The sequence below is a fragment of the Pogoniulus pusillus genome, unplaced genomic scaffold (genome assembly GCF_015220805.1).
Source record: "Pogoniulus pusillus isolate bPogPus1 unplaced genomic scaffold, bPogPus1.pri scaffold_58_arrow_ctg1, whole genome shotgun sequence".
Lineage (NCBI taxonomy): Eukaryota > Metazoa > Chordata > Aves > Piciformes > Lybiidae > Pogoniulus > Pogoniulus pusillus.
The window spans coordinates 145693-209179 of NW_026974711.1; the positions used below are offsets into that span (position 1 = coordinate 145693).

At 66.7% G+C, this 63487-nt stretch overlaps 7 protein-coding genes and 1 non-coding gene across 15 annotated transcripts in view; 4 read left to right on the forward strand and 4 right to left on the reverse strand.

Annotated features, from left to right (window-relative positions):
- Positions 1-488: 488 nt before the first annotated feature.
- KANSL2 (KAT8 regulatory NSL complex subunit 2) lies at positions 489-13860 on the forward strand. Its single transcript, XM_064141619.1, has 10 exons — positions 489-564; positions 2009-2306; positions 3809-3987; positions 4543-4657; positions 5690-5857; positions 7295-7457; positions 8967-9063; positions 11356-11609; positions 12244-12477; positions 13401-13860. The coding sequence occupies exons 2-10, from the start codon at positions 2056-2058 to the stop codon at positions 13488-13490; spliced, it is 1551 nt and encodes a 516-aa protein (XP_063997689.1). The 5' UTR covers positions 489-564; positions 2009-2055; the 3' UTR covers positions 13491-13860.
- LOC135174357 (small nucleolar RNA SNORA2/SNORA34 family) lies at positions 9132-9268 on the forward strand. The gene has a single exon (XR_010301855.1). It is a non-coding gene; the product is annotated as a small nucleolar RNA SNORA2/SNORA34 family (small nucleolar RNA).
- Positions 13861-14298: 438 nt separating the features above from the next.
- On the forward strand, positions 14299-23217 carry NCKAP5L (NCK associated protein 5 like). 3 transcript variants are annotated; one of them, XM_064141602.1, is made up of 13 exons: positions 14299-14401; positions 17624-17664; positions 17798-17905; positions 18627-18695; positions 18808-18846; positions 18941-19060; positions 19152-19265; positions 19710-21460; positions 21570-21723; positions 21809-21887; positions 21976-22269; positions 22423-22562; positions 22707-23217. In XM_064141602.1, exons 3-13 carry the CDS (start codon positions 17804-17806, stop codon positions 22941-22943), a joined length of 3099 nt encoding a protein of 1032 aa, XP_063997672.1. In that variant the 5' UTR covers positions 14299-14401; positions 17624-17664; positions 17798-17803; the 3' UTR covers positions 22944-23217. The 3 variants fall into 3 exon arrangements, with proteins under 3 accessions (XP_063997672.1, XP_063997673.1, XP_063997674.1); XM_064141603.1 differs by lacking the exon at positions 14299-14401 and adding an exon at positions 17088-17205; XM_064141604.1 differs by lacking the exon at positions 14299-14401 and adding an exon at positions 17088-17201.
- A 934-nt stretch (positions 23218-24151) lies between these two features.
- Positions 24152-27606, reverse strand: TMBIM6 (transmembrane BAX inhibitor motif containing 6). Its single transcript, XM_064141617.1, has 10 exons — positions 27497-27606; positions 25803-25906; positions 25593-25701; positions 25352-25472; positions 25172-25220; positions 24996-25093; positions 24774-24853; positions 24583-24683; positions 24415-24487; positions 24152-24321 (listed from the first exon to the last, which is right to left on the reverse strand). The coding sequence occupies exons 2-10, from the start codon at positions 25856-25858 to the stop codon at positions 24298-24300; spliced, it is 711 nt and encodes a 236-aa protein (XP_063997687.1). The 5' UTR covers positions 25859-25906; positions 27497-27606; the 3' UTR covers positions 24152-24297.
- Positions 27607-27915: 309 nt separating this feature from the next.
- On the forward strand, positions 27916-43886 carry FMNL3 (formin like 3). 4 transcript variants are annotated; one of them, XM_064141605.1, is made up of 27 exons: positions 27917-28117; positions 30448-30531; positions 30616-30696; positions 30809-30885; positions 32271-32354; positions 32628-32780; positions 33731-33839; positions 33926-34002; positions 34094-34187; positions 34686-34760; positions 34867-34977; positions 35087-35236; positions 35363-35464; positions 35584-35824; positions 35976-36044; positions 36655-36779; positions 36900-37102; positions 37999-38233; positions 39995-40063; positions 40362-40442; positions 40559-40688; positions 40780-40940; positions 41260-41361; positions 41478-41567; positions 41669-41780; positions 41909-42007; positions 43487-43886. In XM_064141605.1, exons 1-26 carry the CDS (start codon positions 27971-27973, stop codon positions 41998-42000), a joined length of 3054 nt encoding a protein of 1017 aa, XP_063997675.1. In that variant the 5' UTR covers positions 27917-27970; the 3' UTR covers positions 42001-42007; positions 43487-43886. The 4 variants fall into 4 exon arrangements, with proteins under 4 accessions (XP_063997677.1, XP_063997675.1, XP_063997676.1 ...); XM_064141606.1 differs by having other exon boundaries at positions 35090-35236; XM_064141607.1 differs by lacking the exon at positions 41909-42007 and having other exon boundaries at positions 27916-28117.
- A 1897-nt stretch (positions 43887-45783) lies between these two features.
- Positions 45784-47893, reverse strand: ATG101 (autophagy related 101). The gene is made up of 3 exons (XM_064141618.1): positions 47552-47893; positions 46696-46993; positions 45784-46571 (listed from the first exon to the last, which is right to left on the reverse strand). Exons 2-3 carry the CDS (start codon positions 46945-46947, stop codon positions 46167-46169), a joined length of 657 nt encoding a protein of 218 aa, XP_063997688.1. The 5' UTR covers positions 46948-46993; positions 47552-47893; the 3' UTR covers positions 45784-46166.
- Positions 47894-49874: 1981 nt separating this feature from the next.
- Positions 49875-55400, reverse strand: NR4A1 (nuclear receptor subfamily 4 group A member 1). 3 transcript variants are annotated; one of them, XM_064141612.1, is made up of 7 exons: positions 55284-55397; positions 52135-52934; positions 51753-51882; positions 51504-51655; positions 51227-51429; positions 50961-51139; positions 49875-50867 (listed from the first exon to the last, which is right to left on the reverse strand). In XM_064141612.1, exons 2-7 carry the CDS (start codon positions 52930-52932, stop codon positions 50611-50613), a joined length of 1719 nt encoding a protein of 572 aa, XP_063997682.1. In that variant the 5' UTR covers positions 52933-52934; positions 55284-55397; the 3' UTR covers positions 49875-50610. The 3 variants fall into 3 exon arrangements, with proteins under 3 accessions (XP_063997682.1, XP_063997681.1, XP_063997680.1); XM_064141611.1 differs by having other exon boundaries at positions 49875-51139; positions 55304-55400; XM_064141610.1 differs by having other exon boundaries at positions 49875-51139; positions 55284-55400.
- Positions 55401-60550: 5150 nt separating this feature from the next.
- Positions 60551-63487, reverse strand: part of TAMALIN (trafficking regulator and scaffold protein tamalin) — a 4144-nt gene continuing 1207 nt past the window's right edge. The window contains 8 exon segments of the mRNA XM_064141616.1: positions 60551-60971; positions 60973-61043; positions 61133-61199; positions 61302-61368; positions 61471-61564; positions 61670-61772; positions 62174-62228; positions 62662-62711. Coding sequence (XP_063997686.1) covers positions 60630-60971; positions 60973-61043; positions 61133-61199; positions 61302-61368; positions 61471-61564; positions 61670-61772; positions 62174-62228; positions 62662-62711 — 849 coding nt within the window. The 3' untranslated portion in view covers positions 60551-60629.

Genomic DNA, 63487 nt, shown 5'->3' on the forward strand with positions numbered 1-63487 from the left:
CACCGTCGCCCCCACGCAGCTGCTTCCCGCGGCCGAGGCCCCCCCGAAGCTCCCGCGGCGCCCACGTGGCAGCTTCCCGCCGCGCCGCCCTCACGTGACTCCAGAAGGCGGGTCCCTATGAGGGCCCTGATGAGTGACAGCGCAATCAGCCAATCGCGTACCGCCCTCCCCGCCCCTCCCCCCGCCCCTGGGCGCCGCGGGGCGGGGCCGCGGCCGGGCGGGCGGCAGGGAGGCGGTAAGATGGCGGCGCCGCCGCCTGCCCTCCGCGGGCTCCGCTCGGTGCTTCGCCGCGCAGCCTCCGCGCTCCCGCCGGGGTCCCTTCGCTCTGGCGCCCGCTTCGCGCCGCTCCTCCGCCGCGGGCGGCGCTGCCTGAGTTCGCTCTCCCCGCCCCCGGCAGCGTCTCTGACGCTCTCCGCCCGGGGACGAAATGGCGGCGCCGGAGCGGCTGCGCGTGCGCGGGGCGGGCGGCGGAGCACGTGCGGGGGGGGGAGGGGCTGGGGCGGGGGAGGGCTCGGGCCGGGATCGGCACCGGCAGCGGCGGGCACCGGCGGCGGCACCGGGGAGGTACGTGGGGAGCTGGCGCTGGACACCGGAGACCTGTACCGGAGCTGGCACCGGCAGTGGGCACCGAGGGGGCACACAGGGAGTACGAGCAGGGCACCGGAGATCTGTACCGGGAGCTGGGCACCGCAGCGGGCACCGGGGAGGTACATGGGGAGTAGGAGTAGGGCACCGGAGACCTGTACCGGGAGCTGGGCACCGGCAGTGGGCACCGAGGAGGCACACAGGGAGTACGAGCAGGGCACCGGAGATCTGTACCGGGAGCTGGGCACCGCAGCGGGCACCGGGAAGGCACACGGGGAGCAGGGGTTGGGCACCGGAGACTTGTACCGGGATCTTGGCATCGAGGAGGCGCATGGGGAGCAGGAGTAGGGCACCGGAGACCTGTACCGGGAGTTGGGCACCGAGGAGGCGCATGGGGAGCAGGAGCGGGCACCGGAGATCTGTGCCAGAGCTGGCACTGGCTGCGGGCACCGGGGAGGTACATAGGGAGCAGAGCAGGGCACCGGAGACCTGTACCGGGAGCTGGGCACCGGGAGCAAGTGGCAGGCACCGGGGAGGGCTGCAGTGGGGATCGGTGAGCTCCGCACCGGGTCGAGGGGGGCACCTCCGGGGCAGCGGCGGCAGCGCTTGCGGTGCCCAGCCCCGGGCACGGCTGCCGGTGGCAGGGAGCTGAGGTGAGCAGGACGTGCCCGGTGCGGGCGGGGGGAGGGCCGCGGCGAGGCCAAAAGGCTGCTCCGGGCTTAAACCGGAGTGACCTCGAATCGTGCTGCGGGAGCGGGGGGAGGGGGAGCCGGCTGGGAGGGACGAAGCTGCTCCCGGAGGGGCCTCAGCAGCTCCTCCTTCTCCTCCCTCCCTCCCTTCTCCCTCCCTTCTCCCTCCCTTCTCCCTCCCTTCTCCCTCCCTTCTCCCTCCCTTCTCCCTCCCTTCTCCCTCCCTTCTCCCTCCCTTCTCCCTCCCTTCTCCCTCCCTCCCCTCTCTCCTTCCTTCCCCTCTCTCCCTCCTTCCCCTCTCTCCCTCCTTCCCCTCTCTCCCTCCTTCCCCTCTCTCCCTCCTTCCCCTCTCTCCCTTCCTTCATTCCCTCTCTCTCTTCCCCTGTCCCTTTCCTCCCTTCCTCCCTTCCTCCCTTCCTCCCTTCCTCCCTTCCTCCCTTCCTCCCTTCCTCCCTTCCTCCCTTCCTCCCTTCCTCCCTTCCTCCCTTCCTCCCTTCCTCCCTTCCTCCCTTCCTCCCTTCCTCCCTTCCTCCCTTCCTCCCTTCCTCCCTTCCTCCCTTCCTCCCTCCCTCCCTTCCTCCCTTCCTCCCTCCCTCCCTTCCTCCCTCCCTTCCTCCCTCCCTTCCTTCCTTCCTCCTCCACATTCTTCTCCCTCTCTCCCTTCCCCTTCCCCCTCCCTCCCCTCTTTCGCTTCCATCTCACCTCCCTCTCCCTCTCTCTCTCCCCCACCCCAGCTGCGGTTCTCTCCTCCTCGCTCCCCTCCGCAGCTCCTCCCGCGGCCATGAACCGGATCCGCATCCACGTTCTGCCGTCGCAGCGGAGCCGCCTGGCGCCGGGGCCGCGCCCGCCGGAGCCTCTGTGGTGCTCGTTCAGCGGGCGGCAGTGCTCGCAGCCGCGCCTGGAGGGGCAGGACTTCTGCCTCAGGCACATCCTGGAGGACAGGACTGCCCCCTACAAGCAGTGCAGCTACGTCTCCACCAAGAACGGCAGGAGGTGCCCAAACGCTGCCCCCAAGCCCGAGAAGAAGGATGGGTGAGTGCCCACCGGGAGCCTGGGCACAGCCTCCAGGCAGGGGCATTGTGGCCCCCCCCCTTGACCTGCTCCACCCCAGCTCTGCTGGGCTGCTGGCATCGAGCTGGTAGGGAAGGTCCAGAGGAGGCCACCAGGAGGATGCCAAACCTCACCTAGGAACAGGCTGAAAGGGTTGAGGCAGCCTGGCAGTGCCTAGCATAGAAGTGGTAGGGAGGGTCCAGAGGAGGCTTGGAGCAGCCTGGCATGGGACTGGTAGGGAAGGTCCAGAGGAGGCTTGGAGCAGCCTGGCATGGGACTGGTAGGGAGGGTCCAGAGGAGGTTTGGAGCAGCCTGGCATGGGACTGGTAGGGAAGGTCCAGAGGAGGTCTGGAGCAGCCTGGCATGGGACTGGTAGGGAAGGTCCAGAGGAGGCCACCAGGAGGCTGCAGAACCTCCCCTGGGAATGGTTTGGGATGTCCAGGTGGAGGGCAGTGCCAAGCAGAGTCCCTCAGGGGTCAGTCCTGGCACCAGTCTTGTTCAACTTCTCTGTGGGTGCCATGGGCAGAGGCACTGAGTGCAGCCTCAGCAGGTTTGCTGCCCACACCAAGCTGTGTGGTGCTCAGCCAGGCTGGAGGGCAGGGATGGCATCCAGAGGGCCCTGGGCAGGCTGCAGAGGTGGGCACAGGCCAAGCTCAGGAGGTTCAACAAGACCAAGTGCAAGGTTCCTGCAGCTGGGTCGGGGCAATGCCAAGCACCAATCCAGGCTGGGCAGTGCCAGGCTGGAGAGCAGCCCTGAGGAGAGGCACTTGGGGGTGCTGCTGGAGGAGAAGCTCAGCAGGAGCCAGCAGTGTGCACTGCAGCCCAGAGAGCCAAGCAGAGCCTGGGCTGCAGCAGCAGCAGTGTGGCCAGCAGGGCCAGGGAGGGGATTCTGCCCCTCTGCTCTGCTCTGCTGAGACCCCACCTGGAGTCCTGCATCCAGCTCTGGAGCCCCTGGGCCAAGAGGGCTGTGGAGATGCTGGAGAGTGTCCAGAGCAGGGCCAGGAGGATGCTGAGAGGCTGCAGCAGCTCTGCTGTGAGCACAGCCTGAAAGAGTTGGGGCTGTGCAGGCTGGAGCAGAGTTGGCTCCCAGGTGACCTTCTTGTGGCCTGCCAGGAGCTGAAGGGGGCTCCAAAAAAGCTGGGGAGGGACTTTTGAGGCTGTGAGGGAGTGGCAGGAGTGGGGGGGATGGAGCAGAGCTGGAGGTGAGGAGAGTGAGGCTGGAGGTGAGGAGGAAGTTGTTGAGCAGGAGAGTGGTGAGAGCCTGGCAGGGGTTGCCCAGGGAGGGGGTTGAGGCCCCATGGCTGGAGGTGTTTCAGGCCAGGCTGGGTGAGGCTGTGCCCATCCTGAGTTAGAGTAGGGTGTCCCTGCCCATGCCAGGGGGTGGCACTGGATGGTCCTTGGGGTCCCTTCCAACCCTGACTGCTTTGCTGCCCAGGGAGGGGGCTTGGGGTTGTGACCAGCTCCTGTTTTGCCCCCCCCTGCAGCACCTCCTTCTGTGCAGAGCATGCCTGGAGGCACAGCCTGGCACTGCAAGCCCAGATGAAGAAGTCCCACCCCGGGCCAGTGAGTGAGGCTCTGCTGTGCCAGCTCAGCTCCTATGCCAGAGGCGAGCTGGGGGCACAGGGCACCGAGAGCAGCCGCAGCGAAGCCAGCAGGATCCTGGGTGAGGGCTGGGGGGTGGCAGTGCCCAGAATGTGCCCTCTAGAAAGCCACTGCAGAGAGATCCTGGGGTGGGGGAGGGCAAAAGATGCTCTGCAAGCCTCAGGATGGCTCAGACCTGGGTGAGCTGTGCCAGCAGCCCCAGGCCCTGCAGGCTTTGTGCCACCAGCCCATGCCCTGGTGGCACAAAGGTGCCCAGGGGAGGCTGTGGAGGTGCCCAGGGGAGGCTGTGGAGGTGCCCAGGGAGAGGCTGTGGAGGTGCCCAAGGAGAGGCTGTGGAGGTGCCCAAGGGGAAGCTGTGGAGGTGCCCAGGGGGAGGCTGTGGAGGTGCCTGAGGGGAGGCTGTGGAGGTGCCCAAGGGGAGGCTATGGAGATGCCCAAGGGGAGGCTGTGGAGGTGCCCAGGGGGAGTCTCTGGAGATGCCCAGGGCCAAGCCGGATGAGGCCTTAAGCACCTCAGGCTGGCAGAAGGTGCCCACAGCCGTGTCAGGGTGGGTTGGCACTGGCTGATCTTTGAGCTGCCTCCCGTGCCAACCCCTGGCATGGTCGTGTGGTGGCAGATGAGGACAGTTGGAGCGATGGGGAGCAGGATCCTGTCACCGTGGAGCAGACCTGGCGAGGGGACCCAGACAGTGAGGCTGACAGCATCGACAGCGACCAGGAGGACCCCTTGAAGTGAGTCAGCTGCTGGTGGGCAGCTCTTGGCACAGCTGGAGGTGGGCACAGGGCAGTTTGACCCGCACCCAACCTCCTTAAGGCCAACCTGAGTGGGCACAACCTCACCCTTAGACCTTTCTTGCCATCCATGCCCACCTTGATCCTCCCACCCAGCCTCCCGACCACCATCTGAGTGGGCACAACCTCACCCTTAGACCCTCCTTGACCACCCCTAAGCCACCCATGCCCACCTGAGCCCACTTTGACCCCCACCCAACCTCCGTAGTGCCAACCTGAGTGGGCACAACCTCACCCTTAGACCTTTCTGGCCACCCCAAGCCACCCATGCCCACCTGGAGCCCACTTTGACCCCCACTCAACCTCCATAGTGCCAAGATGAATGGCACAACCTCACCCTTAGACCCTCCTTGACCACCCCTAAGCCACCCATGCCCACTTGGAGCCCACTTTGACCCCCACCCAACCTCCGTAGTGCCAACCTGAGTGGGCACAACCTCACCCTTAGACCTTTCTGGCCACCCCAAGCCACCCATGCCCACCTGGAGCCCACTTTGACCCCCACTCAACCTCCATAGTGCCAAGATGAATGGGCACAACCTCACCCTTAGACCCTCCTTGACCACCCCTAAGCCACCCATGCCCACCTGGAGCCCACTTTGACCCCCACCCAACCTCCATAGTGCCAAGATGAATGGGCACAACCTCACCCTTAGACCCTCCTTGACCACCCCTAAGCCACCTATGCCCACCTGAAGCCCACTTTGACCCCCACCCAACCTCCATAGTGCCAAGATGAATGAGCCCAGCCTCATCCTTAGACCCTCCTTGACCACCCCTAAGCCACCCATGCCCACCTGGAGCCCACTTTGACCCCCACTCAACCTCCATAGTGCCAAGATGAATGGGCACAACCTCACCCTTAGACCCTCCTTGACCACCCATGCCCACCCTAAACCCTCCTCGCCCTCCCCCGCCCGGCCCTTCCCTGCCCTGTCTGCACTGTGCCAACCTCCCTGTGCCCCCTGCCAGGCACGCAGGGGTGTACACGGCCGAGGAGGTGGCCCTGATCATGCGGGAGAAGCTCATCCGCCTGCAGTCGCTCTACATCGACCAGTTCAAGAGGCTGCAGCACCTCCTGCAGGAGCGCAAGAGACGCTTCCTGCACAGCCGCCGCGCCGAGCACCAGGCCATGGGCGAGTCCCGCGGCTGCGGCGCCCCCGCAGCGCCCCCCTGTGGCCTCCCTGCTGCTGTGACCTCCCTGCAGCGCCCCCCTGTGGCCTCCCTGCGGCTGTGACCTCCCCGCAGCGCCCCCCTGTGGCCTCCCTGCAGCTGCAACCTCCCCGCAGCGCCCCCCTGTGGCCTCCCTGCGGCTGTGACCTCCCCGCAGCGCCCTCCTGTGGCCTCCCTGCTGCTATAACCTCCCTGCAGCGCCCCCCTGTGGCCTCCCTGCGGCTGCGGCGCCCCCGCAGCGCCCCCCTGTGGCCTGCCTGCTGCTGTGACCTCCCTGCAGCGCCCCTGCAACCTCCCCGCAGCGCCCCCCTGTGGCCTGCCTGCTGCTGTGACCTCCCTGCAGCGCCCCCCTGTGGTCTGCCTGCTGCTATGACCTCCCCGCAGCGCCCCCCTGTGGCCTGCCTGCTGCTGTGACCTCCCCGCAGCGCCCCCCTGTGGCCTCCCTGCAGCGCCCCCCTGTGGCCTCCCTGCTGCTATAACCTCCCTGCAGCGCCCCCCTGTGGCCTCCCTGCGGCTGCAACCTCCCCGCAGCGCCCCCCTGTGGCCTCCCTGCTGCTGTGACCTCCCTGCAGCACCCCTGTGGTCTGCCTGCTGCTATGACCTCCCCGCAGCGCCCCCCTGTGGCCTCCCTGCTGCTGTGACCTCCCCGCAGCGCCCCCCTGTGGTCTGCCTGCTGCTATGACCTCCCCGCAGCGCCCCCCTGTGGCCTCCCTGCTGCTGTGACCTCCCTGCAGCACCCCTGCTGCCTCCCCGCAGCGCCCCCCTGTGGCCTGCCTGCAGCTGCAACCTCCCCGCAGCGCCCCCCTGTGGCCTCCCTGCGGCTGCAACCTCCCTGCAGCACCCCTGCTGCCTCCCCGCAGCGCCCCCCTGTGGCCTCCCTGCGGCTGCAACCTCCCCGCAGCGCCCCCCCTGCTGCTATGACCTCCCCGCAGCGCCCCCCTGTGGCCTCCCTGCTGCTGTGACCTCCCCGCAGCGCCCCCCTGTGGTCTGCCTGCTGCTATGACCTCCCCGCAGCGCCCCCCTGTGACCTCCCTGCAGCTGCAGCCTCCCTGCAGCGCCCCCCTGTGGCCTGCCTGCTGCTATGACCTCCATGCAGCTGCAACCTCCCTGCAGCGCCTCCTGCTGCCTCCCTGCTCCCCCCTGAGGGAATGGTTTGGGAAGGATCCCAGAGGCTGGGAAGGGTTTGGGGAAGGCCCCAGGGGCTGGGAAGGGTTTGGGAAGGGTCCCAGAGGCTGGGAAGGGTTTGGGAAGGATCCCAGAGGCTGGGAAAGATTCGGGAAGGGTCCCAGATGCTGCCTCACCCCCAACCCTTCCCCTCTCTCTGCATGAAACCCCCCCCGGGAGGAGGTGAAGGCTTTTCTGACCTTGCTCTCCTTTCCCTGTGCCCTCCCTCCCCGCAGGCAGCAGCCTCCTGACCGGCCCCGAGGGGCTGCTGGCCAAGGAACGAGAGAGCCTGAAGCGGCTCAAGTGCCTGCGGCGCTACCGGCAGCGCTACGGGGCCGAGGCTCTGCTGCACCGACAGCTGCGGGAGCGCAGGCTGCTGGCCAGCGAGGGCACCGCCCAGCAGGTGCGGCCCTGCCCCTCCCCCTCTCCTCCTCCTCCTCCTCCCCCTCCCCCTCCTCCCCCTCCTCCCTCTTCTCTACTCTCTCCTTCCCCTACTCCTCCTTCTTCCTTCTCTCCTCCCCTTTCTCTCCTCTTCCTCCTCCCCCTCCCCTTTCTCCCCTCCTCCTCCTCCTCCTCCTCCTCCTCCTCCTCCTCCCCCTCCTCCTTCTCTACTCTCTCCTTCCCCTACTCCTCCTTCTTCCTTCTCTCCTCCCCCTTCTCTCCTCTTCCTCCTCCCCCTCCCCTTTCTCCCCTCCTCCTCCTCCTCCTCCTCCTCCTCCCCCTCCTCCCCCTCCTCCCTCTTCTCTACTCTCTCCTTCCCCTACTCCTCCTTCTTCCTTCTCTCCTCCCCTTTCTCTCCTCTTCCTCCTCCCCCTCCCCTTTCTCCCCTCCTCCTCCTCCTCCTCTCCTCCCCCTCCCCTTCCTCCTCCTCTTTTCCCTCCTCCTCTTTCCCCTCCTCCTCCTCCTCCTCCTCCTCCTCCTCCTCCTCCTCCCCCTCCCCCCCTTTCTCCCCTCCTCCTCCTCCTCCTCCCCCCCTTTCTCCCCTCCTCCTCCCCCCCTTTCTCCCCTCCTCCTCCCCCCCTTTCTCCCCTCCTCCTCCTCCCCTTTCTCCCCTCCTCCTCCTCCTCCTCCCCCCCTTTCTCCCCTCCTCCTCCTCCTCCCCCCCTTTCTCCCCTCCTCTTCCTCCTCCCCTTTCTCCCCTCCTCTTCCTTCTCCCCTTTCTCCCCTCCTCCTCCCCCTCTTTCCCCTTCTCCTCCTCCTCCTCCTCCTCCTCCCACCCACACTTTGGCCTCTTTAGTCTTCATCCTGCCATAGCAAGCTCCTGGCACAGCTGGCACAGCTCTGATACGGGTCAAGAACTGGCTGGAGGGCAGGGTCCAGAGAGTGGTGGTGCCACGTGCAGTTGGCAGCTGGGTGTGCCCCAGGGATCAGTGCTGGGCACAGAGAGTGGTGCTGAATGGTGCCACATCCCTCTGGCAGCTGGCACCAGTGACAGAAGCAGACCCTGGGCGTGGAGTTGGGGGATGTGTGGGTGAGGAGGGGGCTCCTGTGTGACCCCAGCACGACCCTCAGCTCATCCTGTGTGCTACCAGGCACTGGGCACAGCTCAAAGTGTGCCCTGAGCAGTGCCAGCACAGGGGCAGAGTAACCTCCCTGCTCCTTCAGACCACACTGCTCCTGCCCCAGGCCAGCTGAGGGCTTGGGCTGCTTCCAAAGCAGGACCTGGGGGGGGTTGTATGGGTGGGGAGGGGGCTCCTAGGTGTGCCCTGAGCAGTGCCAGCACAGGGGCAGAGTAAACCTCCCTTACCCTGCTGGCCACAGTGCTGCTGCCCCAACCCAGCTGAGGGCTTGGACCTTGAAAGCAGGACCTAGGGCTGTGGGTGGGGGTTGTGTGGGTGGGGGTTGTGTGGGTGGGGAGGGGGCTGCCCTGTGACCCCCAGCATGACCCTGAGCTCCTCCTGTGTGCTGCCAGGCTCACACCACCCGTTCCAGCCAGAGGTGTTTGGCCTTTGTGGACGATGTGAGGTGCTCCAGGCAGCCGCTGCCGCTGAGCAGGCACTGCCTGCTGCGTATCCTTTCACCTCCCCCTGCCCCCTGGCACCTCCCCAGCTCTGCCTTCGCCTTCCTCTTCCTCCCCTCGGCCCTCAATCAAGGCCAGCAGCTTGCTGTAGCTGCTGGTTTCAAACAGGAGCCCAGAGGAAGCAGCTCCCTGGTGGTCTGTTGGTCCTCCTGGCTTCCTAATGGGGGGAACCAATTCGTGGGGGAGAGACACAAAGTTTGGGCTCCCTCTGACTCCTGATGCCTCTTTTCTTCTGCTTCCTTCATTCCTGACCTGGCCTGGGGGTGGACAGGGCTAAGGGACCTGAGGAAGGGCTCAAGGAAGGCACAAATGAGTCCCTGCAGCAATCCAGAGCTCCCCATGGGGGTCTTCAGTAGAGGTAATGAGGTCCATGTGGCCCAAACTGGTCCCTCCCTGTGATTCCTTCACCATTCCAGAGCATCCCATGAGGTTTTCCAGGCTCTCAGCAGGGATAAAAGACCTCAGGAAGGCCAAGGAGGGCACAAATGGGACCATGAAGCCCAAACTGGTCCCTCCCTGTACTTCCTTCACCATTCCTGATCATCCCATGGGACTTTCCAGGCTCCCAGCAGGGATAAAGGACCAAGGAGGACACAAATAGGTCCAGGGAGCCCAAACTGCTCCCTCCCTGTGCTTCCTTCACCATTCCAGAGCATCCCATGGGACTTTCCAGGCTCCCAGCAGGGATAAAGGACCTTAGGAAGCCCAAGGAAGGCACAAATGGGACTATGAAGCCCAAACTGGTCCCTTCCTATGCTTCCTTCACTAATCCAAAGCATCCCACAGGGGTCACCAGTGGGGACAAAGTGACCTCATGGAGGCCAAGGGAAGTAGGAGCTGTGTTGAGAGCAGGAAGGATCCAGCCCTGGCTGCCCTGAGCAGGGGCTGAGAGCTCTTGGTGTGAGCCCTGCTGTGTGTGGGAGCTGTTTGGTGGCTGCTGGAGCCTGCTCAGCAATGCCTGGAGGAGGATCTGCACCAGGAGGGAGCAATCCCAGGCCTGTTTGGAGGTTGCCATGGACCAACTCAAGTCTCCTTTTGCCTCCCCTGAGAGGTTCAGAGCTGTGTGAGCAGCCTTAAGCTGATCTCAGCTCTTTAAGAGTAACCATTTGGATCCTCCTCCTCAGCTCAGGGATCCTCCAGGATAGGATCCAACAGCAGAGCACTGCCCTGGGTGGCATCAGGACTGGGTGGAGGTGTCCAGGAGGAGGTTTTGGATGCTTTGGGAGCTGCTGCTGGGAGGAGCTGCACTGCTGGAGCCCAGAGCAGTGCTGGCAGCCTGAGGAGGGAGGGGGAGGGCAGGATGAGCTCTGTTGTTTGTTTTGAGCTCTTGGGTTTGTGGCTGAAGTTGGCAACCTCTGTGCAGGGAGCAGGAAGTTGCTTTTTGTTTGTCTTTAGTGACCTTAATTCCTCCCAAGGAAAAAAGAAAAGAGAGGATGAGACCTTCCAGAGGGGAGCTGGGATCCTGCAGAGGGGAGCTGGGATCCTGCAGAGGGGAGCTGGGATCCTACAGAGGGGAGCTTGGATCCTGCAGAGGGAGCTGGGATCCTGCAGAGGGGAGCTGGGATCCTCCAGAGGGGAGCTGGGATCCTGCAGAGGGGAGCTGGGATCCTGCAGAGGGGAGCTGGGATCCTGCAGAGGGGAGCTGGGATCCTGCAGAGGGGAGCTGGGATCCTGCAGAGGGAGCTGGGATCCTGCAGAGGGAGCTGGGATCCTGCAGAGGGGGCTGGGATCCTGCAGAGGGGAGCTGGGATCCTGCAGAGGGAGCTGGGATCCTGCAGAGGGGAGCTGGGATCCTGCAGAGGGAGCTGGGATCCTGCAGAGGGGAGCTGGGATCCTGCAGAGGGGAGCTGGGATCCTGCAGAGGGGAGCTGGGATCCTGCAGAGGGGAGCTGGGATCCTGCAGAGGGGGGCTGAGCACCTCCAGAGGGGGCTGAGGAAGGCTTTTGGCCCCTCTGGAGCAGGGTCAGGGTGAGGAGGAGCCAGGTCTGACTTTCACTGCCACAATCAAGCTCTGCCTCGGGGTCAGCCCCAATCTGAGCTGGTGCCAACAATCACCTCAACTGGTGCCAGTCTTAGCTGGTGCCACAATCATCTCAACTGGTGCCATGATCTGGGCTTGTGCCAGTCTGAGCTCATGCCACAATCATCTCAGTTGGTGCCACAGTCTGGGATGGTGCCAGTCTGAGCTGATACCACAATCATCTCAGCTGCTGCCTCCACCTGAGCTGGTGCCAGTCTGAGCTGATCTTCAGGACCCCTTCCTTAACCACATCACCCTCAGACATCTGCCAGGACACCAACCAGACCCTCTTCAAACCATGCCAAGGCTCTGAGGAGGTGCCCTGCAACAAACCAGTCGCTGCCAGCCTGTCAGAGGAGCCCTGCTGCCCTCTCCACCTCCGTCTGCCAGCTCAGATGTACATCCCTGAGCAGGGCCTGGCAGTGCCAGAGGAGCTGGAGGCTGCCCCCAGCGACCTCTACTTAAGCGCCGCTGAGCTGCAGCCCACTGAGAGTTTGCCCCTGGAGTTCAGTGATGTAAGTTGGGTGGTGCCAAGGAAAATGCCATGCTCAGGGCTTGCTCTTGCCATCCTGGGCCCAGCCAAGCTGACATTTGGCACCAGGGGTCCCATGGGAGGTGCTGGAGGGCAGCAGTTGCCAAGTGCTGGGTGTGGGCATCAAGAGCAGTGGAAGGGGTTGGGGTGGGGAAGGACTTTTCAAGCCCATCCAGTTCCAACCTCTCTGCCCACTCAGAGGGCACTGCCCCTGGCAAGGGGCTTGGCACTAGATGGTTTTCAAGCTCCTACCAGCACAGCTTGCTCAAGGCCTCCAGGGATTGGGCATCCACGACCAACCCTGGGCAGCCTTGTGCCAGTGTGTGCCCACCCTGGCTCCCAACCTCATCTCCACTTCCACTGGCAGCTTGGCACTGCCCACTTGGCTCTGGAAGCTTCCAGAGCTGCACTCCCTAAGGCTGAATGGGCATGGATCTGGGTGGGCACGGATCTGGGTGGCACCAGAGGGGTTGCTGCTCTGCTTTCTCCTTGCTCAGAAAGCTGCTGCCCACTCCTGCCCCTCTGCTCGGGGCTGGGTGGGGGTGGAGAAGAGCTGCCAGGAGCCTTCTCGCTCCCACAGGGCATCTCCTGGCATCTCCTGGCATCTTCTCTCCTAGGACCTGGATGTGGTGGGCGATGGCATGCAGTGCCCCCCATCCCCTCTGCTCTTTGACCCCTCTGTGGCCCTGGATCAGTCCCTCCGGGAGGTTGCTGAAGCTCCCATTGATATTTTGGCCCTGGAGGACCCTCCCCAGCCTGGCATCCCTCAGCTGGCACCGCTGGACAGAGGAACCTCCTCTGCCCACCTCTTCTCCCCACCCACCGAGCCTGCAGCTGAGCTGCCAGCACAGGTACAGCCAGGAGAGTGCCAGGGCAGTGCCCTCCCGGGCTCTGGGTGTGCCTGGAGCTGCAGGATGGGGAGGAAAGTCCTCATCTGCCCTCCTCACCCTGTGCCATGCAGCCTGGCACAGGGTCTGGGTGGTGCTGGGGGGGTTGAGGGGGTGGCTGCCAGGGCCTGTCTCTGTCTCTTGGTGTCACCCTGCCCTTGGTTGGCACAGGTGTGTCAGGGGGTGGCTGAGGGGTGTGGGGAGGGTGGCACAGGCTTGGGGCTATGCTGCCACCCATGGGCAGCTGCCATCTTCTGGGCAAAGGATCCTGTCTGTGTCTCCTGGAGCATGCTGGGGCCATGCCCACAGATTGGCATCTCTGGAGATGTCCTCAGCTGCCCTATCCTGTGCCCCTTACCCTGCCTGCTGTGCTGTCCCTGCGGCCCAGGGGGTATCCCCCTGGCACCTCTCCCCTGGTGGGAGCCAGGTGTTGGGGTGAAGAGGACCCCACCCTTGGGCAGTGCCCTCCCCCCCAGGCCCTGACTGAAGGCCTGCGGTTTGCCATAGCCGTTGGCATCAAACAGGAGCCCAGAGGAAGCCTCTCCTGCTCTGCTGGCACTCCGTTGGCACATCTCCCACGGAGCTGCCAACTCGGGTGGGAGTGACACCAACCTGAGCTTATCTTTGCCTGTGCCCACCGTGCCCAGCTCTCTGCTGTCCTCTGTGCCCCCCGTGGCACACCTGCAGACCTGCACCGGGCATATGCCTGCTGTGCCAGCCTCATCCTCAGAGGGCATCTGGGCTGAGTCCCTGCCCAGGGGCACCTCAGCCCCCTCCTGTTGGCACTGCAAGGGCAGAGCTGCCCACTGAGAGGGCAGCCTGGGGGTGGCTCTGCCTGTGTGATGCCACCACCGTGCCCACCCCACCGCTGTCCTTTCTGTCCCCAGCAGAGTCGCCAGCCGCTGGCACTGTGCCCCCCTGGGCCCCGGCAGGAGACCTCTGCCAACGGGAGCCTGGAGCCGGCGTCTGTGAGCTGAGGGCAGCCTCTGGGTGCTCCCTCCTGGATCCTCCGTGCCCCTGGCACACCTGCGGACCTGCACCGGCCCTGGCTGCTGTGCCAGCCTCGTCCTCAGAGGGCATCTGGGCTGCGCCCCCGCCCGTGGGCGCCTCAACCCCCTCCCGTTGGCACTGCAAGGGCAGAGCTGCCCACCCAGAGGGCAGCCCGGGGGGGGCTCTGCCTGCTCCCTAGGGCCGGGAGATGCTTTGCGGTGGGGAATGGGCCCCGAGGAGGGGTCCAAGGGTGGGGGTGGGGGTGGGGGAGGGGCACGTGGACCCTGTGGCGATTTTGGGGAGCGCGCGCGCCTGTGTCTGTCCCCAACCCCCCCCCAATAAAGAGCTGGAGGTGGCCGCGGAGTGTCCTTGCGCGCTGCGGCCGCGGGGGGGCGCTGGAGCAGGATGGAGCTGCCAGGGTGGGGGTCGTGGGGGGGGTGGTTCGGGGGTACCCCGGGGCAGGGCTGACCCCCAGCCTGCGGCTCAGCTGCCCGGGCACGACCCCACCCTCACCCCCACTCGTGGGCACGGCTGCGGGGGGGTGGGGCGGGACGGGACCGAGCCGCGCTCCGTGGGGCCGGGATCGGCTGCTCGGTGCCAGGTTCCGCAAGGGCAGCTCCGGGGCTGGCGGAGTGGAGCTGGAGGAGATGCGGCACCGGCACCACCGGGACACCCCCGCCCCCGCCGCCCCGGGAACGACCTCCCCCTCCTCCCCCCGACGCCTCCGGGCGCGGATTGGCGGCGGCGGGGGCGCAGGGCGGAGTCGGCCCGGTGGAGCCATGACATCACCGCCGCTGCTGCCGCCGGGCCAGCCCCGGTCCCGGTCCCGGTCCCGGCCCCGGTCCTGGTCCTGGTCCTGGCCATGCCGCCCTGCGCCGCCGCCCCGCTGTAGCCCTCGGTGAGTCCGTCCGCGCTGCGGCGGGAAGGCGGGCGGGGAGCGGCGGCGGCGGCGGCGGCGGCGGCGGCGGCGGAAGGTTCCCCGGTAAAGTCGGGCCGCAGCTCGAGGGCGCCGGCAGCCCCCGCGGTGCCGAGCGGGGTCCCCGCTGCCACCGGGCACCGGAAGGTGTCGCGGAATGTAGGGGATATCCCGGCCTGTACCCCCCGGGATGTCCCCGGTGTCCTCCGGTGCATCTTGGCGGACCCCGCCGCATGTCCCCGGTGCATCCTGCGTGTCCCCGGTGCATCCTGCGTGTCCCCGGTGCATGCCGCCTGTCCCCGGTGTCCCCACTGCATCCCGCCTGTCCCCGGTGTCCCCACTGCATCCCGTCTGTCCCCGGTGTCCCCGGTGCATCCCGCCTGTCCCCGGTGTCCCCAGTACATCCCGCCTGTCCCCGGTGTCCCCGGTGCATCCCGCCTGTCCTCGGTGTCCCCACTGCGTCCCGTCTGTCCCCGGTGTCCCCGGTACATCCCGCCTGTCCTCGGTGTCCCCAGTACATCCCGCCTATCCCCGGTGTCCCCGGTGCATGTCGCCTGTCCCCGGTGTCCCCAGTGCATCCCGCCTGTCCCCGATGTCCCCGGTGCATCCCGCCTGTCCCCGGTGTCCCCAGGATCCCTACAGTCCCCTGGGTGTATCCAGGCTCTCTCCCTGCTGTGTCCCCAGCGTGTCCCCAGCGTGTCCCCAGCATGTCCCCGGTGCCTTTCGCCTACCGCTGGTGTGTCCCCCCACTGTCCCCGGTACATCCCAGCTGTCCCCGGTGCATCTCCGCTGTCCCCACCGCATCCCGGTGTGTCCCCACCGCACCCAGGCTGTCCCTGGCATGTGTCCCTGCTTGTCCTCGATGTGTCCCCTGCTGCCCCAAGGCTGTTTTCCAGCGCATCCCACTCGTCCCCACTGTATCCTGCTTGTCCCCAGTGTTGTCCCTGGGCTGTCCCTGCTGCATCCTCCCTGTCCCCAGCTTGTCCTTTCTTGTCCTGTCCCCAGGTTGTCCCTTGTCCCCCAGGTTGTCCCTTATGTCCTGTCCCCAGCTTGTCCCTTCTGCCCCGTCCCCAGCTTGTCCTTTCTTGCCCTGTCCCCAGCTTGTCCTTTCTTGTCCTGTCCCCAGGTTGTCCCTTGTCCCCCAGCTTGTCCCTTCTGCCCTGTCCCCCAGGTTGTCCCTTGTGCCCTGTCCCCAGAAGCAGCCCAGACCCTGCAGTCCAGCAGGGTTGGGGACATTTGAGGTTGTCACTCTGGGCTCAGGGCAGGGACCCTGGCGTGGGGCAGGCTCGAGTCAGTGCCACAAGACTGTGGGCCCAGGTGCCAGGGGCTGCCCTTGGCACAAGCACAGCCACGCGTGTCGGGCACACGCCGTGTCCCCATGGTGCCAGGGATGAGTGACCCGGGGGGGGGGGGGGTGTGTGACACGACTGGGGAGATGCCCATGGATCTGCTGGGTCTGTGCCCCCCCCGCAGGGACCCTCGCACCACCCCTGCGGGGCCCCGTGCTGGGGGAGGGGACGGCCACGGCCACGCCGTCCATCTGTCGGCCCCCACCCCCCCTCCCGGCTGTCCCCCGCCGCGGGGCCTGGGGAGGGGGGGGGCGTGGGCTGCTCTTCCCCTCCAGACGGAGCCTCACTTCCCCCCGGTGACGCAGCCGGAGCCGCCGGCCCCGGGGCCGCTTCCTGTGCTGGGGGGCAGCGTTGAGGGGGGGGGGGCGGGAGTGCCACGGGGCACCACGGGGCACCCACGGTACCCGTTTGAGTGTGCTGCCAGCTCCACGGGCCGCGGGGTGATGGGGACAGGGACACGCGTGCGAGGTCGGGGCACGGGGCCGGTGGTCCCCATGGCGGTGGGGACGGCAGGCTCGGGGCTGGCAGGGACACGGGGAGCGTCCCACGGCCCCGCACCCTGCCCGTCCCCGTTTCACCCATCTCGGTCTCCGGTTGGTTTTGCCTCTCTCGTTGTGCCGGGAGGCGGCGGCAGAGTTTGCTCCGTCCGATGGCCTCCGGTGTGCTCTGCTCGATGGCTCCCACTGGTCCCACCCACGCGTGGGGGGTCCTCGGTGGGACAGGGACAGGGTTGGTGTCGCACATCTCGACCTCGCCCGTTCCCGGTGACCTCCCTCCTGGCCGCGCCACCTCCATTCCCCCCCCCCCGCCCCCCCAGACCCTCTTCTTGTCCCCTCCGGTTCCCCGAGTGCTGTCGAACAGCTCCCACCGTGGCACCGGACATCGTCACCGTGGGGTCTGGGTGAACCGGGGCCACCGGCCCCGTGTGACCCTCCCCCCCCCCGACCCCTGCCAGCCTCGTGGGGTGCAGGGTAGGGTCCTCGTGCCCAGAGCCTCAGGGACTTCCCCGAAGGGTACTCAGGCTCCTGGGGGTCCCTCTCCGAAGGCTGCTGTGTGTCCCTCGGGGCTCCTTGGGGCGCTCTGTACTCCCCGCGGTGCCCGGTGCCCCGTGTGGATGCCCGGTGCCCCGTGTGGATGCCCGGTGCTTCCTCTCCTAGGATGCCCAGTAGCCCGATGCTTCCTCTCCCGGGGGTCCTCGGTGCCCTGGATCCCCCGGTACCGTCTCTCCGGGGCTGGCGCTGGCGGAGCAGCGCGCCGGGGGCGGCGGCGGACACGGCTCCTCCCCGGCCGCGGCGGGAAGGCGGAGCTGGGCCGCCGCCGCCTCCCAACAATAGCGCGGCCGGGCCGGGCCGGGATGAAGCCTCCGCCGCCGCCACGACCGGCCCCGGGGCCGCGCTGAACGGGGCTAAGCGGCGCCGCCGGACGCCTCGGGCGTGAGTGAGCATCGCAGGCGGGAGCGGGGCGGAAGGGGAGCCCGGGCCGGGGTTGGTGCTGGTGCTCGGGGCCGGTGCTCGGGGCCGACCCCGGTTCCGGCGCGCACGGGGCGAGCGGCGCAGAGAGGCACCGGTACCAGCGGCGAGGGGAGTCCAGGGGGGAATCGGTACCGGGGCCAGGGCCGGGGGGAGGGGGAGGCCTGTGCACCCCGAGGCTGTTGCTTATTCCGGTACCCCGGGGCCGGTGCCAGCCCGCGGGTATGCTGTGCATCCCGGTGCCCTGGCATCGGGGCTGGTTCCGGGGTCCCAGCACAAGCCGGGAAGGCTCAGGGGTGGTTGGGGCTGCCGAGGGCCCTGCGGCTCCGGTGTCGGTGAGGTCGGGGCGGCTCCGGCCCTCTCTTCAGCTCCGTTTATCCCCGCAGGTGACGCCGCGGAGGACGGGGCTGGCGACGTCCCCAGCGAGGTAACGAGGAGAAGGATGGAGGTGGGGGGGGTGGGTGTCCGGTCTGGCCTGAGCTTGGCAGTGCTGCGGGGCCCGGGGGTACAACGGGCAAGGGCCAGCGAGGCCCCCGGGGCTGACGCACGGTCCCCTGCAGCCAGCGATGTCGGAGAGCGTGGCCGAGGCACCGGGAGAAGGCAGCCCCGCGGCGCTCGGGGAAACGGGAACCAGCCATGAGCTGCTGCAGCGGCTGCGGGAGCTTGAGGTACGGCAGAGCCGCCCGGAGCCGGGGCCGATGGGCAACTGTGGCCGCCAGGGCAGCCACGGCCACCGCGGAGCAACCGTGGCCATTGCCACCGTGCAGCCATGGCCACTGTGCAGCCATAGCCACTGCCTTCGGGCAGCTGTGGCTATTGCCACTACGCATCCACGGCCACCAGGCAGCTGTGGCTGGTGCCACCGTGCAGCCATGGCCACCAGGCAGCTGTGGCTGGTGCCACCGTGCAGCCATGGCCACCAGGCAGCTGTGGCTGGTGCCACCGTGCAGCCATGGCCACTGTGCAGCCATAGCCACTGCCTTCGGGCAGCTGTGGCTATTGCCACTACGCATCCACGGCCACCAGGCAGCTGTGGCTGGTGCCACCGTGCAGCCATAGCCACCGTGCAGCTGTGCCTGGTGCAGCTGTGCAGCCCTAACCACTGTGCAGCCATAGCCTCTGTGCAGCTGTGCCCTCTGCCACTGTGCAGCTGGTGCTAAAAGGCAGCTGCAGCTTGTGCCATGGAGCCAGCAGCCCTGATGCCACACTGAGGGGCACCACTTTGCTGCTTTCCTTGGCCCTCCTTCCCTCCCTTTCTCTTGGGGCAGCCTCAGCCTCACCCTTCTGCATGTGACCCTGGGCAGAGGAGTCCCCTTGGTGCCATGGTGTGGTTCCAGGTGCCCAGGACCCTTCACTGTGCCCTCTGAGCTATCCCCACTCTGTCCCCAGGCAGAGAACTCAGCCCTGGCCCAGGCCAATGAGAACCAGCGGGAGACCTACGAGCGTTGCCTGGATGAGGTACAGGGGGTGTGGGGGCACATGTTGGGCACACAGGGCAGTGTTGCACACCCGTGGGCACAGGGCTGCCTGTGCCTTCGCCACCCCACCCAGGGTCTGCTCTGCTCCTCAGGTCGCCAACCATGTGGTGCAGGCACTGCTCAACCAGAAGGTGGGTGTCAGGCAGAGCTTAGGGGTGGGGGATGCCAGGGGGCTGGGCAAGGTCTTAGCTGACACCCCCCCCTGTGCCATCCTGCCCTGAGCAGGACCTCCGTGAGGAGTGCATCAAGCTGAAGAAAAGAGTCTTTGACCTGGAGCGCCAGAACCAGGCACTGAGTGACCTCTTCCAGCAGAAGCTGCAGCTCTCGGCTGGATCCCTGCCCCAGGTGTGCCCAGGGCTGCCCGGGGGTGGGGGTGGCATCAGGAGGCAGAGTCCCTCGAAAAGCTTAACCCAGCATCTCTCTCCTCCCCACCCAGCTGCCGCTGCACCCGGTGCCAGTGCCCCTGGATGCTCCAGCCTGCCCCCAGCCCAGCTCAGCTGAGCAGCCACCTCCTCCGCTGTCCCCAAGCCACTGCATCCCCCTGCCAGAGGTGGGTACCAGCGTCTCTAACCCCGCCCCTGTGCCAGCGTCACCCTCCCCGGGCTGTGGCTGTCCCCTCCCCTGGCTCACGCTGTTGCCTTTTCCACGCGGTGTCCTCCCACCCGTGGTGTCCTGTCCTCTGTCCCCCTCCCTGGGTCAGTGCCGTCCCTGTCCCTGCGCCTGTGCCATCCTCCTTTCCATGCCCGTTGGCCCACAGTGTCCTTGTGCCCGTCGTGGCCACCTCTGCAGGTCCACAGTGTCCCCCTCTTTGAGCCCCTCCACCCGTGATGTCCCCAGCTCCAAACCCCTTTGCTCCTGTGTCCCCAATCCCTCGCCCCACTGCGTCCCTCTCCTTGTCCCTCTCCACCCATAGTCTGTCCCCAGGGTGCCACCTTCACCCAGATGGTGCCCGGTGCAAGGTGCCCTTGGAGTTGACAGTGCCTGGACCCCACAGGTGACCCCACTGGTGACATCAAGCAGCCCTGGGCTAAGCCCTGGTGCCCCCACCCTGGACACCCTTTCCCCCTTCTTCAAGAAGAAAGCTCAGATCCTGGAGGTGCTGCGCAAGCTGGAGGAGACAGATCCACTGCTGGGGCCCCCCCTGGCCTCCCCCGGCTCCCCCGAGCCCTGTGCTGCCCCGGGCTGGCCCCCGTGCCCGCTGCGTGGACCGGGGGCCGCTGGAGGGTGGCGAGGGGCCGAGGGCAGTCCCTGCTCCTCGCCAGAGGAGGCTGCGGCCCCAGGGGGAGCCCTGCTCAGCGCCTTAGCCGAGCGGCTGCTGCGGGGGGACGCTGCCGGTGGCTGCTGCCGGCACAACGGCGAAGCCCCCGGGGGTCCTCCCCGGCAGCGGCGTGGGGAGCTCCCTGCTTTCCTGGGGCTCTACACTCCAGGCGAGGGCAGCCCTGAGGGCAGCTTCACCCCACTTTCACCCGGAGGGGGGGGTCCCAACCCCCTGTCCTCACCTCCTAAGGTGCTGAAGCTGCCGCCCCCACCCGGGGCGCTGCGCCTGAGCCCGCAGCTTGCTCGGGCATCCAAGATCCCCTGCCGCAGCGGCAACCCTGAGGCCTCGCTGGCGCTCAGCTGCCGCACGTCCCCCGATGCCCCCCCCGACCCCAGCTCCCCAGAGCCCCCTGCTTTCCCCCCGCCCCATACCTACGAAGCAGCTGAGCAGCCCCCGGGGCTGCTGGGCCCCCCCGGCAGTGGGGTGCGAGCGGCTGCGTCCCCTCCCAGCAGTCGCCGTGGCCCAGGGGGCTCGGCCCCCTCTCGCCGCCCCAGCAAGAAGCCCCCCGAGCCAGGCTATCTGCCCTTCAAGGAGCGCCTGGCAGCCCTGGGCAAGCTGCGGGGGGCCGAGGGCCGTGAGCCCCCCGGTCCAGGCCGGCCTGAGAGGGGCCACGGCTCTGAGCCGCGACCCTCGCCCCGGGGAGGTCTGGGGGGCAGCCTGAAGCACCCTGAGCCGGCTCACAGCGGGGAGCCCCTGGCCCGGTGCTACTCCTCCGGCTCCATGGGCGAGTCTGGCAAGGCAGGGGGCAAGGTTCGCCCCACCGGCGGCAGGACCCCACCGCGGGCACCTCCGGCGCCCCCTGCCAAGACCACCCGCAGCCCCCACGGCAGCCCTACCAAGCTGCCCACCAAGACGGGCAGCGGCAAAGCTGGGACTCCACGCGGCGAGGAGGTGCCAGGGGCCAAGGTGGCAGCAACCCCTCACAAAACACCGCCGGCCGCCGAGCCCCCCGGCACAGGGCCGCCGCCGGGCGTCGCCGGGCATTCAGCCATCGAGGAGAAGGTGATGAAGGGCATCGAGGAGAACGTGCTGCGGCTGCAGGGGCAGGAGCGGGCACCGGCGGGCGAAGCCAAGGGCAAAGCCGCCGGAGGCTTGGCCAGTTGGTTCGGGCTGCGCCGCAGCAAGCTGCCAGCGCTGAGCCGTCGAGGCGACGGCGGCCGCGGCCGGGAGTGGGCAGGGACCCCTGCACCGCTGCGCCGGGAGGTGAAGTTGGCAGCTCGGAAGCTGGAAGCTGAGAGCCTCAACATCTCGAAGCTGATGGAGAAGGCGGAGGACCTGCGGAAGGCGCTGCGGGAGGAGCACGCGTTCCTGCAGGGGCTGGCACTCGACAAGGGGCGCCCCCGCGGACCACCCCGCGGCCCCGGGCACCTTCCCGTCATGTACCAGGAGGTGACAGCCGAAACCTTCATGCAGCAGCTGCTCGACAGGTCAGAGTCCACTCTGAGCCCTTCGGTGGGTGGGGAGTAGGTGAAGTGTGCGTGTGGGGGGAGGGGGTGCCCCCTGCTCAAGCCCACCCTGCCGTGGCGCTGTGCCCAGGGTGGACGGGAAGGATGTGCCCTACGAGAGCCGCCTGGAGCACAAGCGGGAGCTGTGTGAGCTCCGGCGGGTGCCAGCCGACGCCAAAGACCCCAGGCTCTGCCGCCCACCCCGCAACGGCATCGTGGGACACCTGCGGGAGCCCCCGGACAAGGTGAGGACCCCTCCACACCTCACTGTGTACCCTGCTCCGGGAGAGGGGGGACCCTGCAGCCGCTCATCCTTTTTTGCTCCCCCAGGTGCCCGACGTGGGGCTCCGGGACGAGCTGCCGTCGGATGAGAGTCTGTCCGAGTCGGGCACGTCGCAGCACTTCGCTGGTGAGCAGGACGCTGGCACGGGTAGGTGCTGGCGAGGAGGGCACCAAATTGACCCCTGGGTACCAATTGCCTCTCCTTGTCCCCACAGCCTGCGGGTCGCTGACACGGACGCTGGACAGCGGAATCGGTACCTTCCCTCCCCCGGATTACGGGGGGGTCCCTGCCAAAAGCACCCCAAAGCCACGGGGCCGCCCTGAGCCGCTGCCCGGCGCTGTGCCAGCCCGGCCGTCTGTCACCACCAAAGTGCCGCGCAAGGCCCGGACGCTGGAGCGGGAGGTGCCCAGCGCGGAGGAGCCGCCGGTGCCCAGCAAACACCGGAGCACCCCAGCGTGCCGCCCGCCGGCCCCCCCCAGCCCGCACGGCCACCGCGCCGGGCCCCAGGGTCAGTGTCTTGCCGTGCCCTGTGCCAGGCAGTGGATGCAAAGGGGCTGGGGGTGCACCCACGCTTGTGCGAAGTGGGGAGGGGGTCGTGGGGAGAGGTCAGCACTGATGTGTGTCTTTCCCCCCCCACCCCCCCGCCCCGTTCTCCCCGCAGATGCCAGCGGTGACCCCGGCAAGCCGCGGCGCGTCCAGCAGAGCAAGAACTGGACCTTCCCCAACGCCAAAGCCTGCGGCGCTGCCGACCCCTTCCTCTGCACCCCCGGGGGGCTGGAGGGGCTGCACCGCCCCACCGTGGTAAGAAGGGATGCGGGGGGAGGTGGCGGTGGGGGGGGGTGGTGGCGTCCAGGGTGGGTGGGATCGGCGTGGGTCGCAATCGGCCTTTGCAGGGAGCGTGGGGGCACAGCGAAGCCCTTCCCTCCCCACACTGCCCCTCCCCAGGCGCCCGTCTGCAGCCCTGCCGGACGTCGAGGGGCATCCCCCGAGGTGCCCCCACCGCTGCCCCCTACCTTGAGCGCCAGCAGCAGCCGAACCCCAAGCGCCTCGGACGTAGGGGACGAAGGCAGCACCGAGGCTCAGTCCCGGGACGGTGGGCACGGCCCGCCCGGGCTGGAGCACTCCGAGTCCCTCAGCGACTCTCTCTACGACAGCCTCTCCTCCTGCGGCAGCCAGGGCTGAGCCCCCCCCACCCCTCGCCGCACTCACAGTCTTCCACCACCCCCCTCCCCTCCCCCAAATCTCGCTGCCCCCCCACCCCTGCCCCCCACTCCCTAATCCCACTCTGAGGGTGCTGCCCAGGTATGGGGGGGGGGAGGGGTCCGGGTGCCTTGTGTGTGTCCCCCCCCTCCACACCCTGCCCTGGCTCTCTCCCATGGTGCTATCGCATTGTACAGCCCCCTCCCCCGCCCCCCCCCCCCGCCGGGTTTTTAGCTCAATAAATTTGCCCCCCCCACCCCGCCCCCCCACCCCCGGGTTATTTATAGCTCTTGTGGAGTTGGTGTTGTCCCTGTGCCAGCTGCAGCCTGCCCGTGGAAGTGGGCACGGAGGGAGGGGGCCAAGAGGTTCCACTCAAGAGGTTTATTGACTTGTCCTGGTGTACAAAGAGATGACAGCAAAATGGGGGGGGGGGAGGGGGGGGAAGAAGGGAGGGAGGAGAGGAGAGGTTGGGGTGGGGGTGTGGAAATCACAGTCCAGAGCTGGCCCCAGCAGCTGCCTGGCACAGCAGAGTGTGGGCTTCCCCCCCGGACTTCTTGGCACTGGTGCTACAGGAGAGGCTCCTCCACTGGGAGAGGGGGAAAGGTCTAACTGCCCATCCCGGGGCTGGCATGGTTTGGGGGGGGGGGGGTGGGGAACACCCTAAGACTCCCTGGGGTGCCAGGGCAATGGGGAGAAACTGCTGCAGAAAACCAAGGTGGGAGTGGGAAGCCCTCAGGGACAGGAAAACCTGCAGGGAGAGGGGAGCAACCCCACAGGGAGAAGGGAAACCTCCATACAGGGAGAGGGGAAACTACCTCCAGAGAGAGGGGAACAATCCCCCAGGGAGAGGGGAAACCTCCCCCCGAGGGATAGGGGAAACCTCCACACAGGATAGGGAAACCCCCTCCAGGGATAGGGGAACCTCCTCCAAGGACAAGGGAAAACCTTCCCCCTAGAGATAGGGGAAATCCCCTCCAGGGATAGGGGGAACCACACAGAGATAGGGGAACACCCTCCAGGGATGAGGAAACCTTCTCCAGGGATAGGGGAACAACCCCAAAGGGATAGGGGAAACCTCCCCCACTAGGGACTCAGGCTCTTTTGGGGTGGGGGAAGGAAGGAGGGAGGGAAGGAAGGAGCCAAACTCCATCAGAAGCTGCAGACTGGGTTAGAAAACGACCAAACAAAGCTAAAAGAGCAAACCCCACGCGGGGAGGAAGCCTCTGGGCTGCTGCTCCTCAGCAGCAGAGCTCAACCCCTTTAATGAACCGGGAGAAGGGAAAGGGACAGGGGGTGGGGACCGGCAGGGACAGCTCCACCTCAGCCTGGAGCTGCTTCACTTCTTCTCCTTCTTCTTTTTCTGCAAGAGGAGAGAGGTAGTTGAGTCACTGCCAGCCCTGTGCCCAACCCTGGAGGGCAAGTTTGTGCCACGCTCAGGGGCACCCTCACCCACCTCAGACATGCCCAGGATCATCAGCAGCTCCCGGAAGATGTCCACGAAGTCGAGGAAGAGATCAACACAGTGCCTGGGAAGGTGGAAGGACAAGCTCAAGGTGGGGGGGGAGGCCCTGTGATGCTGCCCTGTGGCCTGTGCCACATCCCCCCTGTGCCCAGCACCCACCAGATGTAATCCTTGTCCCCACTCTCTGCCTTCTCGATGATGAGCTGAGTGTCGAAGAGCACAAAGCCACACATGATCATCAGCCCCACGTAGAGGTTGGCCTGGGAGGGGGAGGAAAGGAGATGTTAGACAGGGCTCAGGCCTGTGCCACCAGTGCCAGCTGCTGTCTGTCTGTCTGCCCTGGCACTCACTGTGAAGAGCCAGGTGGATCTCACAAAGGCGTTGACCAGGGAGGAGAGAAGCATCAGGGTGAGGCCGGAGAGCAGGAAACCTGCAGGGAGAGGGCAGGGAGTTGAGGCCTGGCCTCAGCCTGATTGTAAGGGGGGTGGTATCCCATGTGGGGAGCCCCCAACCCCCTCCAGGAGAGCCCTTAAGCCCCCTCCTCCAGAGTCCACACCCTGGCCCCTCTTTACCTCCCAGGTAGAGGAAGCTGCGGCGCCTGGCATAGAGGGCACTCAGCGAGAAGCAGGCGAAGATGGTGGCAGTGCCCAGGAAGGCAGTGGGGATGATGCTAGGAGAGAGGGGAAAAAGTGAGCAGGGCTTGGGGGGGGTGTGGGGGTGGGCAGCTGGGGAGTGGGCACACTCCTACCTGGGGTTGATGGAGATGCACATTTCCAGGAGGGGGCCAAGGTTGATGCCTGCAAGGAGAGCAGAAAGCCACAGGAACCATTAGGGGGTAGTTGGGAGCCTTTGACCCTGCCCTCCTCAGGGCTCAGGGTCCTGCAGGGCACGGGGCTGAGTTGGGGAGGGGTCCCTGGTGCCCACCTACCCGTCAGGAAGGCAAAGCCCACCAGCATGCCCAGCCTCTTCTGCTCTGTCTCCCGGCTGTGCGGGGTGGCAGTCAGCCAGATCATCAGTGCCAGCGCGCCCAGGCCAGTCAGGAGGCTGAACTGGGAGGTGGGGGGCAAGAAGCAGGTAAGGGCACAGTGCCAGGCAGACGAGGTGGGGGTGGATCAGCACAGGAGCCACTCACCCACCCACCCACCCACAATGCCCCAGAGGTCACCTACCTGGAAGAAGTGAGTCACCACATTGACATAAGCCCCTGCGGCTGCCACGAACATGCAGAGGGCAAAGCTGGCATAGACCCTCTTGAGGTGCTCCTGGGTGGAGGCTGAGCTGTGGGTGAGGGAGATAGGGAAGCAGTGAGGCTGGGTGGTGAGGCTGGCACAGCCTGGGCATGACTCCAAGCCCAACCTGCTCCGGGTGCTGCTACTCACATGTGAGAGAACTTGAAGAGGGCATCGTAGTTGATGTTCCGGTTGAAGACGTTCATGGTGCCAGGCTGGGAGGGGGCCCCACTGGGCACACTGCAGAGGGGTCGCTGCAGGAGGAGAGGTGCGGGGGTCAGGGGCACAACAGAGCAGGCAGCAGGCACCAAAAGCTGCTTCAGGCTCCAGAGCCCTTCTTGCCCAGCTGGTGCAAGCCTTGCAGGCTGTTGCGAGCCCTGGGCTGGCCCCGGGGGAGGCTCCGACCCGGCGGGAGCGCTGCCGGCAGCTGGGAAGCGTCTTTGTGCCAGGCTACCATTAGTGCCAGGCTGCCATTAGTGCCCGTAATGACGTCCCCAGAGGAGGCTCTGGCAGCGCCGTGCTCCCTGCAGGGCTTCTTCCTTCTCCTCCTCCTTCTCCTCCTCCTCTTTCTCAGCCCTTCCAGCTCCAGCCCCTCTGCCAGCCCCCTGCCCGGCCGGCTCGGCTGGTGCTGTTTACCCTGGCACCTGCAGGAGCTCAACCGGCCCAGCAAGAGGCAAAAGCTGCCTGCCCCCGAGCAACAGACAGGGCCTGAGGGGGCACAGGGCACGGGGCTGCCAACTGGCCAGCCCACTGGAGGGTGAGGGGCCTGGGGTGGGAGTCTCCTCCTGTGTCACACCGGCACAGATCCCTGTGCCTGCTGCCCTTAGCCAGGGCTGTGCTGGTTTTGCACTGGCACAGTGGTAGCTTCGTTATCACGGGCTTGGTGCCACCCTTGCCAACAGGGACCACCTGGCATGGCCCCACAGCTCAGGGCAAGGCAGAAGGGGGAAGTTTTGCTGCCCCACGGCCCGGCCGAGGGTTGCACAAGGGAATGGGGAAGCTGCCTCGGCGCGGGGTGTGGTGGCCGCGGAGGTGTGTGGCAGCCTCCTCCTGGCACGGTGAGTGGTGCTGCCAGCAGCCTTCGTCAGCCAGGGCCTGGCGTCCCCACGGCGATGCCAGGCGGGTCCCGACTCGCTAAAAGGGCCTGGGTCTCCTGTGCCAGAGCCTGGGCAGCAGCCCTGCCAGGCAGGCACAACCTCCCTGCCGCCAGCGCCTGCCCCGAGCCTGGCACCGTTTGGGTTCCGCCTGGTCGGTGGCCCCAGGGCGGCTGCTGGGCGCTGCCCTCAATAGGTAACCGTGACCGGAGCCGCTGGGCGACCTTTACCCACCGACGCCTGCACCCAGCCCTGGCCCCGGCCCTGCCCTGCGCCCACCACCGACAACTCGCTTCGCCTGCGGGCACCTCCGAGGAGACCTCCCCCCCCCCGCCCCCGGCACTAAACGGAGCCCCCCGGGGGGGCACCGCAGCTGCGTTCACCTCCCCCCCGGCAGCGAGGCCCGGGGAGGGGGGCAGGAGATGCCCAGGCCAAGTCCTTCCTGGCTGAACCCTGATGCGGGGCAAGAGTCAGCCTGGCCCCACGTCGGGGGGCAGAAGCCGCCCGAGCCCTCCCGGGATGGAGCCCGGAGGGGGCACCAGAGCCGGTTCGGGCCCCCCCGGAGCGAGGCCTAGTTTGGGGGGGAATGGGGCGGGGGGGGGTGGGGGCAGGAGACGGACGAGCTCCCCGGGGCGAGCCCCTGCGGCGCGGCAGGAACTGCCCAGGGCCACGGCCGCTGCCAGGGCACCGGAGGGCAGCGGGAACCCCCCGGCGGGACCGGACCCCCCCGCGCGGTTGCGCTCCCCTCACCTGCGCCGCGTCCGCCGTCGGTGCTAGGCCTCGAACGGTCCCCCCTCTGCCCCGCCCCCGGCTCCCATTGGCCAGCGTGCGGCGGAGACCCGCCTTTCCTTTTGTCCTATTGGCCCGCCGCCACTACCCGGACCGCCTGTCGCTATCTTCCATTGGCTGCCGGCCGCGCCCGAGCGCCGCCATTGGCCAGGATCGCACTCCCCCGCACAGAAGCACGACGCCCATTGGCTGCCGTAGCCTTGGCCAGGCCAATGGGCATCTTCCGATAGCCCCTGGTCTTTTGGGCGCCCCCTGGTGGTTCCGCCGCCTGGCCGCCCTTGGGCTCCCCCTGGCGGTGCGATCGCGGAGCTGCAGGCGGCCCGTCGGGACGGGGCGGGGCCGGGCGGGGCGGGGCGGGGCCGGGAGGCGGTGGCGGCGGCGGCCGGACGCGACGGGCTGAGCCTCCCCCGCCGCCCCCCGGTGCCTGGGCCGGGGATGGGGAACGTGGAGAGCGCGGACGGGGAGGCGCTGCCCCGGGGCCCGGGTGCAGTAGCGGCCCCGGGGGGGCCCGGGCTGCTCGCTCCGGGCAAGATGCCGATGCCGGAGCCCTGCGAGCTGGAGGAGCGCTTCGCCTTGGTGCTGGTGAGACACCGACCCCCGCCGCGGCCCCCGCCGTCCGCTGCGCCCCTCCGGTTCCCGATGTACCCTCCCCGGTGCGCTTTCTCTGTGCTCCTTCCCTGCTCCTGCCGCCCCTCCTCTGGCTCCTGCTGCGCCCTCTCGGTCCGCCCCTAATGGGGACCCCCTCCTGGGACGCCCTCCCGGGCCGGACGCGCCCCGCGGCCGCGTTCCCCTCCCCGCGTCTCGGCTGAGGAGCCAGCGGGCGGGCGAGCACCGGCAGGAACGACATCGGCGCCGGGAGGATGGGGCAGTGGCCACAGGGCGGGGGAGCAGCTCTGCCTGAAGCCCTGTTCGGGAGAGCCCCGGGGGGATGACGCCACTCCCGGTGCCACCGGTGGGACCTTGGGGACTTTTTGAGCTGGGAAAGTCCCATCGAGGTGGCGCAAGGGGGCTGGGTGCGGGTCCCCCAGGCCGGGGGGGTCCCCGTGGGTTCCCGGTGTGGTTCCCAGTCCGCCTTCAAGGCTGGGGCGGTGGCCATCCCGCCACGGTCACCGGGCAAGGCTGTGGTGCCACCGCAGTAGCGGGGCTGTGGGTTGACGGCGACCCCGTCCCAGTAGCCATGTCCCTGGTGCCATCGGTACCACCGATGGTAGCCACCACGTCCCGCCGGTTCCTGGCTCGTGGCCCATCCTCGGTGCCGGTGTGAGGCTGGCGGAGGGGGGGGGGGTGGTGTAAACACACCATGGCCGAGTGACGTCCGTGACACACGGTCCCCGACAGCCGGTCCCGCCGTCTCGGTGGCGGCGGTAGTCTGGTGGAAGCTGTGTCTAGGCAGGAAATACCGAGTGTGGTCCCTCGGGGCTCTGGGAGCTGGAACCGGGGGGTACCGGGGGGCACCCGCCCGCGGAGCCGTTGCCCGTCGCTCCGTCCCACGCCGGGCGGATGCGGCTGCCGGTCCCCGCGGGGCCGGTGACGGGGGGGCGACGACTCATCCTGCCTGGGCTACGCCGACGCCGGTGTGTGTGTAGGGGGAGGGGGGGACGTAATGGAGGATTCTGGGGGTGGCGGCACCGGGGGGGTTCCCCTAAATCCTCCCCCTCATCCCCCTACCGACGTCGCTGTCGCCCGGTACCGTCCCGGCGGGGAGAGAAGTTTATGTCATCGTGTCCTGGGGTGGCCCCCGCAGACGGCCCCCCAGCCCCGGTAGCCTCCATTCCCGGGGGTTTAGCGGGGGTCGGGGGGGGGGGGAGGACGACACACGCGACCGAATCCCGGAGCAGCCAGGGTGGGGGGTCCCCGGTGCGGGGCGGTGGCAGAGGAAGTGCCCGACCGGGAGCGGCCCCACTCCCGCCACAAAGGCAGGAAGCCGAGCGGCGGGAACGCCGGTGAGAGCGGCAGCGCTTCAAAGCCCCCCCGGTGCCCTCCGTCCCTGCCCGGGGCCTCCTTGTGCCCCCACACCTCTCCCAACTCCGTTCTCGAGGGGTCCCCGGGGCGGGGTGGGGGGGGTTGGGGGTCGTTGGCCACAGTGTGCAAGTAGCCCTGGTGCCGTGGGCAGGGTGGCACCGTCCTGGTCCCCAGGGCAGGTTTTTGGGGGGACCTTATCCCAGCGGTGATGTCGCTATGGCACTGCCATCGTTGTCTCCCTGGAGCCCCTGGTCCCTGCCAGGCTCTGCCCTGGTGCCCTGCGGCACCACCAGGTCAGGATGAGCAAGGAAGGGCTAATTTTAGGTGCCACGGGCTGGGTGGAGCACTGGCACCTCCCAGTTGTAGCGGTGGCCAGCTCCTGCTAACGGCCTTGCCACCTTGCCACCAGGCTGGCATCACCCAGCAGGGTGCCATCACTCATTGGGGCACTTCCAAGCCTACAGCCTTTGGCGTTCTTGGGTTCCGTGGTGGCATCCCCTTTGTGTCCTCGGCGGTACCAGGGTCTGAGCAGTCCCTTAAGTCCCCCGTGAGAGTGCCCCCCTGTGCCAGCCAGCCGGGCACTGCCGCCAGGCCCCGCGCCGCGGTTGGAGAGCGGAGGCTGCGGTTTGCCAGTGAGGAAATGGGTACAGACAGGAAGGATGCGGTGGTTCTGGGCAGATTTGGTGATGCCGACAGCTGGCACGTGGTCCTGGTGGCACTGCTGTCCCCGTGCCACTTATGTGCCACCAGGGCTTCCCAGTGCCAGGGGCTCTGCCTATGCCGTGGTCCAAGAGCCCTCGGTGGGGAGGGGGGAGAGGGGGCGACTCTGGCTGTGCCACGGGGCTGAGTGTCCCAGAGGGAGACCCAGGGTGTGTCATGGGGACAAGTGCCCTCAGATGGGCACAGTGCCCCCATGTCCTCCAGGGTGGCATTCCCTCCTCTGCCTCCAGAGCTCCATGAACCTGCCCCCGGACAAAGCTCGGCTGCTGCGCCAGTACGACAACGAGAAGAAGTGGGACCTCATCTGCGACCAGGTGGGGGTCTAAAGGAGCCCAGGGTGGGGGTGGGGATGTTGTGCTGTTGTGCCAGTGCCACCAACACCCCCTTGTGCCCGCCAGGAGCGATTCCAGGTGAAGAGTCCTCCCCATGCCTACATCCAGAAACTGCACAGCTTCCTGGAGCCGGGAGTCACACGGAAGGTGAGGGGCAGAGGAGGGCTGAGGAGTGGGCTCCAGAGGGGCTGAGAGGAGGGGGGGGGGGGGTGTAGGGTGCTGAGGGGGGGTCCAAGCTCAGCTTTATTCTGCCCCCCAGAAGTTCAGGAGAAGGGTGCAGGAATCTACCAAGGTCCTGCGGGAGCTGGAGATCAGCCTGAGGACAAACCACATCGGGTGAGCGTGGGGTCCTTAGGGGGGCGGTTGTGGGGTCCTGAGTGGGGGTTTTGGGGTCCTGGAGGTGGTTCTGGAGGTCCTGGAGGGGGTTGTGGGGTCCTGGGGGGAGTTGTGGAGTCCTAGGGAGGTTGTGGGGTCCTGGGGGGGTTGTGGAATCCTGGGGATGGGGAAGCTGTGGGGTCCAGGGCAGGTTGCAGGGTCCTGGCGGTGTTGTGAGGGAGTTGTGGGGTCCGGGGGGTAGTTGTGGGGTCCTGGAGGGGTGTGGAGGTTGTGGCATCCCGAGGAGGGGGTTGTGGGGTCCTGGAGTGTGGTGCGGGGGTGAGGTCTCAGCACCATCCCCATCGCAGCTGCAGGGGAAGTCGGAGGCGCTGCAGGAACTGTGCCGGTTCCTGCCCTGGCCGAGCTGCGGACCGGAGCTGCCAGAGGGCAGGTCCCCGGGGCGGATACCGCGGGGCGGGTGGCCCTGGCGCTACCGTCTTGCGTGGATCAGCACAGCCGGGATCCTCCCCGGGCTCCTCCCGGCACCGGAGGGCTCGGTGCCATCCTCTCACACGGTGCCAACCTCGAGCCTTCCTCGTTTTGTTCGAGGGGCTTCGCCAGAGCCCTCAGGGGGCTGGCAGGAGGGGACGGCGACATCGCCGCGGTGGTCACCGTTGCGGGGGGCTGGCAGCGTGACCGTGCCCACACGCTTTGCCCCGCCGCTGGCCCCGCCGCGGCCGTTCGGTTCTTTTCCCTTCCCCGATCGGTTCTTCCCCAGCCGCCGCCCGAAAATAGCAGCAGCTGGAGACAGGAAACTGGGCTGGGGCTAGGGGCTGGCGGCGGCGGCAGGAAAGGGGCGGCCGCGGCCATCCCCCCCCCCTCCCCGCCTCCCCTCCCGCCTCCGCCGGCTCTTGCTGCTGCCTGCTGCAGCGCTGCGGGCAGGGGGTACGGCCAGGGGGTATGGGCAGTGGCTACACACAGGCGTGGGCACCCCGAAAGCCGAGCAGCCTCCCCCTTGTGCTCTAAGTGCCACTGTGGGGGCTCCTCCTAGTGTATATCCCCTACCTCATGCACCCTAAAGCCCTCCCGCGGAGGGGGGGTGGGGGTGGTGCAGGGCACCTTGAATGCCACCCTGCCAGGGGCGCTCAGGGCTGAGGACGAGGGCACAGCCTTAGCGCCCAGCTCAGCTTCCCGCCTGGTGCTGAGCCCTCCCTGCAGGCGGCAGATAAAGCTGCCCTGGTGCTGGCAGCGGTGATAGCAGAGGGGCTGCAACGGCTGCCAGGGCGCTGGGACCGCTCAGCCCTGCCTGTGCCAGGCAGAGGATCCCCATGGTGGAGAGGGGGGAATCATGCCAGGGTGAGATGTCCCGGGTCGCTGCGGGTTCTGATGGGTACTTGGTGCCCTAGGTGGGTACGTGAGTTCCTCAACGATGAGAACAAGGGTCTGGACGTGCTGGTGAACTACCTGAGCTTCGCCCAGTGCGCTGTCATGTGAGTAGAGTGCTGAGCGTCCTTGGCACGGGGAGGGTGCTGGTACCCCATGGCAGCTCCCTCGGCTACCGCTTCCCACACGTGGGAACCTGCCTGTTGGGTGGGGAAGGGTCCCGAAGGTTGGGAAGGGTCGTCCCAGAGCCACCTTTGCAGCTCCTCCCTGCCGCGCCGCTGCCCGACTGCCGCCGCTTTGCCGCGCTTGCCGCGGTGGCTGCGCCGCTCTGTGCCCAAGCTGTGTTGCCCCCTGCCCACCGCGCCGCCTGTCCCACTCAGGTTGGACTTTGAGGGGCTGGAAGGCGGTGAGGACGGAGCGCTGGAGAAGCTGCGCGCCTGGAGCAGGTCCATCGAGGATCTGCAGCACCCCAGTGCCCTGCCCGCCCCCTTCGCCAGCAGCCTCGCCCGCTCTGCCCGCCAGACTGCCCTACGGTACGTACCCGCCGCCGTGCCCAGCAGCTGCCCCGCTCCGACGGCGCCAGCTGATGCTTGCTGGGTGCCACCTGCTGTTTTGCCTGCCATGATGTGTGCCATGCCGTGTAGCATCGTGACCTGTGCCAAGCACCATCCTTCCGTGGTGTGTGCCAGCCTCCTGTGCCCAGTGCCAGGCACAGTCCAGACAGGCCATGCACTATCGTGCTTTGTGCCAAGCACCATCCTCTCACGGCGTGTGCCATGCCGTGTACCATCACACCCTGTGCCGAGTGCCAGCCTGCCACGCTGTGTGCTGTGCCATGCACCGTCCTGCCCCGTGCCAGGCACTGGCGCATCCGTGGTGCTTGCAGCATCTTGTGTGCCGCTGCCCTGTGCCGTGCCCTAAGCATCCATGGGCCTCGCCCAGGGTGTGGCAGTGCCACGCGTGCTGCATCCTGCGCTGCCTTGTGTGCTCTGCCATGCCCTGCCCCCCCGCAGCGGCTCAGCGCTGCCGATGCCACCCTTGCCCGCGCCACCTGCCCTTTCTTCTGCCCGCCGCGGCCGCGCTGCCCACCCACCCCCCCCCGCTCGCCCTCGCTCTGGCTCTGCCCTTGTGCCCCGGGGTAACGTTGCCCCGTCTTTGCTTCCAGGGCCGGGGCCCCCCTTCTCTGGCTGCTCTCTCTCTCTCTTCTCTGCGCCCGCCTCGCCGCTCGCCCGCCGGGTAAGTACGGGCTGCCCGCTGCCGGCCTGGCACTCGCCGGTGCCTCCGCTCGCGTCTCCGCCAGCCTCTGTCCCTGTCGCCCTCCGGCCGCTTCTGTCTTCTCTCCAAAGCCCAACGCTGTCCCTCTGCTGTCCCCACCCTGGTCCCACGGCGACAGTTCCCACCCGGGTGAGCGCTGGCGGTGCAGCACCAGTGGTGCCAGGGTCCCGCTCACCAGCGCCCTGTGTGCCCTCCTCCCCTCCCCCAGCTATGGCACCTTGCCCAGCCGCAGGGCGCTGAAGAACTCACGCCTGGTGAGCCAGAAGGACGACGTCCACCTCTGCATCATGTGCCTCCGGGCCATCATGAACTACCAGGTACTGCCACCCCCTCCAAGGGGGGCACACGCCGGTGCCAACGCTGCGTTGGCACCGCTGAAGCCGTGCCCACCCTGTCCTTGCAGTATGGCTTCAACCTGGTCATGTCCCATCCCCATGCGGTCAACGAGATCGCCCTGAGCCTCAATAACAAGAACCCAAGGTAAAGGGGGGAGGGGAGGGTCTGGTTTTGGGTAGGGGGGAGGTCCCTGGTGGCAGCTGGCACTGCTGATGGTGCTGAACCTCTGGCACAGGACCAAGGCGCTGGTGCTGGAGCTGCTGGCAGCTGTGTGCCTGGTGAGGGGTGGCCACGAGATCATCCTGGCAGCCTTCGACAACTTCAAGGAGGTACCATGGGTGGGGATGGGGGCAGCAGAAATGGGCAGGGGGAGAATGGGTTGAAGCATGAGGAGAGGAGATTCAGGCTGGGGAAGAGGAAGAAACTGTTGAGAGTGAGGGTGGGCAGACACTGGCACTGGTTGCCCAGGGAGACTGTGGATGCCCCTTCCCTAGAGGTGTTCAATGCCAGGCTGGAGGAGGCCTTGAGCAACCTGGGCTGGTGGAAGCTTGAAGATCATCCAGTGCCAAGCCATGATCTTCAAGACCCGTTCCAACCCAACCCCCCTGGGCTGGTGGGAGAGGTCCCTGCCCATGGGCAGAGGTTGGCACTGGATGATCTTGAAGCTCCCTCCCAACCCAACCCATTCTATGGATCTCTAAAACCAGGGAAACACCAAAGCCAGGCTGGGATTAGGGGACTGGAGCCCAGCGTGGGAGGGGGTCAGTGGCTGTTGGGGGAGGGGGGTGCCCATGCCATGTTAACCCCCATGCCCACCACCCACTCAGGTCTGCAAGGAGAAGCATCGCTTCGAGCGCCTCATGGACTACTTCCGCAACGAGGACAGCAGCATCGACTTCATGGTTGGGACATTCAGTCCTGGGCGAGGGGAAGGAGCCTTTGGGATGGCAGAGGGTGCTGGGGTGAAGGCTGAGGGAGCCCTCTCAGTGATGCCAGCCTTGCCCACAGGTCGCCTGCATGCAGTTCATCAACATCGTGGTGCACTCGGTGGAGGATATGAACTTCCGAGTCCATCTCCAGTACGAGTTCACCAAGCTGGGGCTGGAGGAGTTCCTGCAGGTAAGGGGTGGGTACAGAGGGCTTGAGGTGCTATGTGTGTGTGGGCACTCCTTGGGGGGTGCCCTCATCCCTGATGCTTCCCTTCCCACCCCACTTCTGGTGCCCACAGAAGTCGAGGCACACGGAGAGTGAGAAGCTGCAGGTGCAGATCCAGGCTTACCTGGACAACGTCTTCGACGTGGGAGGGCTGCTGGAGGATGCCGAGACCAAGAACGTGGCCCTGGAGAAGGTGGAGGAGCTGGAGGAGCACTTGTCCCATGTACGTCAGTGAGGAGCCCCTGGCAGCTCCCCGGGGATGCCACGGGGAGGGGGGGGTGTGGGTGTGCCCAAGCTGTTGTCACAGCCGCACCTACCCTGCCCTCCCTGTGCCCACCCTCCCCCGCAGCTAACGGAGAAGCTGCTGGACCTGGAGAACGAGAACATGATGCGGGTGGCAGAGCTGGAGAAGCAGCTGCTGCAGCGGGAGAAGGAGCTGGAGGTGGTCAAGGTGTGTGTGGGTGTGGTGAGGGGGGGGTGGAGCTGCGGTGGGATGCGCTGAGGAGAGCGGAGCAGGGTCTCGACCCTCCCCACCCCCCCCCCCCAGCTTGGCACTTGCTGTCCCCCCAGGAGACCTGCGAGCACCGGAGCCAGCAGCTGCACACCCTGCGGAGGGTGATCAAGGAGAAGGACGAAGCCTTCCGCCGGCACTACGGCTCCGAGCCCCCCCCCGCTACGGGCAGCGAGACCCCCCCCCAGCCCGAGCCCCTCGAAGAGACCCTGCGGGTCCCTATCCCACCCCCCGTGGAGGCTGCACCCCCTCCGCCCCCTCCCCCGCCCCCGCTGCCACCTCCTGCACCTCCGCTCCCAGGTGAGTCCATGCCCAGGGTTGGGGGGGGTGAGGAGGGCTCCAGACCTAGGCTGCCTGTCGCTGGTGCTGTGCCACTCCTCAGGCTGGCAGCTCCCCAGAGTTGGGCTGCCCCCGCGGTGGGGCACAGGCTCAGCTTCTCCTCCCTTCCCAGGCAAGTGCCCCCCGGCCCCTCCTCTGCCCGGGGCTTCGCCCTCCATCGCCCTCACTGTCGGGCTCTCGGGTAGGTGGGAAGGGCATGGGCACCGCGGGGGCAGGGAGGGCACAAGGACCCTGGGGGCAGGGAGGACATGGGGACAGGGAGGGCATGAGGGCAGAGAAGGCATGGAGACTGTGGGGGCAAGGAGAGCACAGGGACTGTGGGGACAGGGAGGGCGTGGGCACCGTGGGGACAGGGAGGGCATGGGCACCGTGGGGACAGGGAGGGCATGGGGACCGCGGGGGCAAGAAGGGCACAGGGACTGTGGGGACAGGGAGGGCATGGGCACCATAGGGACTGTGGGGGCAAGGAGGGCGTGAGGGCAGGGAGGGTATGGGGAATGTGGGGGCAAGGAGGGTATGAGGGCAGGGAGGGCATGGGCACCATGGGGACTGTGGGGACAGAGGACGTCAGGGCAGGGAGGGCATGGGGACAGGGAGGACCTGAGTCCTGTGGGCACAGCAGGGGTTGTTGGGGACCAGAGCACAGGGTCGAAGCTCACCGAGGGCACAGTGCCAGCCTGGCGAGAGCCGCACAGGGCTCGGGCGGCTGAGGGCGGGCACTGGCTGGGTGGCTCTGCCCCGGCTGGGGGTGGGGAGGGCTAAACCCTCCTGTGCCCACCTCTCCCTGGCAGCCATCCGGATCAAGAAGCCCATCAAGACCAAGTTCCGTCTGCCTGTCTTCAACTGGACAGCTCTGAAGCCCAACCAGATCAGTGGGACAGTGTTCAGCGAGCTGGACGACGAGAGGGTGCTGGAGGTCAGCCCAAAACCCCCCTGGCATGAGTGCCCAGGTGGCTGCTGCCCACCTCTGTGTGTGTGTGTGCCCCACACATAACACCCCCACCCCCACCCCCCCCCGCCAACCTTGTCCCACCAGGACCTGGACCTGGAACGCTTCGAGGAGCTCTTCAAGACCAAGGCTCAGGGCCCAGCCCTGGACCTCGTCTGTGCCAAGAGCAAGGCGGCACAGAAGGTGGCAAACAAAGTGACCCTGCTGGAGGCCAACCGTGCCAAGAACCTGGCCATCACCCTGCGCAAGGCTGGCCGTGGCACCGAGGAGATCTGCAGGGCCATCCACACGTGGGTGCCCCTGTCCTGGGGGGGCAGCTGGTGGTGGTGGTGGTGGTGGTGGGGCTCGATGGAGTGAAGAGGGGACCCTGGCAAGGGTGTGCAGGGGCTGGTGGGGGTGCAGGGTGCTGGTTGGGAGTGCAGAGGTGCCCAAGTAGGGGGGCATGGTGCTGGTTGGGGGTGCAGGAGGTGTGATTGGGGTGCAGGGGTGCCCAGGCAGGGGGCAGGGTGCTGGCTGGGGGTGCAGAAGGTCTGTTTGGAGTGCAGAGGTGCCCAGGCGGGGGGCAGGGTGATGGTTGGGGGTGCAGAAGGTCTGGTTGGAGGGCAGAGGTGCCCAGGCGGGGGGCAGGGTGCTGGTTGGGGGTGCAGAAGGTCTGGTTGGAGTGCAGAGGTGCCCAGGCAGGGGGCAGGGTGCTGGTGGGAGTGCAGGGGTGCCCAGACATGGTGCTGGGTGCTGGTTGGGGCACAGGGGTGCCCAGGCAGGGTGCTGGTTGCTTGTGGGAGTGCAGAGGTGCCCACGCAGGGGGCAGGGTGCTGATTGGGGGTGCAGAAGGTCTGGTTGGAGGGTAGAGGTGCCCAGGCGGGGGGCAGGGTGATGGTGGGAGTGCAGAGGTGCCCAGGCTGGGGGCAGGGTGATGGTGGGAGTGCAGAGGTGCCCAGGCTGGGGGCAGGGTGATGGTTGGAGTGCAGAGGTGCCCAGGCAGGGTACTGGGTGCTGGGTGCTGGCTGGAGCCGGGGGGAGATGTGTGTGGGTGCTGGCTGGGGTCCAGGAAGGATGCCCAAGCAGGCTGCAGGGTGCTGCCTGGAGGGCTGTGGGTGGTACGGCGCGGTGTGGGGGGGGGGTGGATGGGTTGCCTCTATGGATGGAGCCGGTCGAGCGAGGTGCCCGCGGTTGGGGGTGGGGACAGGTTCGACCTGGCGACGCTGCCGGTGGACTTCGTGGAGTGCCTGATGCGGTTCGTGCCGACGGAGGCGGAGGCGAAGGCGCTGCGGCAGTACGAGCGGGAGCGGAAGCCGCTGGAGGAGCTGGCGGCCGAGGATCGCTTCATGCTGCACTTCAGCAAGGTGGAGAGGCTGCCCCAGCGCATGGCCATCATGGCCTTCCTCGGCAACTTCGCCGACAACATCCAGATGCTGACGCCGGTAGGTGGCTGGGCAGAGCGAGGCTGGCACCCCCGGGGAGGGTACCCAGGCTCTGTGCTTCGGTTGAGCTCTCCCTGCTTGGGTTAGGCTGAGCTGATGGGCACAGATTCCCCACGCCCACAACTTCTTAGCTTGGAGAAGGCTCTCCAAGCTCCTCGAGTCTGATCATGCAGTCTCACACTGACAAGTCCTTGACTAACCCAAAGCCCTCAGCACAACTTCTGAGCGCTCTGAATGGCTGTGGTTGGAAAGGACCTCCAGGATCAGCCACTCCAACCTTCATCCCAGCAGCCTTCATCACCAGACCATAGCCTCAAGCACCACATCCACTCTCTCCTTAAATACCTCCGGGGATGGTGACTCCAGCACCTCCCTGGGCAGCCTGTGCCAGTGCCTGAGCACCTGCTCAGGAAAGAACTTCCTCCCAACAGCCAAGCTCAGCCTCCCCTGGTGCAGCTTGAGGCCATTTCCCCTTGTCCTGCCTTTAGTATCTGGGGAGAAGAGACCAGCTCCAGCCTCACTACAGCCTCCTTTTAGGTAGTTGTAGAGGGCAGTGTGCTGGTGGAAGTGTAGGGGTGCCCAGACATGGTGCTGGGTGCTGGTTGGGGCACAGGGGTCCCCTCTCAGCTTGCTCTTCTCCAGACTAAACACCCCCAGCTCCCTCAGATGCTCCTCATAGGTCATGACCTCTCCCCAGCCTCATCACCCTTCTTTGCACCAGCTCCAGCACCTCAGTGTCCCTCCTGTGCTGTGGTGACCCAAACTGGGCACAGCACTTGAGGTGTGGTCTCAGCAGTGCTGAGTACAGGGGCATGAGCACCTCCCTGCCCCTGCTGGTCACCTCTCTGCCCCTGCTGGTCACCCCTGCTGTCCTTCTGCCCCTGTGCTCAGCACTGGTTAGGGACCCAGGGGTGCTGGTTGGCAGCAGCTGGACAGGAGTCAGCAGTGTGCCCAGGTGGGCATCCTGGCCTGGGTCAGGAAGAGTGTGGCCAGCAGGAGCAGGGAAGTCCTTCTGCCCCTGTGCTCAGCACTGCTCAGGCCACACCTTGAGTGCTGTGTTCAGTGCCTGGCAGCACACAGGGAGAGTCACATAGGAGCCCCCTCCCCACCCACACAACCCCCACCCCCAGGGCCTGCTTTCAAAGCAGCCCAAGCCTTCAGCTGGCCTTGATCAGGAGCAGTGTGGCCAGAAGGAGCAGGGAGGTTCTTCTGCTCCTGTGCTCAGCACTGCTCAGGGCACACCTTGAGTGCTGTGCCCAGTTCTGGGCTCCTCCATTGCAGAGAGATGTTGAGGTGCTGGAAGGTGCCCAGAGAAGGGCACCAAGGCTGATGAGGGGGCACAGCCCTGTGAGGAGAGGCTGAGGGAGCTGGGGGGGTGCAGCCTGCAGCAGAGGAGGCTCAGGGCAGAGCTCATTGCTGCCTGCAGCTGCCTGCAGGGAGGCTGTAGCCAGGTGGGGTTGGGCTCTGCTGCCAGGCAGGCAGGGCCAGAACAAGAGGACACAGCCTCAAGCTGTGGCAGGGGAGGTTCAGGCTGGATGTTAGTTCTTGGCAGAGAGAGTGATTGGCATTGGAATGGGTTGCCCAGGGAAGGTGGTGGAGTGCCCATCCCTGAAGGTGCTTAAGAGGAGGCTGGCTGGGGCAATTAGTGCAGGGGTTAATTAATTAGAAGGATTAGGTGATAGATTGGACTCGATGATCTCAGAGGTCTTTTCCAAGCTGCTTAATTGATTCTGTGATTCTTGTGTGTCCCCCCCACTGCAGCAACTCAATGCCATCATTGCTGCCTCAGCCTCGGTTAAGTCATCCCAGAAGCTGAAGCAGATGTTGGAGGTGAGTGTGGGAAGGTGCTTCAGTGGAGGAGGGACCTTGAGGGGGTGTTGGTTGGGTGGCCAAGAAGGGCACCAACAACCTGGGCATCAGGAGCCCGGGCAGGGATCGTGCCCCTGAGATGGGCACTGGGGAGGCTGCACCTTGAATCTTGGGGTCCTCGCTCCAAGTGGACATGGAGGGGGTGGAACAGGGCTAGAGGAGGGCAATGAAGCTGGGGAAGGGTCTGGAGAAGAGGGTCTGGGGAGGAGCAGCTGTGAGGGGGTGGTCTGACTCCTCCCTGCCTCCCCTCCCCCTGCAGATCATCCTGGCACTGGGCAACTACATGAACAGCAGCAAGCGTGGGGCTGTCTACGGCTTCAAACTGCAGAGCCTGGACCTGGTGGGCACTCCTGAACCCTGGCACCGTGTTGGGCTCCTGGCAGGGGGTGTGTGTGTGTAGGGGGGGGGTGTCCCATGCCACAGCCCTGACAGCCCAACCCCCCCCCTCCCCTGCAGCTGCTGGACACGAAGTCCACGGACAGGAAGCTGACTCTGCTGCACTTCATCGCGCTGACCGTGAGGGAGAAGTACCCTGAGCTGGCAACCTTCTGGCAGGAGCTGCACTTCGTGGAGAAGGCAGCCGCAGGTGCCCACCCTGCCCCCTGCACCCGTGCCAGGCAGAGCTGCCTCTCTGCAGCCGCGGGCCCCCTGAGCCTTTGCCCCCCTTGTGCCTTCAGTGTCCCTGGAGAATGTGCTGCTGGACGTGAAGGAGCTGGGCAGGGGCATGGAGCTGCTGCGGAGGGAGTGCAGCCTGCATGAGCACAGCGTCCTCAGGACCTTCCTGGCCAACAGCGAGGGCAAGCTGGAGAGGCTGCAGAAGGACGCACGGACAGCTGAGGTGAGCCCCAGGCTTCCTGGCGTGCTCCTCCTGCTCCTCCTCCTCCACACCTGGCTTTGCACGCCCTTGGTGCCCGGAGGCCACCGGTGCCAGAGGTGGGACGTTGGCGACCGCCCCCAGCCTTACCTCGGGGATGCGGCTCTGAGGTCTCACCCCTGGAGCCATCCAAGCTCAGCCTTGCTGTGGCCCTGGGCAGCCTGCCCTAGCTGGGGGTGTCCCTGCTGCCTGCAGGGGGTGTGTGTGTGGGGGGTGGGGATTGGCCAAAGTGACCCTCGGGGGGATCCCTTCCACCCTGCTGCAATGTGGGGACCTGTTCCAGGACGCCTACAACACCGTGGTGAGGTACTTCGGGGAGAGCCCCAAGACCACTCCTCCCTCTGTCTTCTTCCCGGTCTTTGTCCGGTTCATCCGCTCCTACAAGGTGAGATGGGCAGCAGGGCACACGCAGGGGCCTGGTGGCACTGCTGCTGGGTGGTGTGTGGGTTGGGGGGGTGAGGGGGGTGTCTGTCCCCTTTCACTGTCCCCTCCCCTCGGCAGGATGCGGAGCAGGAGAACGAGACGCGGAAGAAGCAGGAGGAGGTGATGCGAGAGAAGCTGCTGGCGCAGGAGGCTAAGAAGCAGGAGAAGGTGGGCACGGGTGGGCACACAGGGGCGAGGTGGGGCAGGCAAGGGGACACCCACAGCGTCCCCAACCTGGGCTCCTTTTCCCCGACTCCGCTCCCTCGCAGCGCAACAAGTGGCAGCAGCAGGAGCTGATCGCGGAGCTGCGGCGCCGCCAAGCCAAGGATCACCGCCCGGTCTACGAGGGCAAGGATGGCACCATCGAGGACATCATCACCGGTACCATCCCACCCCCCCACTCCCCCTCCCCTGCTCCACCCCTGCCCAGGCGCCTGGGTGCCACCCGCGGGTGGGGGCTGACGTTGTCCCTGTGCCCCCCGTGCCCCCCTGCCCGTGCCCCCTTGCAGCGCTGAAGAGCGTGCCCTTCACTGCCCGCACTGCCAAGCGGGGCTCCCGCTTCTTCTGCGACCCCTCCCACCACGACGAGTCCAGCTGTTAGCCCCCAGGTACCGCTGCATGCCGGGATCCCCCCCCACGGGATCCCCTGGGATCCCCTCACATCCCCTCTCAGCCCTGCATGCCCCCTCCTGCACGCCCCCTGCCCCCCTCTCCCCGCATGCTGTCACTGCTGGGTGCCCAGCACCCACCCCCCCCCCCAGAGCTGGGGAGCAGAGCAGGATCCTGGCACTGGATCCTGGCACTGGATCACATTGCTGCTCAGCAGAGATTCCTGGGACAGAATCCTGCCACTGGATCTTGGTAGTGGATCCCAGTGCAATAGTGGTGCTCAGCACAGAGTCCTGGCACTGGATCCCAGTGCTGGATCCCAGTGCAACAGTGGTGCCCAGCACAGAAACTTGGGACTGGATCCCAGTTCGATAGAAGTGCCCAGCACAGAGTCCTGGTACTGGATCCCAATACTGGATCCCAGTGCAGTAGTGGTGCCCAGCACAGAGTCCTGGCACTGGATCCCAGCGCAGTAGTGGTGCCCAGCACAGAGTCCTGGTACTGGATCCCAGTGCAGTAGTGGTGCCCAGCACAGAGTCCTGGTACTGGATCCCAGTGCAGTAGTGGAGCCCAGCACAGAGTCCTGGCACTGGATCCCAGTGCAGTAGTGGTGCCCAGCACAGAGTCCTGGTACTGGATCCCAGTGCAGTAGTGGTGCCCAGCACAGAGTCCTGGCACTGGATCCCAGTGCAGTAGTGGTGCCCAGCACAGAGTCCTGGTACTGGATCCCAGTGCAGTAGTGGTGCCCAGCACAGAGTCCTGGCACTGGATCCCAGTGCAGTAGTGGTGCCCAGCACAGAGTCCTGGGACAGGATCCCAGCACTGAATCCTGGTGGAACACTGGAGCCTAGCACAGGATCCTGCCACTGGATGCCAGTGCAAGGCTGGATCCCTGGCACGAAGCCCTTGCTGCAGTGCAGGACCCCAGTGCAGTGCTGGATCCCAGAACGGGATCCTGGCACAGTATTGGGTACCAGCACAGCATCCCAGTGCAGCACTGGATCCCAGCACAGGGCTCTGGTACTGGGATCCCAGAGTGAGGTTCCCAGTGTAGTGCTGGATCCCAGTATGGAGTCCCAGTGCAGTACTGGATTCCAGGACAAGGTCTTGGTGCAGTACTGGATCCCATTGCAGGGTCCCAGTGCAGGGTCTCAGTGCAGTACTGGGTGCCAGTGTGGGATCCCAGTGCAGTGTTCCAGGGCAGGGTCCCAGTGCAGTGTCCCAGTGCAGTACTGGGTGCTAGTGTGGGATCCCAGTGCAGTGTCCCAGTGCAGTACTGGGTGCTAGTGTAGGGTCCCAGTGCAGTATTTGGTCGCAGTGCAGTACTGGGTGCCAGTGTGGGATCCCAGTGCAGTGTCCCAGTGCAGTACTGGGTCCCACTGGGTGCCCAAGGGCCTGGCCTTGCCCGCTGGGCTGGGGGGAGCTCACCCAGGGCCGCCCCCCCCAGGCTCACTGTGCCCTGACCCTGCCCCTTGCAGCCCGCAGGTGGATCCGGCTGTAGCCAGGGGAAGGACCCCAGGGTCTGTCCCCCCCCATCCCAGCCTGCCCACAGCAGGGACCACCACATCCTGCTTCTGGCTGCAGTGTGGGGGGGGTGTGGCAGTGCCAGTGGCTGACCCATGGGGGGGGTCCCCTCCTTATTGGGGTCCCCATGGGGGTCACCACCACAGCCCCCCCCCCCCCAGCCCCGCGCTCGTCACTTTGACCACTGATGTGAACACTAATTGCCAAAAGAAGGGACCAAAGCCAGGCCGGGGGGGGGGGGGGGCAGGGGTGGGGGCAGGATGGTGCCCACCCCCACCTCAGAACCCCCCCCTTGGACCCCCCACCCCCATCCCAGTGACCTTTTTGTACATGTGAAATATATGAAGTCTTTTACGTGGCCTCTGCTTGCTTGGGGAGGGGGAGGAAGGGGAGGGATGGGCATTTGAAGACCCCCCCCCCGACTTTGCCACCCACCCCCACCTTGATCATGCCCAGGGTCCTATGCCCCTTGGGGGGAGGGGGGGGGGGAAGGCAGCTGTGCAGGGACAGCCTCTTAAAGAGGGCTTTGTGGTAGTGGAGGTGGGGGGGGCAGTGTAGTGAGTGGGTGGGGGGGACAATGCAGTGGCGTGGGGGGGAGCTCCCCCCCAACTTCATCATCTCCCCCCAATCTCACCAGCCCCCCCAAACCTCATCAGCTCCCCTCAACCTCACCAGCCCCCCCCAATTTCATCATCTTCCCCCAACCTCATCAGCCCCCCCAACTCCATCAGCTCCCCCCACACACACCTCATCACCCCCCCAAAACCTCATCAGCTCCTCCCAACCACTTCACCCTCCCCAATCTCATCAGCTCCCCCTCCCCCCCCCCCCCCCCCCATCCTCCTCAGCCCCTCTCCAGTGTGGAACAGCCCCAGTCGTGCCCCCCCCCCTCCAGTGCTGGTTGCTGGGGGAGGGTTGTAGGGACAGGATGCAGCCCCAGGAGCAAAGGCAGAAGGGGGCCAAAGGGAGCAGGATGAGGTCTGAGCATCCCTGGGGCAGAGCAGAGGGGGGCAGGGAGGGGCTGGATGGAGCCATTGGACCCCCCAAACCCACCCCCCCACCACATGCCACCGCTGTGGGGCACGATGGGGCCATGCCAAAGTCATCCCCAGTGGGATGTGGGCACTGCATCCCGAGTGGCAGGGCTGAGAGTGGCACAATTCAGCCCTGGCACCATTGTTTTGAGGGGAGTGGGTACAAGAGGCTGGGAGGAGCTGAGTGCAGCCCCCCCCTCCCCAGCAGCCATGGGGCAGAATACAGCCCCCGGCTCCCTCCAGGGCAGTGCCCCAGGGATTAGCCCTGGCACAGGGAATGAAAGTTTCCCCTAATCCTCTCTCGGGGGGGGGGGGGGGGGATTACAGCCCTGCCACGCCCATGGCCCCGGCCCCCCCACTGCCCCCCGGCCCCCGCTGCCCCCCAGCACCATTTAATCCGTCTGTACCGGGCAGAGGGCATCGCAGCCTTCATCGTCCCCAGGCGCCACGGAGGATGCTGCGGGCAGGGACGCTGCAGTGGGCAGGGCCGGCGCTGCCCGTCCGTCTGTCCATCTGTCCATCCATCTGCCCTCTCCTCCCTCTCCGTCCGTCCGTCCGTCTGCCTGCCAGGCTCAGGCCTGTGTCCCCTCGGTGCCCCCCTCGGCTTCGCGGGAGTGGCGTCGCTCGCCCTGCCCCGGGGCTGCCGCCAGCCCTTCCGCCTGCAGCAGCAGGTTGCAGCCGAGGAAGAAGACGGCGAAGGCCACGGCGAGGCAGAGCACCAACACCACAGCGATCTGGGCAGCCTCTGCCACCGCCGTGTCCCCCCAGGCCTGTGCCAGCGTGCTGGTGCCAGTGCTCTTGTTCATCTCCTCCTCCTCCTCTTCCTCCTCCCTGCTGCAGAGTGCGGGCGCCGAGGGTGGCAGTGGCAGGGCGGGGACAGACGGGCAGGGTTTAAGTGATGCCAGGGTGTGTCTTAGCCACCCGCCTGCCCCCCTCACCCCGCTGAGAAGCTGGAGCACTGCAGATGCCCTCCCCCCTCCAGGGCATGGAAAAGGCTTTGCCCTCCCCCAGCTTGGTGCTGTGGAGGGGTACAGAGCCCTGAGGGTTGCCCCATTCCCTCCCTTGGGTGTGCTGTGGAGCTGCCCCACATCGTGGGGGGATGTCAGGATCCCCTCCTGCCCCTGCCTCAATACAGGGCAGGGAATGTGGTGGAGGGTCCCCAGCTCAGCCCTGGCAGCAGGGCACCAGTTGCCCTCCCCTGCCATGGCAGACTCCAGGAGGGAGGAGAAATCCTTTATTCGTGCCCCACAGTTCATCTCCAGAGCAGCTCAGTGCCAGGCACCAGGGTGCCACCGCCGGGGTGCCAAGGGCCAAGGCTTTGCATGCCTTTCCCATTCCACACTGCTTCCCAGGCTGCCAACCCAGTGCCAACCAACAGCTCCCACCTCAAGGACTGGCTGGAGCCAGTTCTCCCGGACGGTTGAGCGCCCACAGGGCAACCCAACCCAGCTTCAACCCTCAATTAAAGGCCAGGCTGAGTCCAGCTCTTCACAGAGGCCTTCTGGAGGCGGAGAGGGAAAAGATCCAAACAAAGCCACTGCCCCAAAGAGCCAAAAGCTATGCCAGAGAGGTGCCAGCCTGCCCGGCTCAGCAGCCGGCTCTACAGCGCCAGCGTGTCCTTGATGAGCCGGCGCATGGTGGTGGTGACCGAGGTGCCCAGGGAGTCTGTGATCTGGTAGGAGATCTTGTAGAGGTAGGGTTGCACATCCTTCAGGCTGGTGTCAAAGACGTTGTCCACCTCGGACTGGGTGGGCATCTTGGGCAGGTACTCGTGGCGGTTCATCACCTCCACGATGTTGATGATCTTCTCGCAGAGCTTCTCGCCCACCTTCTCGCGGCAGATCTGCCTCTCCTGCTCGTTGGCCAAGTTCACCACGTTCACTTTGACGGTCCACAGCTCCCAGGGGATGCACTCATCCGAGAAGGGCCAACGAGACTTCTTCTTCTGGTAGAACTCCAAAGAGATCTGCCCCATGCCGTCGCTGCCTGAGCCGCGCAGAGCGTCCTGCAGGGGAGGACGAAAGGCTCGATGAGAAGGGGTCAGAGGTGGAACTTTGGCCCCCTCGTGGGTAGAGAGGGGCACAGCCACTGCCTCCAGGTCCTCGGGGCGTGGGGTGGAGCTTCCTTACCTTGAACTCCCCAACAGCCTTGCGGAGGGCTCGGTCCAGCTCCTCGGAGGAGACGCGGACGTAGGCGAAGTCGATGAAGTCGCAGTCCACGTCCTGGGTGCCCACGGTGCCAATGGAGTAGGTGCCCTCCTTCTTGTAGTGGAACTTGCCGGTGCTGCGGTGCAGCAGGACGGTGTGCAGCACGGCCAGCATGGCCTCCTCCACCTGCCGGCCCTCCACCGACACCTCCAGCACCTCTGCTCGGCAGTTCATGGCGAGGGCTGCCCCCGGGAGGAGCGCAGCGGCAGGTCCGCAGGTCCTGGGCGGGGAGATGGAAGAGCGTTGTGGGGAGGGTGCTGGGAGTTGTGCCCCAGATTAGGGCACAGCTCCTCTACCCAACCCCTTTCCCGCCCACTGGTGTCCCAGTGGGTCCCCTCCCCACCCCGCGGGGACTCAGGTATCCCAGTATGGGGACCCTCCTCAACCTCACAAAGGCCCAAGTGTCCCGGTATGGCTCCCGCTCACGGACTTAGCCCCGGTACAGGCCCCCCCCCAGTACCCTCCAGGGACCATGGGGTCCTGCCTGCCGCTCCCACGCACCCCACTCCCCGCTGGGGACTTCCAGATCCCCACTCATGTCTCAGCTGCCCTCGCCCAGGGCCCCGCACCCCGCCGCGCTTCTGGCCCCTCTCACTCTGTCCCGGCGTTTCAGCCCCTTCGCTCCGGTGTCTCGGTCCTCCTCACACCCTCCCGACGTTCGGCTTCGCTCCCCCTCACGGTGCCGGTACCGGTGCCGGCTCCCCTCGCCCCCAGCCTCAGCTCCCAGCTGCTCTCACCCAGGGCCCCCGGACCCCGCCGCGCTTCCGGCCCCGCTTACCCTCTCCCGTTGTTCCGGCCCCTTCGCTCCGGCGTTTCGGTTCTCCTCTCCCGACGTTCGGCTCCGCTCCCCGTCGCGGTGCCGGTACCGGTACCGGCTTCCCTCGTCCCCTGCCCCACTCAGCCCCAGCCGCGCCCCCGGCCCGCACCCACCGCCCGGGCCCGACCGTGTGACCGCGGGGGGGGGAGGCAGCTGGAGCAGTCCATCTGCTCACGGGGGCATGGGGACTCAGCACCTACAGCAACCGCGGCTTCTCCCACGGCAGCAGCCGTGTTCCTCAATCCACGCCCCTGGGCATTATTCCTCTGACGCTGTTTATGGCCAGCAGGCTGCCACGACCGAGGAATCGTCGTTCCCGTTCCCCGACTCTGCCCCCTGCCCCCCCCCCCCCCCGCCCCGCCTCATCGTTCGTTCCGGCCGGGACGCCACCGAGCTGGCTCTGTCCTGTGGCGCAGAGCGGTTCAGGTCCGCAGGGAGCGTCTGAGCCCACAGCGCCCCCTGGATTGGAGGCTCCACCGCGGTACTGCAGCGGGGCTGGGGTCCGATGACCCGCGGCGACCCCCGCAGTGCCATGGCCCAGAACGGGGGAGCACCACAGCGGGGGGCAGGGGGAGAAGAGAGAGGAGCTAGGGTGGGGGCCACAGGACGTGAGAGTCACCAACAGGGGGACCGAGGGGAAGTAGGGACGGGAGGATAGGGGACCTCAGGGGCATGTGAGGGGGGAAAGGGGGGGACGTATGGGACAGAGGGAGACGGCGACATGGGGACCCAACAGGGGGATGGAAGGGCGTGGGGGGGATGCAGGGACGTGAGGACGTGGGGATTTGAGGCACTGGCATCAGGCTGTCCACAGCACCGTGGGGACACACGTCCTGGTATTAATAGCAGGGCTGTGGCCATGGCATGTCACTGGGCAGAGGGCTGGGCACACGCCGTGCCAAGGTCCGTGCCGAGCAGCCTCAGGGCTGTTGGCATGGCTGGAGTTGCCACGGGGCTATTTTTACATGGCTCTGCTGGCACCACTGTCCCTGTCCCTCCTGCAGCAGCCTCTGCCCAGGGACAGGAGAACAGGCTGGGGGCAAGGTGGGCACAGGCTGCAAGGGAGAGGGCAGAGATCTGCCACTTTGGCAGGTTTCAGGGCATGGGTTGGCACCATGATGAATGCTGGGATATGCAGCTGCTGAGCTTGGCGTGACATAGCCATTCCTGCCCCACAGCATGGCACAGCTTGGCATGGCATGGCCATTCCTACCCCACAATATGGCATGGCATGGCCATTCATGCTCCATGTCATGGCACAGCTTGGCACAGCACAGCTATTCCTGCCCCACAGCATGGCACAGCTTGGCATGGCATGGCCATTCCTACCCCACAATATGGCATGGCATGGCCATTCATGCTCCATGTCATGGCACAGCTTGGTACAGCACAGCTATTCCTGCCCCACAGCATGGCACAGCTTGGCATGGCAGTGCCATTCCTGCCCCACAGCACAGTGTGGCTGCCAGAGCAGACCTGTGCCATGCTCAGCTGTGCCACGCTCGTAGTCCACTCTGTGCCCCTCTGCGTCTCCACTGCCCAAACCCCTCCCGGCCCCGTGCCTGCAGCCCTGCCCTGCGTCAGCTCTCTCCCGGTGGTGGGGGCGGGCGGGCAGGGCGCGGGGGGGGACAGAGGGGCCCTTGTTGTGTGCCGCCGCGGGGCCCCCCCCTGCCCAGCGCCTCAATGTGCCTCTTGTTCCACACCTTCCGTGCCCCTATTACCATTTGCTCCAGGGCCAGGAAGAAGGGGGACAACCCGAGGGGACAGTGCCAGTCTGGCATAACCCCCTCACCCCCTCCCCACCACTGGGACCCCCCCACGCTCTTCTGTCCAGCTCCCTAAGAGCTCGGCTGGGACCCCAAACGCCATCACCCATCCTCCTCCTCCTCCTCCTCCTCCTCCTCCTGCCAAGGTTAGCCCTGCCAATGACCACGTCCCCAGGGACACAGGGTGGGGGTGGGGTGGTGATGGTTGTGGGAGGGGGGGAGGAGGGGGGGGGGCGGGGGGAGACCCGATCACGCTTGCCGGTTATTTTGGGGAGGATAAATCAGGAGGGCGACAGGTGCGGGGCCACGGCAGCCGCCGCCGCGGGGGTGAGTGACGGTTCAAGGGCAGCGGCGTGGGCAACGTGCGGCCCCGGCTGTCCTTAGCGCCCCCCCCTCCCCATCAGCCTACAGTAAATATATAGATGAGATTGCTGGGGGGGGGGGCGGGGGGGGAGAGGGGAGGGGACACGACACAGCCACAGCCACGCACGACACAGCCACGCACGAGAGAAACAGCCCCTGGCAGCGCCTCGCGGTGTAGGTCCAAGTTTATATACAGAAAATGGCCAAAAGGGGGAGGGAAAAAACCCTCAAAACCAACAAAAAATATAAAGGGGAGGGGGGGGGGTAGAAGCTGGGGGTGGGGGGTGGGGGCCGGAGCCCCTTCCTTGCCCCTGCGCTCCCTGCTCTGTACAGGATCCGTTCGCTTGCTATTTACAACGGGGGGGGGGGCGTTTTTACAGGGGGAAATGGGGGCGGGGGAGGAGGGGAGCACAGCGCCGACAATGCCACCCCCCCACCCCCCTCCCCCCACCAAGGGATAAAGGCACCAGGGCTGCTGCTGTGCATCCGCCCCTGACACCCGTGAAGGCACATGGGGGGGACTTGAGTGTCCCCAAGGGGAGCCAGGTGATCCCTGGGGGGTGATCCAGGTGATCCCTGGGGGGGTGTGTGATCCAGGTGATTCCTGGAGATGATCCAGGTGATCCAGTCGATCCCTGGAGATGATCCAGGCGATCCCTGGGGGTGATCCAGGCATCCCTGGGGGTGTGGGGAGGGGTAGGGGTTGCCAGGCATCCCAAGGAGGGTGCCAGCATCCCGAGGAGGGTACCAGCATCCCAAGGAGGGTACCAGCATCCCGAGGAGGGTACCAGCACCCCACAGAGGTTCAGGACTGGCAGCAGCCCCACCCCACCTCCCTTGCCGGGGGTGGGGAGGAGTACGTGGGTGTGGGTGTGGGTGCGGGGGGTGGGGTCAGAAGGGCAGCGTGTCCATGAAGATCTTGTCGACGATGGGCGGGGGTGGCACCAGGTCCTCCAGCTTCAGGTAGAAGATGCGCTGGAGGCCCTGGGTGCAAAGGCTGCGCAGCTCGGGCAGTTTGCCCAGCAGCTTGGAGAGGCAGCCGGGACGCCCGGGCTCGCTCCCTGCCGCTGCTACATGGTCCTTCAGGCAGCCCACGATGCGGTTCTGCAGCTCCTCCACCCTCTTCGGCTCCTTCAGCCCGTGACGGTCTGAGGCGGAGGAACAAAAGGCAGTGAGGTCAAGGTGGAGGCTGCCAGATGGGGAGGGGAAGAGCCGTGGGGTGGCAGCGGGAGGGGCCGCACCTGTGATGATGACGAGGGCGGCGAGGCAGGAGAAGGAGGGGACGTCGACGCTCATGCGGTGCAGGCTCTGGGAGAACTCGAGGATGGCATCGATCCACTCGCCGAAGCCCCGCACGCACTGCAGCCGGTGGAGCACCACCCCGTTGCAGAAGATGAGTTTCCCTTCCTCCGGCTTGGAGCTGTGGGGCACAACCACACTTGTCAGCCCCTTCCCCTGGCACAGCCGCGGGCTCCCCACCACCGTGGCACGCCGTGCCAGGACTCACCGGTATGCCAGGCGCAGGATGAAGAGCTCGAGGAAGGCTGACTCCAGCAGCAGGTCCTGGTCCTCCTTGGGCAGCTCGGCGAAGCCTTGGATCTTCTCGGCCCACTTGCGGATGACGTCCATGGAGCCGGTGAGCAGGTCGTAGAACTGCTGCACGTCCACCGAGTCCTCCTTCTCGAACTGGCACGGCACCGACTCTTGGAACTGCCACGGGAACAGCGTCAGGAGCCGGCCCTGGCACAGCCCCGGGGTGGCCGTGGAGTTGGTCCTGACCCTACCTTGGAGTAGTCGAGCTTGGTGGCGCTGGGGATGGAGTCGATGTGCGCCCGCACCAGGGAGGTGATGAGGCTAACCGGGGACGCGTCCGGTGACTGCTTGGGCTTGGAGGGCAACCGGCCCCGCCGCCCCTTCAGGCTGTCGGTCCGGACCACTGGGGTGGGGAAGATGCAATGAGAGTGTGTGTCCTCAGCGGGGTCCTCCCTGGGCTCCTGCCGAGACCTCCAACCCCGGAACGAGACCTCTCTTACCTTCTTTGACCATGCCGACGGCCAGGCACTTCTGGAAGCGGCAGAACTGGCACCGGTTCCTCCGCCGTTTGTCCACCGGGCAGTCCTTGTTGGCCAGGCAGATGTACTTGGCGTTCTTCTGCACCGTGCGCTGCGGGCGGGGAAGGAGCGGCCCAAGCTCAACCCGGGGCACCGAACAAAAGCCCTTCTGTCCTCCCCTACCCCCCGCTCCAGCCCTGCATCCGGCTCCGCGTCCGTGGGGAGGGTTGCCGGGGCTGCATTCCCTGCCCTGCCACTCCCCGGGGGTGACCCTCGGCATCCTCCCGTTGCCGCAAAGCATTGTGGGAACATCCCGGCGGTGGGACGAGAGAAGTGGAGGGGGGGAGGGAGGGGGTCCCCGTACCTTGAAGAAGCCCTTGCAGCCCTCGCAGGTGCGCACGCCGTAGTGCTGGCAGGAAGCGTTGTCCCCGCAGACGGCGCAGCGACCCTCACCCGCCCCGGGGCTGCGCGTCTTGGTGGGGGCCAGCGCCGGTCCCTCCAGAAGCGGCGAGGTGGGGGCCAGGGGCAGCCCGGCGAAGCCTCCTGGGGAGCCCTGGGCCAGGGCGAAGGCGTCCGTGTCCAGCAGCCGTGGGTCCAGGCGGGGCGAGGGGCCCGGCTGCCCTTTTAGGGTCCCCGGAGGCCCACCGGGGCTGGGTGTCGGGGGGCCAAGAGTGAAGAAGGGAGGCTGCGACCCACTGCCTTTGACGGGCTCAGCCCAGGGCCGCCCACCATCGTAGTTCGGCGGGGGCGAGTATGCCCCGAAGGAGCCCTCCCATCCCGGAGCCTGGGGCGGCTGGAAGCCCGGCGTGGCGGGCGAGGGGACGGAGCAGGGGCTGCCGTAACAGTCCGAGCCGCTGGAGGAGAGGGTCTCGTCCGGCTGCCCACCGAAGGCACCGGGGTAGCAGCCGTACACCTGGAAGTCCTCCAGCTTGAAGGCGGCGGAGGGCTGGCTGCCGGCCGGCAGCTGGTAGAGGAAGGCGTCGAACTCTCCGGCGTAGCCCTCCATGAAGGTGCTGAAGCTGGGCAGGGCGGGGGCGGCTGCCAGGTCCGCTCCGGCCACCTCCATAGGGAATCGCCCCGCCTCGGGGCTCAGCAGCTCGGTCGGGAAGCGCTCGCAGGGGCCGGTGCCCACCGTGCCGTACTGCGCCTGGATGCAGGGCATCTCTGCGGGGAGAGCCAGGCGTCAGCGGGCACACATAGCCCCGCCACGGATGGAGGACGGAACCGGGAAGAGAACCGAAAGGGTTTCCCCCGGTATCGGACTCTTGCGGAGCCGCTGTCCTCCCGGTGGTGGCCGCCGCCATCCCCGGGAAAGGTCACATCGCAGCCAATGGGCGCAAAGGACAATTCCCCAAAACGCTGGCTTAGCAAAGCCGTCGAAAGGGAAGGAGTCAGGAATGCGGCCGTCGGATTCCCGACTCCCGGGGCTGACTGGGGGAAGCCGGGGCCGAACCGGGGCTTGAGAATCCCGCTCCAAACCCCTCCCCGTTTCCCCCCTTCCTCCCCCCCCCCCAACCCCTACCCGTTTCGAAGCCTTTTGGAAGAGCAAACGCAGCCAGCCCTGCCGGCTTGGGGGGTGAGGGAAAGGAGCCCACCCGCCTCATCCCTGCAGCCCTCGTCCCCGGGGCACGGATCCGTGATAGCAGCCCCGGGTCCAGCTGAAAGCCAAGCTAAGGGTGACCGCGGTGGCAGGACGCTCATGTAACCCATCCCGCAGACCTTTAAAGGTCACGCCGAGCCTGGCCCCCGCAGCCCTGGCACCGCACCGCTGCCAGCTCACCCGCCGGCACCCCGGCTTCCCCCGGCCAAGTCCGTGCAGCTTTCACCGGTTCCCAGAAAGCTGATACGGCCCCGGGAACCCGGGTTTAAAAATACCCAGCGTGGATCTAGCCCTGGCACCCATCGGCCAGCACCAGCCCGCTCTTGGAGCCCTGCTGAGGTTTGTGCCTGTCCTCCGGGGACCCAGAGCTGTACCAGCCTCAGACGGTGGCTTCAGAGGTGGGGACACGAGGCCGTCGTGGGGAGGTGGCAGCGGGGAACACCGACTCTGCCTGCATGCAAATCCCGGCTGCAAATCGCCTCCGGGGCTATGCAAAGCCTCGACCCTCCCCGCGGCCCTGGCATGGGCTTCGCCTGGCAGCAGCAGGCAGCATCCGGAGCGGTCGCCGCTCCCGTATTCAAATGGCTTTTGCCCTCGCCCGCTGGCTGGCAGCATTTTGGGCCCCCCCCTCCCATGAATCCCCCAAAAGACCAAAACAAATTCCCGCAGCAGCCCCCGCGCTGCCCACGGCCTAGGCAGGAGTTGGCAGATTCCTGGGTTGGGAGCGCAGGCAGCTGCCCGTGACCAGGCCCGGAGGCTGCTGCCCACCCGAGCTGGTGGCAGCCCCTGGCACCGAGCCCTGGGCCGCGGGCGGGCGAGAGCAGCCGGCAGCACTGGGAAGGGTAACGCTGCCCACCTCCTGCCAGCACCTGCTGCCCGCCCTCGCTGAAATGGAGCCGCTGCCAGGTCTGTGCGGGCAGCGGGGACCTGGCCTGCCCGGGGCTGCCTGAATGGCAATGCCCCCGGGGCTGCCCACACGGTGCTGCTGCATGGCAATGCTCCCGGATCCTGCCTGTGCATTTCTGCCCGCACTGCCGTGCCCCCGGTACGGCGTGCACGATGCTGCCCGCTCTGCTCTGGGCTGAGCTATTTGGGGGTGGCTTTGCCCCCCTCAGCACTCGGAGACAGAACTCTCCTTGGCTCTAGCCGGACCGGGAACCGGACCGGGAACCAGACCGGCCCCGTAGCCCGGCACGGCTTGGGGCAGCTCCGAGAAACGACTACCTGCCCTGTACGGTTCCTCCCGGAGCCCGGTGTCAGGCTCTCCCCGGAACCCCCAGGACCGACACATCCGTCGCTCTGTCTCTCCCCTCGCGTCTCCTCTCTCGGCTCTCCTCGGTGCCACCGGCCACCCCCGAGGGCCAGCACCGCACCACTCAACCAGACCCTTCCCTTCCACTTCCCCTCTCCTCGGTGCCACAGGGACGCCAGACCCCACGGATTTTGTGGGTCGCTCAGCGCCCTGAATCCTCGGTGCTACCGGGTCACCCGACCGGGTTCCCACCGGTGCCGCCGGGGCGCCCAACCCCATTCACTCTGCGGGACGTCCACCGATCTAAGTCCCGCCTCCGGAACGCCCGACCCAGCTGCTTCTGGAGCTACAGAGACTCCGGACCCGGTCGCCCACGCTGCCACCCGGGACGTGCGACCCCTGTGCACTTTGCGAGATGCCCTCCGCTACTCGCCTCTGTCACCACCGGCATATCCGACTCGGTTCTCCTCGGTGCCACCCGAAAAATCCCACCCGTCTCCCTTCGGGCCACCCCTGAATCCCCGATGCCACCGGAACACCTGACCCGGCTACCACTATTGCCCCCCCCCCCCAAAAACATCCAACCCGATCCTCCCCGGTACCACCGACACGCCCTCCCGGTGCCTACGAGAGCATCCCTACTGCTCCGTTGTCTCCCCACCTCAGTATCCGGTCCCGTACCCGGGTGCCGGCGCGGCGGTGCTCCGGTTCCCGCTGCCGCCGTCGCCGCCGCCGAGCGGGCTCCGCCGGGCTCCGGCCCCGCCACTACTTTCTCTTAAGCGCTCGGTGACGCGCGGGGCGGCGCGCGGGCCCGTGACGCACGGGAGGGCGGCTCCGGCGGGGGCGCGGCCGTGACGCACGCGGGGTTCCATTGACGCAACCGCGGCGCCCGCGCTAAAAATACCCCCACGGCCCCGGCTAAAAATAGAGAGGGAGCCCCCCGACACCCACCCCCCCCCCCCCCCGCTTCGCCCCCCCCCCGACACACACACCGGGGCTCCCGGAGAGGGGAGGCCCCGGTGCCGGCATTAGGACGAACAGTGGAGCCGGGACGGGGAGGGCGGTGGCAGGGAGTAGTGTCCTCAGTGTCCCTGTTCTCGGTGACCCCCCCATCGGTGCCACAGCTTCGGTGTCTGCTCGTTGCTAGCACTCCCAGTGCCCCCTTAGTGCCCGTAGAGCTGGTGCCGTTAGCTCGGGTACCCTCTCCGTGCTCCCGTCCCCGGTGCCCGCACTGGTGCGGTTATTCCCACTGTCGGTATCCCTACTGCTCCCGTTCTCGGTGCCCACCATCGGTGCGGGAAGCCCCGGTGTCTTCTCGTTGCTGGCACCCTTGTGCTGGCACCTCCAGCGCCCCAGAGGTGCCCGTATAACCGGTGCCGTTATCCCTGGTGCCCACTCGGTGCGTCCAAACCCCTCGTTGTCCTTTCCCTGCGGGCACCTATCTCCGGTGTCCTTTCCCTGCGGGCACTCCGGCTGCCCCCATCGGTGCCCAGCTGCTGGTACCCTGTTGCCGGCACATCCTCCGGTGCCTCCATCTCCGGTGCCGCTTCAGTGCTGCCATCCTCGAAACCCTCACCCCCAACGTGAGTATCTCTGCTGCTCTTATCACCGATATATCCTCGGTGCCCTCAGCCTCAGTGCCCCCCTCGGTTCTGGGATCCCCCCCATCCCCGGTGCCCCCCATCCCCGCAATTCCCACCCCGGGTGCCCCCTCGGTTCCAGCATCCCCAGTGCCGCTGTTCCCAGTGCTCTCCAGTATCGCCGGTGTGGTTATGTCTAGTGCCCATCTAAGCCGGTATCTTCGGTGCTCACGTCCCCGCTGCCGGCACCCTCGGTTTCCTTCCTCTAGGTGGTAGCCCCCGGAGGGACCACGCCTGTGACCTCCCCCCCCACCCCCGCCTGGGTCCCCGCGGGGAGACCCTGGCCGGGGCGATGGAAAGAACGGCGGCTGCTGGCGAGCACCCAGCTCCGGGAACGCCGCCCGCGGGCTGGAACGATGAGCTCAGCCCGTGCGGGGCCGGAGGGAGGGCGAGGGATGGGCGGGGAGAGTACCGCTTCCCCGCCCCGGTACCCCCGCTCTGGACCCTCCGGTCCCCGCTCTGGTGCACTCTGGTACCCACTCCGGGGGCCGAAGCGAGGGTCTTGGGTTATCCGGTGCGCCGTTCTCTGTTGTTCCCCGCCGGTTTGGCAGCCCCTTTAGTGCCACCCCAGCAGTGCCCCTCGCAGCGGCGGAACCCCTCGGCACGGCGCCACCAGGGCAGCGGAGCAGCTCTGGGGCCAGTGCCGCCGTGCGCCGGCAGCCGGAGCCCCGCATCGGGAGCTGTGCGGCGGTCACCGGCTGAGCCCGGGGCCGGAGAAGAGTTGACGGGACCCGCCGGTGCCGGGACTCTGTCCGGCTTCACGGAACTCGACAAACAGCCCCGCGAGTTGCGGAGAGGCAGGGCAAGCCCGGTACCGGAGGAGACCGGGGGGGCAGCCTCGGGAGCCCAAGATAGGGACAGGGGTACCAGGGGACGGCTGCTCGGGGTCGGTGCCGTCTCCTCCTCCTCCTGCTGCTTTCTGCCCGTTACCTCGCTCCGGCCCCGGCTCCCTGCGCCGCCCGCCCCAAGCGGGGGCCCCATGACGTCACACCTGGCCGCTGACGTCCCCGGGATCCCGCGGCATCAGCGGGGCCGCCCCCGCGGGGGATCCCCCGGGCTCGCCTGGGACCTGCCTGGGCCCCTTCTGTCCGCGACGGCTACCGGAGCTCGGCCCGCGGCTGCAGCCTGTGCCCGCCCGGGGATAAGGCCAGGAAACCTCCGGGACAGGCTCAAGCCGAATGTCCCAGAGCTGTCGGGGGTCCCGAAGACCCTGGGAGCGAGGAGCGCTGCCTGTCACAACCCCCTTGTCCCCCTCGCCCGGTGACCGAGCCGATGGCAGCAGGAGGGTGACGCCGGCGGCCCCCGCACCGAGGATTAGCTGTACCCCGGGAGAGGCCACTGGGCCCTGCCGGCTCCGGGGGAGGAAACCCGAGCCCGGTCACCCCGGCAAGGCCACGGGGGTGGGCGGCGGGAGCCCCGGCGTGCCGAATCCACCCTAAGACCCCAGTGAGGACGCGGGGGGGAACACGGTGGCCACCAGCCAGCCCTCCCCACTGGCCCCGGGATCTGGGTTGTTGGGGCTGGGTGGGCATCAGGCGGCTGCAGGGTAGGTGTTAGGGGGTTGTAAGGTGCCCATGTGCCAGGTGGGTGCTGGAGGGGCGGGGGCGGGGGTAAAGGTACTCACGGGCTGAGTGGGTGTCAGGGGTCGCATGGTGCCCAGGGCCCGGGTCATGATTGCAGGGTGCCCGTGTCCGGCGCTGGCTCCCTGCCCCTCGCCTACATTTGTCGGTAATGACAGGCTGCTGCGGGGCGTTCCCGGGCCGTACCCCGCAGCCTCGGCCCCACTGGCACTGCCTGCTTCAGCTGGTGCCACGCGTGACCCTAGTGTCCAACCGGAGCCTGCCCAGCCCCGGGCACATGCAGCTTCAGGTCGGAGCTAAATAAAGCTCAGCGTGGGGTGGCAGCTGCCGCTGCGGGGTCCCGTGATGGCCGTGACGGGGAGGGGGTGCCCCGACCCTGGCAGCGCAGGCAGGTCTGGGAGCCAGACCATAAATGTCCAAGCACGGAGCCAGCCTGGAACGGGGACAAGGCAGGACAGTGGTGGGAGCCAGGCGGGCCCACGCACAGCCCTGCAGCACACAGAGGGAGCTCCACAGCAGGCGCACAGCATGCACATGCAGCTCTGCAGCATGCACACATGCAGCACACACAGAGGGAGCTCCACAGCAGGCACGCAGCATGCACATGCAGCCCTGCAGCACACACAGGGAGCTTCACTGCAGGCACACAGCATGCACATGCAGCCCTGCAGCATGCACACATGCAGCACACACAGAGGGAGCTCCACAGCAGGCACGCAGCATGCACATGCAGCCCTGCAGCACACACAGGGAGCTTCACTGCAGGCACACACCATGCACATGCAGCCCTGCAGCATGCACACATGCAGCACACACATGGAGCTTCACTGCAGGCACACAGCATGCACATGCAGCCCTGCAGCATGCACACATGCAGCACACACAGAGGGAGCTTCACTGCAGGCACAGAACATGCACATGCAGCCCTGCAGCATGCACACATGCAGCACACACAGAGGGAGCTTCACTGCAGGCACACAGCATGCACATGCAGCCCTGCAGCATGCACACATGCAGCACACACATAGAGCTTCACAGCATGCACACAGCATGCACATGCAGCCCTGCAGCACACACACGTGCAGATGCAGCCTTGCAGTGCATGCATGCCTCACACAGGCACACACACTTGCAGCAAGCACAGCAAACATGCACATGCAGCACACACACATGCAATGTGTGCACACAGCCCCGCAGCACACACATGTGCAGCCCTGCAGCATGCAGACACATGTGAGTGTGCAGCTCTGCAGCCCCCCCCACATATATGCAACCCTGCAACACACACACATACATGCAGCCCTGCAACCCTGCAACACACACACATACATGCAGCCCTGCAACCCTGCAACACACACACATACATGCAGCCCTGCAACACACATGCAGCCCTGTAGTACACATGTGCAGCCTTGCAGCCCCCCATGCAGCCTTGCAGCACACACACACACATGCAGCCCTGCAGTACACATGTGCAGCCTTGCAGCACACACACACATGCAGCCCTGCAGCACACATGTGCAGCTCTGCAGCTCCCTGCAGCACAGACACATGAATGTGCAGCTCGGCAGCCCCCCCCTCCTCCCGCAGCCTTGCAGCACACCCACACACACAGCCCTGCATGCCCCCAGGCTCATTCTCAAACCCTCCAGCAGAGCCCCTGTGGGGTGCAGGACCTCGGGGTCCTGAGTGGGGTGTCCCTGAACATCCAACAGCCCAGCCAGGGCCAGGCATGAGCCAGAAGGGAAACTGAGGCAGAGAGCCTGAGCGCCCACATGGAAGGCTTGTGCAAGGCACACACCCATGGGTGCTCCCTGCTGCAGCCAGGGAGGTGTCCGTGTTCCCACCTGCTTTGGTGGGGTCGCGGGGGAGGGGGCACAGAGCTGGAGCGGGCGGGGGGGCAGGGTGGGTGTCCCCCAGTGCCCGCCCTGATCCCTGCAGGAGGAAGGGCTCAGGGTGGGACCAGCTTCCCGACAGCTGCCGGAGGAAACAGACAGGAAGGGCCTGGCTGAGGCCCCGCAGCACCGGGACATGACCCGCAGCACCGGGGCCCGCAGTACGCGGTGGTGGTGTGTGGGGGGGACACGACAGTGGGGACCCCCCCCAGGAGCCCACACTGGCTCTGAGGTGACATCGGTCACACCAAAGCCCTCCTGCCTGGAGCTCAGCTGGCTGCTGGGAGGGCAAAGGGGCAGCGGTGGGGGCTGAGGGGAGGAGTAGGGGCGGGGGGGGAGGAGGGGGGCTCCTGGCACCCCCCCCCCCAAGCCAACCTGTCCCCTCCCTCCCCCCAGGCACGGCCACACTCCGCTGCAAAACGTCTCTGTATTGGCACCTCCGAGTGCCAGAGCAGTACAAAAATCCCCCGGGGCAACAGGACCCCCCCCCACGGCCCCTCCAAGCTCTGGTGGGGGAGATACACAGAGGCACCCCCCCCCCCCCCCCCTCCATACCCCCTTCCAGCGAAGAGGGCACCGATTCCTGAGCTGCACAGCGGCTACCTGAGCCCCCTTGGCAAAGAGCTGCCCTGCCTGTCCCTCACTGCCACCGACGCCCCCGGTCTTGGGTGGGGGGGGGAGGGTCCGAGCTCACTGCCACCGACGCCCCCGGTCTTGGGTGGGTGGGGGGTGTCCGAGTTGGAACCCCCGGGGCTGACCCTGAGCTCCTTCCAGCGGCCTCCGGGCAGAGGGTCGGGGGAGGGTCAGGGGGGACAGAGGCAACCCCTGGTAATAAATAAATAAATAGTCCTGGGGAGGGGGTCCCCGCGGTGCTCCCCCCAACTCCCGAGGGCTAGAGGTGACTTTCCTCCTCCTCCAGCGCCTTGTTCAGTCCCGGGATGAACTTGAGCAGCCGCTGGCGGAAGCTGCTGTGTCTCCCTTTACGGGAGGCAGCTGCCCCCTCCCCCCCGGGCTCCCCGGCCCGGGCCCACAGCCGTCCAGCTGCCCCCGGGCCCCCGGCACATTTCAGGCTGGCGCTGCGGGCAAGGGTCGGCCGAGGACGAGGCGGTGGAGGTGCGGGACACGACTTGTCGCCGTCTTTGTCGCCGTCCAACGAGTCGGTAGAGGCGAAGAGGCAGGTCTGGTACAGGGACTCGTCGCTGCCGCTGGCACGGGAGGAGCCCCCGGGCAGCCCCCCCCCCCTCACCCAGGCACCACCGGATGGATTCCAGCGTGTCGTAGATGCTGGGGTCCTTAGCCACTACGCCTGGCGGGGAAGAGAGGGGAATCAGGGGTGGGGGTGACCCCAACGCCCCCACTCACCCCCATTGGCAGCTCCCCCACCCCCCCACTCACCCCGCACCAGGCGCTGCTCCTGCACCATCAGCGAGCGATACTCCCCCCACTTCTCGTAGAGCGTTTGCTGCGGGGAAGCAGCCAGGGGTGAGGACCCTCCTGGGGGGTTGGGGGCGGGGGGTGGTCCTCAGCCTTCCCTGACCCCTTCCTAGTGCCTCCCCCTCCTCACCTTCAGGTACTGCAGCCTGGCTTCCAGCTCAGCCCTCCGGATGGAGGTCCCATAGAGCGTGTCGAGCCTGCGGGGCAGCAGCTGTCAGTGGGCTGGGGGCGGGGGTGTCAAGGGCCACCCGGGGACACCCTCCCCTCTCCCGCCCCCCGCCCCCCCACCCCCAGCTCACCGGAGCACGTTGCCCGAGCTCTTGATGATCTCCACGATCTCACGATGCCGAATGCCCTCCACGTTGAGTCCGTTCACCCCCGTGATGGTGTCCCCTGGAGTGGGGGTGGAATGGGGCTCAGGGATGCTGATCCCCCATTACAAACCCCTCAGCCCCTTCCCGACCGCCCCCTCCCTCCTCACCCCCCCCTCCTGCTCACCAGCCTTGAGCCCTGCTGCCTCTGCTGGGCTCCCACCGTGCACCCTGCACACGAAGGTGAACATCTCCACACTGTTCTTGTCCTGGTGGTGCAGCCCATAGGTCTGAAATGGGGAGGGGGGGGGGACACACACGTGAGGGGTACAGACACCCCCCCCCCAAGCCCCTCCAACCCCAAAACTCTTCAGGGAGCAGCCAAGAGGCAGAAACTGCAGCAGTGAATTGTTGCCAGGCGACGCAGGGCAGTGCCCTGGCTCTGGGTGGGGGCATCTTGCCCTGGTTGGCTGCACCACCCCAAGCAGGGCCCCCCCCCAGCTCCCCCCCATGGCTGCCTCTGCTGTCACAGCCAGGGCAGGCTTTGGTGCCCAGGTGGCTCTGTCACCACTGAAAATAGACCCTGGCTGAGTGACAGTGTCAAAATACCTTCGATGCAAAGCAAGGTGTGGGCTAGAGGGTGAGGAAGAGTGTGGCACGGTGGCATGGCATGGCACAGCTTGGCACCCACCTGGATCTCAAAGCCGAAGGTCTCTTCTGCCTTCTTCTCCAGCGTCACCACCCTCCTGGGGTAGAGGGGGATCAGGGACAAGGCAGACTCCCTGGCACCCCCCACCCTGGCATGCCTGCCCAGACCTTGGGCATGACTCTAATGAAGAGTTGCTTCTAGGTTTGGGTTTCCTCTGGGCTGGGCAGGACTATGAGGACAGGACACCCCCTCCTCAGGATGGGACACTCCCCCCCCACCAGAGCTTAGCCTTCAGCTTGTCCTGTGGGTGCCAAACAGGGTCCTTGTGGAGTCTTGGGGGTGTCAGGGGTACCCCCAGAGAGGCTTGACCCCATTGCTGCTCTCACTCCTCTCTGGACCTCCCACAAAAATCATCTCCTCTATGAGGTGTGTGGAGCAGAGAGGGGAGCAGTGTCCTGGGACAGGGACCCCAGCCCCACTCCTGCGTGTGTGTGTGTCCCCCTCCCCCCTCCCCTCCCCCATCACCCTACCTGTGCTCCTCCGGGGACTGGCTCGGGGATGCCCACTTGAACCCTGCAGCCTGCAGCAGAGGGAGATCAGCGGCAGCAAAGAATCAACCAGGTTGGAAGAGACCTCCAGGATCAGCAGGAGACACCACCCCAGGGCATGTCCCACAGCCACCATCCCCCCTCCCCCCTTCTCCAGGGACAGCAGAACTGGGGTGTCCCAGCGGGACAGAGCTGAATGCCAGTGGGTGCAGTGTGCCAAGCCGGCACTGAACCAGCACCCGGCTGCACCCATTGCCCTGTGCCACCCCCACCCCACCCCGGGCCAGGCTGGCATAAGGAGGCTTTTATCGGTGCTCAAAGCCATCCTCACATCTGCTCCACGCTCGCCCCACGCTTTGACGTCAGCTTGTGCCGCACCCCCACCCCACGCCACGCTCCTGGGGGGGGGCCTGGGCACAGAGGGGCCCTGTTGTGGGCACAAAGTCGGTGTTTTTTACATGCAAAATCCACCCCCCCACCCCCACCCCGAGCCCAAACAATGTCCCTGTTGTGGAGGGTGCAGAGGCGTGGGCGGGCGGAGGGACAGGCTGGGCACGGCAGGACCCTCGCTGCAGGGCAGGAGGTGACCAGGCTGTCCCTAAATGCCCCTCCGTGGCCGCTGGGCTCCACAGTCCTGGCACGGTGTGGGGGCAGCGTCACCACGAGCCGGGGCCTCGACATCAGCACATGGCCTGCCTGGGTCACAGCCGTGTGCCAGCAGCTCCCTCCGCTCTGTGCCACGCAGGTGCCACCAGCCCCTGCAGGTGTCACCGGGCCCCGCGGATGGCTACGCCGAAGGCTTCCGACG

Bases quoted from the DNA above. Each gene is read 5' to 3' on its own strand.
- KANSL2 (XM_064141619.1), top strand. From the start codon at position 2,056: ATGAACCGGATCCGCATCCACGTTCTGCCGTCGCAGCGGAGCCGCCTG. The intron at 3,988-4,542 runs GTGAGGGCTGGG...GTGTGGTGGCAG, and splicing joins CGAAGCCAGCAGGATCCTGG to ATGAGGACAGTTGGAGCGAT. The intron at 4,658-5,689 runs GTGAGTCAGCTG...GCCCCCTGCCAG, and splicing joins GACCAGGAGGACCCCTTGAA to GCACGCAGGGGTGTACACGG.
- TMBIM6 (XM_064141617.1), bottom strand. From the start codon at position 25,858: ATGAACGTCTTCAACCGGAACATCAACTACGATGCCCTCTTCAAGTTC. The intron at 25,221-25,351 runs GTAGGTGGGCAC...CTCTCCTTGCAG, and splicing joins GGGCTTTGCCTTCCTGACGG to GCATCAACCTTGGCCCCCTC. The intron at 24,854-24,995 runs GTAAAGAGGGGC...CTCTCCCTGCAG, and splicing joins CAGCTTCCTCTACCTGGGAG to GTTTCCTGCTCTCCGGCCTC.
- ATG101 (XM_064141618.1), bottom strand. From the start codon at position 46,947: ATGAACTGCCGAGCAGAGGTGCTGGAGGTGTCGGTGGAGGGCCGGCAG. The intron at 46,572-46,695 runs GTAAGGAAGCTC...CCTCCCCTGCAG, and splicing joins AGGCTGTTGGGGAGTTCAAG to GACGCTCTGCGCGGCTCAGG.
- NR4A1 (XM_064141611.1), bottom strand. From the start codon at position 52,932: ATGCCCTGCATCCAGGCGCAGTACGGCACGGTGGGCACCGGCCCCTGC. The intron at 51,656-51,752 runs GTAAGAGAGGTC...TCCCCACCCCAG, and splicing joins CGTCGGCATGGTCAAAGAAG to TGGTCCGGACCGACAGCCTG. The intron at 51,140-51,226 runs GTGAGTCCTGGC...TGTGCCCCACAG, and splicing joins ATCCTGCGCCTGGCATACCG to CTCCAAGCCGGAGGAAGGGA.
- FMNL3 (XM_064141605.1), top strand. From the start codon at position 27,971: ATGGGGAACGTGGAGAGCGCGGACGGGGAGGCGCTGCCCCGGGGCCCG. The intron at 30,532-30,615 runs GTGGGGGTCTAA...TGTGCCCGCCAG, and splicing joins GGGACCTCATCTGCGACCAG to GAGCGATTCCAGGTGAAGAG. The intron at 41,362-41,477 runs GTGAGATGGGCA...TCCCCTCGGCAG, and splicing joins GGTTCATCCGCTCCTACAAG to GATGCGGAGCAGGAGAACGA.
- NCKAP5L (XM_064141602.1), top strand. From the start codon at position 17,804: ATGTCGGAGAGCGTGGCCGAGGCACCGGGAGAAGGCAGCCCCGCGGCG. The intron at 19,266-19,709 runs GTGGGTACCAGC...TGGACCCCACAG, and splicing joins ACTGCATCCCCCTGCCAGAG to GTGACCCCACTGGTGACATC. The intron at 22,270-22,422 runs GTCAGTGTCTTG...TTCTCCCCGCAG, and splicing joins CCACCGCGCCGGGCCCCAGG to ATGCCAGCGGTGACCCCGGC.